The sequence below is a fragment of the Epinephelus lanceolatus genome, chromosome 2 (assembly GCF_041903045.1).
Source record: "Epinephelus lanceolatus isolate andai-2023 chromosome 2, ASM4190304v1, whole genome shotgun sequence".
Lineage (NCBI taxonomy): Eukaryota > Metazoa > Chordata > Actinopteri > Perciformes > Serranidae > Epinephelus > Epinephelus lanceolatus.
In genome coordinates this window covers 45371299-45443387 of record NC_135735.1, presented here as the reverse complement: position 1 = coordinate 45443387, position 72089 = coordinate 45371299, and the positions used below count along the sequence as shown (strand labels likewise).

At 40.4% G+C, this 72089-nt stretch overlaps 1 protein-coding gene and 1 long non-coding RNA gene across 2 annotated transcripts; both read left to right on the top strand.

Moving 5' to 3' along the window:
- The first annotated feature begins 18193 nt into the window (after positions 1-18193).
- On the top strand, positions 18194-24047 carry LOC144459332 (uncharacterized). The gene is made up of 3 exons (XR_013488321.1): positions 18194-18657; positions 22655-22807; positions 22889-24047. It is a non-coding gene; the product is annotated as an uncharacterized LOC144459332 (long non-coding RNA).
- Positions 24048-54305: 30258 nt separating this feature from the next.
- Positions 54306-57299, top strand: LOC117251776 (forkhead box protein B1-like). The gene has a single exon (XM_033618316.2). The coding sequence runs from the start codon at positions 54765-54767 to the stop codon at positions 55707-55709; it is 945 nt and encodes a 314-aa protein (XP_033474207.1). The 5' UTR covers positions 54306-54764; the 3' UTR covers positions 55710-57299.
- Positions 57300-72089: the final 14790 nt, after the last annotated feature.

Here is a 72089-nt window from a genome sequence, read left to right as displayed (position 1 = left end):
GCAAAAGGGTTGCTGCTTAAAGGAGGGAGCCCTTCTGTGCGGAGTTTGCATGTTCTCCCTGTGTCAGTGTGGGTTTTCTCCGGGTACTCCGGCTTCCTCCCACAGTCCAAAGACATACAGGTTGGTGATAGGTTAATTGGTGACTCTAAATTGGCCATAGGTGTGAATGTGAGTGTGAATGGTTGTCTGTCTCTGTGTGTCAGCCCTGCGATAGTCTGGCGACCTGTCCAGGGTGTACCCTGCCTCTCGCCCAATGTCAGCTGGGATAGGCTCCAGCCCCCCCGTGACCTGCAAGAGGATAAGCGGTGACGAAAATGGATGGATGGATAAATACTAGTTCAATTGCAGATTCAGACTAATAATAAAAAATATATAATGAATAAAGAAATTATGATGGATAAACATAAGACTTGACTGCTATCTGCAAAAAAGCTTAACATCTACCAGCTTCAACATTAAAGTGATAAACACATAATTGCATCAGTACTTTATTTGATCTGAAATGGATTGTTCTGCACAATGAGTGCTTTTTTTTTTTTTTTTGTAATTTTACCTCAGTAAAAGATCTGAGTAACTCTTCTTCTACCACTACAAACGTGCGTCAAATTAGTCCTCCATTTGCTTGATGCTAAAACATCACAGGAATTACCATTGACTTGCTACCAAAAACTAGCATTGCAATCGAAATTATTATCCTTACAATCCATTTTTATTTCACATCCTTAAAATAAAACTAAGTATGTATTGATACTTTCAGGCATAAATTCCCCATGTTCTCTGAAAACAAACTAATAAGCGGCTGACTTCTTTCCTTGTTGTTTCCGTATGCTCTTGAATGTTAACACTAGCCTACTTGGTACGAACTGAAGTTCCGTCATCTCATGTTAGAGATTGTCGCCACCTGCTGATGTAGTGAGTAACTGCACCTCACACAGATATTTTTTTCTACAGGTCGGCTATGGTAGGAATTGTACAAAATTACGCAATTACACAGGAGGGAAGTCACAAATGTCACATGGCCCACAAACTGACAGTAAGTGATCCACAAATGTGCAAAACGTGTTTCACATGTAAAAATAAATATACAAATGCGTAAATATGACTTCACATGTAGTTACTGTAGTAAAACCCTGTCTACTGTAGCGTACCGCTCACACTGCCTGTAAGTGAATGAGATGTGATTTAATCGGACTCTTGTTCAGACAGCCTAGCAGCTATACACTCATTGAACGTGACCATGTGAACCGTTCTCTCAAGGTGGGACGTATTCTGTTTGAATACAAACAGAGCAGCCGCGCACGTCCAAAAAATGAAAAAGGTGCTGGACTAAATGAATAAAACTGAAAAGACAAAGAAAAGTCCGCACACTTCAGCTCCCTTTAGGTGCATTCTTTATGGAAAAAGAATGACTGGAGTCGGAGGAAGACACAAACAAACCAAAAGCGTAATTCATCACATTTTGTCATGTTTTTTCTGTGAGCTGCAGACACTGATAGAAGCTTTGGCTGTAGGGAGAGGACCTAGAAGCCACGGATGTAGAGGAGGATGGTGTTCCTGGGGAACCAGCTGCATTAATGGTTGACAAAGTTAAACTAGTTGTACTAGTTTGTGAGGTTACAGAAATGTCTTCTTCTCTTTCTTCAAAAATCTGCACAGTAGGGTGTTTGTAAATGAGCCTCCGCCAGCCAAGGCCAATGGTCGTTCTTTCACGTTTACTTAAAGAGGTTTAAGTTCTAATATGGAAACAAAATGGACGTTACAAAGACAACATGTTGTATTTTATTGCTGAGCATTTAAACAACACATTGATAATGAAGAGCAAAGGAAACAGACCAGGTGAGCCATGAAATATGATGGAGGACTCAATTTTTTAATTTTTATGAGGCTGTAGAGGTTACGGAGACGTCTGCAGTGCTACTTGCCCTTAAAGAAGCTTACATGGCCAACATGGGATGCTGAAATGCACTAAAAAGAATGTTAGCCTTACTAATGTAAACTTCTACATAACTGGAGTTGCACAGAAGAGAAGTTTTGTGGGGCGGGCAGCACTAGCTGTCAAAAGTGCATGTACTAACGGAGTGTAACAGAAATTGACACCATATGTTGCAAAATGTATCAGAACTCAAAAGGACAGTAAAAAATATGCATTATAAGAAAAAATTAAAACATTTTTACAATTAAAAACACATTTTGCCAACCAGCAGTGTTGTATGTGCAGCTGTTTGTTATATGATGACACGACTGCTCATGTTTCTGACCCATCAGACTTACTGGTAATAAAGCGGTGATCATTTAGAGTTCATTTCACATTTAACTAATCTTTAAATAAATTCTGCTCTGTAATGTCTCCCTCTAACACCTGAGAGGCAGAACTCAACCAGCCTATCTGAGTTAAATAACATTAACACTCCTCCAGTCTCTCTGACAGTCTAAATGTAAAGCTGTTTTTTTATGTAAATAGCTCTCAGGTAAATATAACAGACAGTCAGGTGTGATGATAGCAGCGGCCTCAGTCACGCCTGTCGTGTTGAGCGAGTGCTCTCATTGAATTGTGGGCTGCAGCAGACATGTCATCAGACTCACACTATCTGTCTTTATCTGAAGCAGCGCTCCAGAGAGAGGCTGAGAAACACCTGCTGAGACTCCAACACAGGAAAGGGGCAGGAAATGGCTGATTGATTAGAGAGTCAGCAGAGACAGCAGCTCTACCTGCAGACAAACTGATGGTCTGAAATAGCACATCAGGTTGGGTTACTTTGGATTTTCTACAGGTCTAAATTAAACATTTCAGAGTCCATTCTCCCTTTTCTGTTGTAGTTATCTCTGCTGTCTGAAAACCTTCTACAGTGTTCAGTCTGTTCTGCTGTCATTACAGACACTTGAACTAACTACTAACAACTTCTTAGTTGTGTGATTTTTGATTGTCACCATCTTGGATTTTTGGAGCCAGAAGTGATGAGAACTGACCATATTTGGTTAAGAGGATGGAGCTAACCCTACATTAGCAGCTTGGTTAGCACAGTGGATTTACCATGGATGTATTAGGAGAACTGGAGCATTAAACACAAGGCCCTGTTTCCTGTGAAAGTTGCTCAGTGCGTCAGTGCATGAAGCCAAAATGGTTTGACCGCCGCATATAAAATTGCCTGGATGATCCACGAATAATCAACACTACTTCCGCACTGTGTGGCACATAGAGCAGGTGCACTAGAGACTTGCGACGGCCAAGCGTCTTAGTTCTGCCGGCTGAACAGCTTTATTGGGCCAACTTCCAGCTTACCTCTGCACTCTTCTGTGTGTCAGCTCTGGTAGTTACCAGCTATGCTCCTTCAAGTGATTACTTTTTAATGTACCCCAGGTTTTAACAGATCTGGGGAAAACTGCATTTCCCTCTATACGCACCATGGGCATGAGACAATTTCCAAATGTTATCGGGCCAAATAGGTTAAATTCTGAAACTGAAATGAGTCATTTCATGGGGGTTGTGATGCTCAAAAGATTTATCCACTGATATACAGACATCTCTTTCACTATGTAATGTAAGTTTTTTTCGGAAAAGCATTGCAGATCACCATGATCACATTTAGCAACAGATATGGGAATGCCTATACTCTGTACTGAATCTGGGGTTATGCTATGCACTTAACTGTTGTCACCGGGGCAGAGACTTGTCAATGGATGGCATTCACCTATCACTCAAAGCAGCCATGCTTTTAAAAGTTAATGTGTAACTTTAAGCCTTAAAAGAATATAAACTGTTGAGTTATAAAAAATTCACCCCCGTACGGTTCTCATGAACGGGGAAATTAGCTATAGATCCTAAAACATTTTATGCAAATTTACCAGCTTGTAAACATGTTCATTTGCGCTGTAAAATTGGTCATTTCAACATGGGGGTCCTTCCACCTTCACATTGGCTTTATTTTTCATCCCTAGAAGTTGCCGCTTGAACAGAACCTGGATGTTCTGGAACCACTTCCCGCTCTTTGTGGTGGAGAGGTTCTGGGGGATTAGCTGCAGTGCCACAGTTGGCCCCTGACTATGATATATTTTTCGAGCTTTGTCACAGTAAACATCCTGGTTCATTACAGACATCATAAAGCTGTGAAACTAAAGAGGAGACTAACAAGATAAACCTGATGAGGGTCCAGTGTTTTTGTGTGTGTGTGTGTGTGTGTGTGTGTGTGAGAGAGAGAGAGAGAGAGAGAGAGAGAGTGAGTGAGAGTGTGTGTATTAACACATGGAGGGTCAGTGAGGTTAGTAGTTTTACTGCTGTGGTTCAGAGCAGTGAAGATGAGGCAGAACAGGTTGTTTAGAGATTCCTGAGAATCCACTGACCAGTGCTCCTCCAATGCCGCAGGGTTCAAACCCGGAGTTTGACTTCTGACCTCTAAAGTCTCACTAATTTGAATCACCAGGGCTGTGTTTGAAATTGCATACTAGTATGCTATTTAGCACACTAAAAAAGTATGTAAAATTTATTTAGTATGTCCAAAACCTCAATATGAAACCAATAGTACATAAATTGCATTCTACAACCCAAATTCCCAAAAAGTTGGGATGCTGTGCAAAACATGAATAACTGGAATTACCACCCCGCAGCTTTATGCCTCCACACACCAGTATAGTTGCAGTCAGTTACATCCATGTCTATGAAAACATGGATGATTCACATATCTTACTCCTGACAGCACAGAAGAGCTATACTATGAGCAGTGGACAGTTTTAAACGACGACTCAAAACATACCCTTTTAACATAGCCCATAACTAACAGCTATCTGTCTTAATATTCTTAATTACTGTTTCTTTGCTTTTCTCCTTAAATCAGTGTTGTATAATTGCATGATTTTATTTCTTTGCTGTTTGTCCCTGCTGTCTGAATTGTAAAGCACTTGTGCTCTGTTCCTGAGATACAGTATGTTGAATAATGATCAGAAAAGTGTTTATTCAGAACATTATGATGTCAAAGTGAAGCTGACCCTTGACTTTTTGGATATAAAATGTCATCACTTCAGTGTTTTGTCCAAGTGGATGTTTTTTGCTAAATTTGAAGAAATTTCATCAAGATGTTCGTAAAATATCACATTCACGAGAATGAGATGGACCAATGTCACATTGACCATGACCTTTGACCTCTGACCATCAAACTCTAATCAGTTCATTGTAGAGTCCAAATGAAGGTTGCTACAAATTTAAAAAAAAAAATCTCTCACGGTGTTCTTGAGATATCATGTTCACATGAATGAGACAGACAAGGTCACAGTGCCCTTGACCTTTGACCACCAAAATGTAATCAGTTCATCACTTAGTCCGAGGGGACATTTGTGCCAAATTTGAAGAAAATCCCTCAAGGCTTACTTGGGATAACGCAATCACGAGAATGGAACCGATGGTCATACGGACAGACAGATGAACAACCCGAAAACATAATGCCTCCGGCTATAGCTATCACCAGTGCAGAGGCATAAAAAAACAGAATCTGGTAATTTTCAATTCCTTATCGACTTATTTTCAACTGAATACAATTCAAAGACAAGGTATGTAATATTTAAACTGATGAACTTGAATGACCGGTTCATTGCCTTTTTCCATGTCGGAGGTTGTTTTTTTCAGAGTACAACTGTTGTATTAATGCATTAACACAGCCGTCATTACATCGACAAAAAAACAATGTAATTTTTCCATTGGATTTTGGATTATTGCAGAAAAATAAGCTCTGTGACAAACAAAAGCTTATGATTATTATGGTTTGTGAAGCAAGATAAATTTCACAAATAAACACCACTTTCAGATTTTTGAAGTGTAACTACACTACGGTCATGTGATTTAAACATCATTATCACTAAGCTTACAAACTGTAAACTGATTTCGCATACTTCTACAAAAGCCTTTGCATTTAGGTCTGAACTAGCTAGTGGCCATGACTTTATCTTTGAGTTTGACTAGTTTGCAAGACCGTAAGTATAAGCAAACTAGGCAAGGTGGGCTTGTGAGTGCATAAGTTTCTGTGGTCGGCGTGATGATGTTTAATGTCCCCGACAACCTCTGTAGTCTCATGTAACAACCTGACAGTGTGTAAAACAAGACTAGACAACTTTCCAGCCATGTCACTGCTCCCAAATCAATATCAAGATTTTTAACAAGCAAATGATACGTCATGTGTACCATTACTGACTGCTGCAGACTGAAATAGCAAGTTGAATAGTGAATGGGTTGTGAAATGATCACTTATTTAATACATAGTATCGAGGGGCAGCGTAGTGTTGCTTCTTGCAGGTTGTGTGTTATCAGTTAAAAAATGTTGCAGTCACTCATGATTGGAAGCTAGCTTGTTGATTTGTTGCAACAAACTGTAAACAGAGGCTTTGAATTTTAGATACAGGCTGATACTATGTAGCAAGCACATTAATTTAGAACAGACAGTTTCACTCAAATTACTTAGTACGTGTCCTATATCAGGAATTAATGGACACCCTGCAAGTACATTTAGTGGCAAAATTTTGTTTATTGTGAATAGTAAGTTAAGTAGAAGATGAACTGATCTCCAAAAGGCATAAAGTTAAAGATGAAACATGCTTTTCAACACTTTAGGCAAGATTTAGAGTAGTATCTGTTTTGTACAATTTTAGACTTGTCCCAACAATCAGCAGCCATGAGTTCCTCTAAACAGCTGCCTAGCACTCTGCAAACTAAAATAATCTATTCCCACAAAGCAGGAGAAGGCTATAAGGAGATAGCAAAGTGTTTTCAGGTAGCTGATTCCTCACTTTATAACGTAATTAACAAATGGCAGTTAACAGGAACTGTGGAGGTCAAGTTGAGGTCTGGAAGACCAAGAAAACTTTTCGAGAGAGCTGCTCATATCAAATCAAACCCCCCATTTGACTGCAAAAGACCTGAAGGAAGATTTAGCAGACTGGAGTGGTAGCACACTGTTCTACTGTGCAGATACACCTGTACAAATATGACCTTCATGGAAGAGTCATCAGAAGAAAACCTGTGTCCTCACCACAACATTCAGCATCAGAAGTTTGCAATGAAACATCAAAACAAGCCTGAAGCTTTTTGGACTCTTCACCTTATAACCCCATCTTGTTTCAGTACTAACACTTTTCTGTTTGTCATCTATCTGAGTTAGGTATTTAAAGTCAAACTGCTGTTCTCAGAGCTCAGGCATGAACTTTGACCACCAACACGTGATTTAATTGTGTGTAATAAAAACATGTTTTTTATTATTGTCCCTTTAATCATGTTGGGACCCCATAAAGCACATACTGTATGGGATGGTATGTGTGTCTGTGCAGGTGTGTGTGTGTGTGTGTGTGTGTGTTTATGTCTGTGTGTGTGTGTGATGGATGGACGGCTCTAAACGATGTGTTCTCTAACAGGAAGCGACACAATAATCTGCTCGTTTGTCGGCTTAACTGGAACGCCAATACTGTATCGACTGAAATGTCAGCCACACTGAGGCCTTCATTAACCTGCCATCTGTCTCTCTCTCTCTCTCTCTCTCTCTCTCACATACACACACACACACACACACACGCACACACACACACACCCCTCAGGCTGCGTATCAGTGTGACATGTCAAACGTGACCACAACTGAGGCCAATGAACATGAAGCTCAGCTGTTTCCAATCACTGTCTCATTCCTGCAGACAGTGTTGCCTAGGTTAATATTTAAAACAGACAACAAGCTGTTCTTAAACTCACCTCAGAGGTTTCAGCTAAACTAAGTTGTTGGTGTGCACTTGTGGCGTTTCATGTTGTGTCGACAGAAATAATCTGTTTAAGAAAATCAGTCTTCTAGAAAATAGGCCAACTGTTGATCAATCAATCAATCAATCATTTATTTGTCACATGGAATTATGCAAGGTACAACTCCAGTGAAATGTGAACCCACCAGCCTCTTTGACTTGTGTACTGTATTTAACAATTGTACATGGTGTTATAACAGCAAGCAAGTGTCCCCCTATTGTGCCAAATCGTGTTAGGCCTACATCGGAAACTCTCTGTCCACACTGGATCTATTAAATGTAGAACTTTGTCATGTCATGCCAAAGTTGGTCTCACTGAAAAGATTGGCGAGTATGTACATCCTTATTATTCATATTCACAAAAATACTATAGCGGGTAACTTAATAGATATCATTGGTACAGCTTCCATACTATATCGTACCACCATCTCCACTTTGTAAAACAAGCTAGCTTGCTAACAAGCTCTGCTGAGCATCTCATACAATACTTACCTGAGGCTTTCAGCTCCCTAGTGATCTCCCGCCAACCAGATGTCAACTTGTGTAGGTTTTTGTAGTCAAATGAGGAGGTATCATACAGAACTCCTCATTTCAACCTTGTGAATCGGCCATTCCTCATCCATTGCGGTGCTTTCAACGTGAGCGACAGGAATAAAACTAATAGAGCCGCTGACACTTGCTCACTTTGCATCCAGTTAGGACTCAGTGCTAGTCCTTTTTTTGTCTTCTTACACTGTTGGCTGCTGCTTTATATTTGTCAGTGTATCTGGATGGTCATGGTAATAAATGGGTTCTGGTTGTGGAATGATTCAACTGTCCAACAAGCGCAGCGCCGTACTGCAGCCACCTTTAAACAGTGTATGGCAGTGATCCTCAAGAAGAACAGGAAATCGGCAAGCATCAAAAGAAACTTGCCGCGATGGCTGCTGGGTAGACGCGTTTCAGCTCAGCTCCTACCACCACGCAAACAATTCATTTCTTTTTTACTAAAGATCGCAATATATAGACTACCACAACACTACCACATAGTGGCAATGTGAATGTGTCTAAGAAGCCAACAGCTCCGACAAGAGTAACAAGACAACAACTTAAAAAAGTGACTCCAGCGGAAAACAACGGGGCTGCGGTTAGCAGTGAGCCACCCACAATGGAGGCTGCGGGCAATTTGGACACGGCAAATCCGCGAGGTGACTACAAACATCAGCAAAGTAATGGATGAGAGATTGTCTCATCTTAATGCAACGCTGGAAAGCATAAGTAACAAGCTTGACACTCAAGCCAAGCGTATTGCTGATGCTGAAGAGAGAGTATCCACCGTGGAAGACAAAGTGACAAACTTAGAACAACAACTCAAAGAATCACAGACACAGATAAAAGTCCTGACTGAGCTTGTCGATGGCATGGAAAATAGGAACAGACGAGATAATATACGTATCACCAACCTCCAAGAAGGAATAGAAGGCAAACAACCGGTGCAATTCTTCGAAGCCTGGCTCCCGAGGATCCTTGGGCTGGAGACGGAGAAAGGCCGCATAAAGATCGACAGAGCCCATAGAAGCCTGGCACCAAGGGAGCAGTGAAATCGTCTGGTCATAATTAAACTCCACAACTCAAGAGACAAGCTTAAAATCATGGCCGCAGTCAAGGGTAAATGAAGTCTTCAGCACGAGAGACAAACATTCTTCATACAACAAGATCTCTCTGCAGCTGTGAGGAAGAATCGCCGTGAATTCAACAAAGTGTGCCAGCAACTCATCAACAACAGCATCCCATTCCAGATGAGGTACCCGGCTACTTTATCGGTATTCCACCGTGGATCTGATGGGACTACTACGGAGCGCAGATTCAACACAGCAGAAGAGGCAGAGTCGTTTCTTCAGTCCTCTGGATGAATATGGTGGGCTTGAAGATTATTAAGTTATCTCTTATATCATTAACATAACTCGGGACATTAGTATAACTCCGAGCATGCTGACGTTAGACGTAGCCATGTGATGAATGTTTTGGTTATTACTTATTCATGTTACAGGACAAAAAGACTATCATGGCGATATTTACGTTATACATGTTCCGGGCCGGCCTCTGTGAGACTCTCTGTCGTTTTGCTATAGACTAAACAATGTTGGAAAAACTAAGAGGACAGTGAAACAGACATATGACACAGATTGGAGGGGTGTGTGTGTGTGTGCATATGTGTGGATGGGCCAGTATGTGTGTGTACATGCATTCATGTATGTATGTGTATATGGTTGCATGTGTATGCATGGGTGTGTACGTATGTATGCGTGTCTATGTATACGTATGTGTGTATGTGTATGTATATGCATGTGTGTATGTGTGCATGTGTATATGTATATATGCGTGTGTGTGTGCGTATATGTATGTGGGCCTGTGCGTTTATGTGTATATACATATATATTATTTGGTTTTTCTTTGTATGCATGTGGCCACTTGTCTGTTAGTGAATTGTGTTGACCTATAACAGTTGTTAACAATCGGTATATTTTATTTTATTTGGATTAGCCCTGGAAGTAGGTTGTAGACTAAAGAAAAACAATACTGGAATAGCTATGTTACAAGAGACACATCTCACTGACACTGAACATTTAAAACTTAAGAGGGAATGGGTTGGACAGGTATTTTATTCTTCGTATAGCAGGGGAGTAGCAATATTAATTAATAAAAAGCTCAATTTTACCATTGATAAAATATTATCAGATACAAATGGAAGATATATTCTAGTAGCAGGTTTTCTTTTTGGGGACTATGTGTTAATAGGGTCTGTTTATGCGCCGAATGTGTATGTACTTTTGGCTGATGTTTCATCCATAACCACCAATTATACAATCTTGGGGGGAGATTTCAATTGTGGCCTTGATATGGCAATGGATTATAATCCTCCCAAACAATTAACACCAACAAAAATGTTAAAGGCAACAAGAGAACTGCGTTCTGAATTAGGATTACTGGATGCATGGAGAATAACAAGTCCCAAAGAAAGAGATTTTACATTCTATTCATGTCCACACAACTGCTACTCAAGAATCGATTACTTATTTGTATCAAGACCTATTTTAGATCGTACTAATTTATGCAGGATTAATCCATGTGTCTTTTCTGATCACTCCTCAGTTAGCATAGAATTAGACCCTCCATATCATGACCCCTTGTCTAGACATTGGCGTCTAAACCCCATTTTGCTCAGTGACTCTTCCTTTATTAAATATTTTAAAGAACAGTGGGACATTTTTCTATCTGCAAACAGTACTCCAGATGTATCTGCATCAATATTATGGGAAACTGCCAAGGCTTTTATGAGGGGGACTATTATTTCATATACTTCTGCTAAGAGGAAAAAAAAAATTAAGGCACAGCTTGAATCGGAAGATATAATAAACAAGCTAGAAACTGAATTTAAATCCTCACCTACTAAGAAAAATCGACAGAAACTTGAAACTGCTCGCTCCTCCCTTGACCAGCTTCTTACTGAAAAAGCAGAAAAGGCAATTTTCCAGGCAAAACACAAGTTCTCTGAGCATGGCAACAAAGCTATTGGCTCGCTTAGTCAAGGGCCGAAAGGAACAAAATATTATACCTTCACTTGTAGACAAAAATGGTGTGAGACACTCTGAAACAAAACATATTATCCAAATCATGAAGGATTTTTATGGAAAGTTATACACATCTGAATGCAAATATAGCTCTACCTTGAGTAACAGTTTTTTAGACAAAATAGCATTGCCAACTCTGCCTGAAGATGCAAGGACAACTTTATGCTCACCAATCTCTGAACAGGAAGTATGGGAGGCTATTGGAAACCTACAAGGGGGGAAAGCACCAGGACCAGATGGGTTCAGTTCAGAATTTTATAAACAGTTTACAGATTATATAGTGGGATCCTTAACCAATATGTTTTCTGAGTCATTCACTAATGGATGTCTTCCTCCCACCCTCAATATGGCTCACATATTTCTAATATTGAAAAAGAACAAACCTCCTGAGAGCTGTTCCTCCAATAGACCTATCAGTCTACTGGGAGTAGACTGTAAAATATTGGCCAAGATACTTGCCACCAGGCTGGAGAGATTCCTTCCAAACTTGATTAACCACGACCAAACAGGATTTATTACTAATAGGCACTCCCATACAAATATGCAGCGATTATTGAATGTTATCCAGTACTCACAAACCACTAGAACCAATATTCTTGCCATATCGTTAGATGCAGAAAAGGCATTCGACAGGGTTGAATGGGAGTATTTATTTGATGTAATGAAAAGGTTTAAGTTGGGGGATACTTTTATCAATTGGGTGAAAATTCTATATAAAACACCGATGGCCAAGGTACTTGTAAATGGACATAGCTCAGACCCATTCTATCTCCAGAGAGGGACGCGCCAAGGGTGCCCTTTGTCACCCCTCCTTTTTGCTCTAGCTCTTGAGCCATTAGCAGAAATGATTAGGAGGCATAAAGAAGTTAATGGAGTTGAATTGGCGGGAGTGGATCACAGAATTGCACTTTACGCAGACGACATTCTGCTTTTTGTTAGAAATCCTGAATCCTCAATCCCTATAATCCTCTCTATTATAAATGAATTTTCTAAAATCTCAGGCTACAAAATTAATTTTGAGAAATCCAAAGCTCTCCCCTTAGGGAATCTTAACCAGTCTTCTGATTTCCCTTTTAAGTGGTCACCATCTGGATTTAGCTACCTTGGAATTAGAATAACTGCAAATCTCGACCATCTTTACGAACAAAATTTTACAAATATTATTGCAGGAATAAAAACAGATCTAAATCGCTGGATGGATTTACCCTTATCTTGGTTGGGCAGAGCGAGCCTGATAAAGATGAATATATTACAGAGGCTTCTTTATCCAATGCAAATGCTCCCTCTCTATATTACAAAAACCGCAATTCAGGACATAGAAAAGTCAATTTCCAGATATTTATGGCATGGGAGGAAAGCCAGAGTGAAAATTAAAACACTACAACTTCCTATAAACAGAGGGGGGGTAGCCTTACCAAGTCTTCTTCATTATAACTGGGCATATAACTTGCCATGCCCAAACAATGTATAATTGGATACACAACTTTTTAGAAACCAAAAAATCCCATATTGACTCCTGGTGTTGCCATCCCCACTCCTTATTAAGTTATCTGTCAGGTAATGTACAACTCCCATCAAATATTTAAAAAAATCTAATTGTAAGCAATACATTAAAAACATGGTATGATATTTCTAAAATGGCTGGTCATCAAAACTTTTCATCATCTCTTCAACCAATAATTAACAATAATTTCTTTTTACCTGGACAAAGGAAAGGGGTTTTTGAAGAGTGGTTTACAAAGGGTATTAAAACAATCGGAGACCTATTTGAAGCAGAAACAATTATGTCTTTTAGCAACTTCAGATTAAATATGGAATATCCTTCACATTCTTTTTTGCATATTTACAGATCAGACAGTTTATATTCTTTGCCTGCAAGTTTCCTGATGATAAGTACTCTTGATGACCTTCTTCTCATTCCAAATATTACAAATAAGTCTATTTCCATTTTTTATCAGAAGCTACAGTCCTTGGGTAAATATAACATTGATAAAATTATTAGTACATGGGAGAAGGACCTAGGAATCCAATCTAGCCAGGAAGAGTGGTCTAAGATATTTTCATTGTCAAGTAAAATATTCTTATGTAATCGGTTAAATGAGAGCCAATACCGAATATTTCACAGGCTACAACGTACACCCCAGTTTCTCAATAAATGCAACTCCAATATATCTCCCATGTGTAAAAAATGTAAGAAAGAGTTGGGAACTTATTTTCACTTAATATGGAAATGCCCTTTTATTGCACGTTTTTGGAAAAATATTAAAAAAGAGCTTTGTACAATCTTGGGCATGGACATTAAAAGGGAACCTGCATTGTTTCTGTTGGGATTCTCTCTAGAAGGTCTCGATCTTAACCCCTCTCAGTACTCTTATAACAAAACTCCTGTTACTAGCTAGACGATGTGTTTTGTTCCAACGGATTAAAGACAAACCCCCAACAGTAACGCAGTGGTACAGAGAAATTTATAAGGTCTTACCAATGGAAAGCTTCTCTGCTACCTTAGGGGGGAACAATACTTTTTTTTTAAAAATCTGGCAACCAATTTTAGAGCATCTGCCATATGAAATCTCAGACTTACTACAGAGGGGTGGATTAACTCTCAGAATGAATTCCAATTGATTTTGTAATTTTAATTTAAGAATGTATCTTCTCATCAACCCCCTTTTCCTTGAAAACTTGTGACCTAACACAGGAATGGAGTAAATTTTTCTTTTGTGCTATGCTCCTCCTGTGATGTATATTGTTGATGCTGCCATTTTGCTATGATTTGTGATTCAGGTGCTGTCATGCTTGTTTCTTTCTTTGTTTGTTTGTATGTTTGTCTGTCTTTCTTTCTGTTGTCCTGTTTTGTTTTTCTGTTTCCTTTTGCATTCTGAAAATTAAAATCAATAAAATATATATATATACAGTATATAAAAAAAAGAAGAACAGGACAGCACCTCACATTCCCACTGTCGCTCTAGTCCTTATTCACTGTAAAGCAAATGCCTCCTTTTCTTCTCTTGCCAGAGTCCTCTGCTCTGTCAGATCAGCATATAGAAAAAGTGCCTCCTGGTTGAATGGTGCTGTACAGGATTTGCCAAGTTTCAGTGAATCAAAGGATATTATAGTTCCTGATATGATATGATATCCTGCTGGAAACTGATGCAATACAGAGATCATCCAGTTTATTTTCTAACACCTGTCCAATGGCTAGCAGGATGCTAGTTCAAATGGTGCTTTTCTTGTCTATCTTTTCTTGATGTTTATTGATGTTTATATTTGAAAACTTCGACCTGGCTAGCCAGCAGCTAGCTACCCAGAATTTAGCAGTAGGGGAGTTTACAGAATAGTAAGTTGATTTACTCATCTCAATGACTGACTCACAGCCACACGCCTCGGCTGATCAAGAGCAGTTTACAGCTTTAAATGTCATTTAATTTTTGGAAATGTATAGAACTGCAGCTAATTGATAAGTGTAATGACAGACAATTGGCAGTATTTTGATAATGAAAAAAATCATTTTAGTCATTCTTTAAAGACTTTTGCAATGTGAGTATTTGACAATTTTTTGTCACATGTAATACACATCTAAATATTTTGTGATTTTGGACTATTGGTCAGACAAAATGAGAACGTGAAGATGTCACATTGGATCCTGGGAAATTCTAACGGGTGTTTTTCACAATTTACTGACATTTTATCAACAAATCGATTAAATGAGAAAATAGAAAATACTGTGTTCAAAAATGAGCTTATTGTGGACGTAGTCTTGGATGACTGAACCTGAGTCAACTGTTCAGTAAGCGTCACTTGTCTCAGAGCTGCAGAGGTTCTTCCTGTGGTTTCAAATAAGTTTGGGACCCGCTGTCTCATCGACAGAGGCATCTCGTCTTCAGGGATCTGTCGCAGCAGAGTAATGGAGAACTTCCTCCCCATCTTATTTAACAACCACAGGGCCCATTTGGTTCCATCGCTGCAGTTTGGTCCCACGTTCCCTGAACACATCAGAGCAGTAATGTTGGCAGATTGTCTCGCTAACAGTTCAGCCCCATTTGAATGGTCAGACCCCCCCTCTTATCTCTCCTGGCTCTGCACACACCTTGTTAAATCCCACTTTGTTTGCAGCCCTCGTCCTCTGACAGTTAAAGAAGTGACGAATGGCCATTATTATGGAAAGAAGGTTACTTTTATACACGGCTCGCGGCACTGAGGGGGGGCGCCGGCGGCTGCTCCATCACTGTCAGGGAAACTAATGATAAGATATCATAAGACACAGGACGGCCATGTTAAGATAGAGTGGCCTCCCGCCAAGTTTCCATCAGCCGCCGTCTGTCTGCGCTCAGCATTCATCTTGATTCTGCATCCACTCGCACTTATTTTGCTTTACACCTGCAAAAATACATCAAACACTTGCAGCTTCTGTAGATTTATAAGTGGAAGAATCTGCTCGCACAATTCAAATGAATAATGATGATAAAAGTGTCGTTTTCACTCTTTATTTCTGCACAACTTCACTGTAGGCTACAGTAAACTGAGGAGCTGCTGTGTGTTTGCAGATCAAACTGTGACAGATTGACAAGCAGCATCCCAACACTGCAGTCTTATACAACAGAAACATAAAGTTAAACCAAACACATCTCACTTCAAAACAAACACAATAAATCAGAGATTAACTGCAGAAGATTTCACCAACAGCAGAAAGTGTTCTGTCTTTATTAACTGTATAAAAATCTTTTCAGCTTCTTTTCTGTGGTTTGTTCGACCAAATCCATCCTCAACGTGTTAATGGCATCAGTGACATATGAAATATGATCCAGGAAGTCCACTTTGAGTAAGAGATCCATGAACGTAAATATTTATCAGATACAGATAGGCTGCACAGAGGATTGTAAAAGTCTGACACAGGACTCGGGGCAGTAATTTGTTTTGCATGACAATCTTGAGGTAAACAGCAAAAATACAATGTTGACATTACAATAGATGTTCTTATGTCTGTAGAAAAAGGTCCAGACATGTCAAGAGTTTCTCTTTCACACACGTAGCAAACAAGAGAAGACTGTCTGTGTCCGAAGTGTTCTCACAGACTAGAAATACTCCATTTGGTTTAGGCAAAGGGTGCCACATGTGTAGAGCATGCAGGATGTAGGATATGACACGCATTACACCGTGGGTTAGGGTTAACCCTTGGGCTAGGGTAACCCTAACCCTAACCCTAACCCTAATCTCTCCAGTTAGATATTTTTGCCTTCTTCATGTAATTGACCCCTGCTTCTTCACTTTCAGGTGTTTGGCTTTTTCTACCTGTTTCGTGTGAGCTGCATGAAAGAAACACCATCAACATGTCCACGTGCTCTTTGTGTACTCTCCAGTCAATGACCTGCTCTATTCACACATCTCAATCAGATATGATATGGAGTTTGTACTGGGGAGCTGGCAGGGTAAAGGCCGTTTAAAGGGATAGTGCACCCAAAAATAAAAATTCAGCCATTATCTACTCACCCATATGTCGACGGAGGCCCTGGTGAAGTTTTAGAGTCCTCACATCCCTTGCAGAGATCGGCGGAGGGAGTGGCCAGCACACCTAATGGCTGATGGCACCCCAGACTAACGTCCAAGAACACAAAATTGAATCCACAAAGTATCTCCATGCTGTTCATCCATAGTGATCCAAGTGTGCTGCAGCTGCAACATAAAAAGTTGTTTCGAAAAATGTCATATGAACTCTGTTTTTAGCTTCACTGTAGCCTGTAGCTCTGACTGCTTCTCTGTGCTCCGCGTTCATGTGTGCGCGCTCAGGGTGATCGGTGATGCATGGTCTCTGAAGAGCAGCAGTCTCGTCAGTACTGATGTCCAGATTCTCAAGTGCAGGCATCGCCAATTCCCAGTCTGAGCAGCAAAGACTTTCCTCATCCGTTGGCATTGCTTTGCATTTGAAACAACTACACCACCAGGTTTCCAGTGCTCGACTCAGGTATTCTGCGGCTGGCTGAGGCTCATGAGCTGCGGCGTCTGCTTCATCCAGTAGCCTGAGTTCCGTCCGTATACTCGGGCTCAAACAAATACGGCTCAACAAAGAAATGCTGTTCTTCCTTAATTTCAAAGTTTTCAGACATGTTGGGCTGTCCTTTGCTAAAAGACCGTAGTGCAAATTATCTTTTAGCGACTGTGGCTACCGTTGTCTCCCCCTGCGGTGCACGTGTCACGTGATGTAAACACGGGTAAGCAAAGCTCATGCTTTCGCTGGTCTCGCGCAGATGTGCACACGTGAGCGCGGAGCACAGAGAAGCAGTCAGAGCTACAGGCTACAGTGAGGCTAAAAACAGAGTTCATATGACGTTTTTTGAAACAACTTTTTATGTCGGGGCTGCAGCACACTTGGATCACTATGGATGAGCAGTATGGAGATACTTTGTGGATTCAATTTTGTGTTCTTGGACGTTAGTCTGGGGCGCAGTCTGCCATTAGGTGTGCTGGCCACTCCCCCCGCCGATCTCCGCAAGGGATGTGAGGACTCCCTCACCAGGGCCTCCCTCGGCATATGGGTGAGTAGATAATGGCTGAATTTTCATTTTTGGGTGCACTATCCCTTTAATGTCCAATCCAACTTATATAGACATTTGCATTCTCACATACAGCTCTTCCGGGCAATGTCTAGATAATTTCAGGTGTGTAGTGCATGTGTGAAAGTGGCTAAAGTAGTCCATTAGGAGGGGGAGCTTGCATGCGTTACAAGCAATTAAGTGCTAGTTCTGCTGGTTTTTTTTAATCTTTGCTGTGTGCTTTTATATGTTGCTATGTTTTATCTTGCATGTTTTATTGTGCTTGGTTTTACTGTTTTTACTTGCATGCTTTTATTTTAAAATCATATGGATGCTGTGATTTTGAATAAGTTTTACTTCCTCTTGCTGTCCCACTCAATTAGTCCCAAATACCTGCACCTGGTAAAAAAAAAAAAAGTCTCTTACAGAGTGACAAGGTGGCCACCCACAGACAAGGCTGTCTGGGACTACAACCAATGAGGTGGCGGAGAGGAGGGGGCCTTAAGCAACGAAAATATTGAAATAAATAGGTCAAGGTGTGTTGGACCAGGAGAGAACAGTCTGAGAGGACAGCTCAAGAGGCAGCACCAAAAACAGAGCAGGGGAAGCTTGTGGGAAACAGTATGAGAGGACAGCAGTGAGGCATTGGAAACAGCACAGCAGTCGGCAGTCCATTCAGAGGTGGTCCGCTGAGAGAAACTGGTGCAGAAGAGTGACCAGCAGCCACAGCACTACTGCGCAAACAACCAGCATAGTTGAGAGTGAGTATACCCCAAATCAACTTGGGTGTTAGCAGGTAAAGGTGCTGTGGACGAGTGACTGCCGGCTGTCTCCAATAACAGTTTGCCTGTGAACGCATGAACGTCTGACACAGAAAAGTGGAGCTAGTGTTGCGATGCCTTATTGGCCGGAACCTGCTGCCAGATACCCCTCAAGACTGAGATAGAGACAGTGGATTGTTTTCAAACCTTGAGCTGCTTCCCTGGACATTTCAGGAACTTTTTTATGTGTGCCTTTTATATTTTTTTATGACAATACTGCATTGTTTTTTAGTAAATCGTATTTTTACCTATTGTCTCTTTAGGGTCTTAACAACACCACAAGTGGGTTTTTAGTAGCTGTAACTATTTTAATTTTTGTAATTATTATTTTCTTTTCTTAAGCTGGATAAGCTTAAGCTCTTAAACTTAACCCTGATTTTAAAGTCAACTTGGTATATGCTACCCCTGCTTACACATGCATTTGATCATCCAACACAGCATCTTGTTGGATGAGTCATTTTTGCAGCAAAAGTTGAGTCAGCCAGAGGGTCATGAGTTGTCCTGAGTTTTCCTTTGGGACGGTCCTATTTTCTTCATGCCTCCAATCTTTGCCTTTCCTTCCTTGACTGAGCTCTTTGTCTGTGAATAGGGATGTAAATTGGCTCTCAACTTGAACTGGTTCCAAATTGTCTAATCAATTGGCATTGTATGCCTCAAAGCTTTTCAATTCCTTTTATCAATTGCGGCATGTTTTTCTGACAGTTGCACATTGTAAAACCATGATGTAAAACCCATGCGTCTACACTGCTGCAACATAATTTTATGTAAGGGTGGAAACACCAGCAATATGCTGAAACATCTTTCTATGCAACATAAGCTTAAATTCTAGGAATGCCATGTATCTGACACTCAACACATGAGTGCCACTGCTTCCTGAGGAATATCTTATAATAAGATTAGCACCACGCAGAGAGGCTTAGTACATTTTTTCTTTGACTAAGAAAACCTGAATGAAAATCAATACTGTAAAACCATTCTCTTAATTCACCCATTTTAGATGATGACAGACAGACTGTTGTCATTGAGGCTGAAAACCTGCATAGGCCTACTTTTTTACCCAGAGAATTAATCAGGAATCAATAAGGGAAGTGATTAAATAGCTTAAGCAGGATGGATAATGGCACTGATATCAGTAAAATCTTATTAATTCCCATCCCTATCTGTGAACTCTTGTTCAAATAAATGTGGTCAGCCATCCTCCTCATGATAATCCACAGGATAATCAGCTGTTGCATTTAGTTTTTTTGAGTTTCCTGTCCAGTAATAACTGATGTGACAGTCAGCCTCACACATGTAAACAAACTGGTGTGTGGATGAATATGGAGGGTGGTGCTTCAGTCATCAGTCAAGTTCACCCGCATGTAGATCTTGTTTTTTCGAGCATGGGCATTCCAGGCAGCTACTGTCTCTTTACTTTGAGTCAGATTTGGAGAGAAGCAATTGAAATGCTTCATAAAAAAATCTCTACAGTGAAATTGGAGAGTACAAAGTTAGCACGACCCATAGAGTCATAACATAGCCCAATTTATCACCTAAAGCTGGCTCTAGATAGGGTCTATTCATGTTTTCATTTCTGCAACTGTGCCTCCGTGAGGAGTGCGTCAGAAAAAACATTGATTTTTTTGTTTGTTTTTTAACACGAAACAGCTTTATTCTGTATTTTTACTGGTTAAAATCACCTGAGGTGTCATTTATAAAACCAAAGCCAAAAATAGCGTGGTTCCAGTAATAACCTTTGGATCAGAAAAAAGGTGAGGTGACAACAGCATAGGAGAAACACTACTTTGTAACATGGAACTGCTATAATCAGTGTTTTTACTGGTTGAAATCGTCTGGGGTCTCATTTATGAAACCAAAGCCAAAAACGGCGTGTGCCCAAAAATATTCAACAATTTCTACAATCAGGCTTCCACCTCACCATCTGTGTCACCAACTTCCCGTCTCCCAAATGTTCGTAAATGGGCCAAAGTTTCTTCCATCGGCAATGTATTTATGGATTGCAACTTTTGTGTGGGAGTGGCTTATATCTCTTTCAGGCCTCATTTTATGCTTACGCAATGTTTAAAAATGAGACCTCTGGTCTGTTTTTGGAGAGGAGATGTATGCGGATAAATTGATTCCAGTAAAAACCTGAACACTGAAGGAATTCTAACCAGGAGAAGTTTCAGCAGCTCAGCGCTAGATACCAATAAATCCCCCTAAATCCTACACATTTGACATTCAAGGTTCAGTGAGGATGCTGGTCTTGGTTAAATATTAAAAAGGTCAACACTGACTTGAAATCAAAATCTTTTTTTAACCTTAACTTAAAAGTGCTTTTGATACTAAAACCTAACGACACAGACAGGAATCAGGATGTGAACCTTGGCCTCTGCCTTGTAAAGCCATCATTCATCCAACCACCTCCGTGCAGAACAAAGCATAGCGATAAGATATGGAGCTCCACTGAGAAACTGAAGAACAAAAGCTGATGAGAAATTTGGGAAACTTTTAATCAGAGTGACGCTGACCATGATAAGCTGTTAGTCCAGGGAGCCGTGCTGCATTCAGGGTCTGTAAAAGAAACCGGGGTCTCAGGATTCTCCTCTGTGATGGACGGATTAGAGGCTCAGATTGTTTTCCTGCTGCAGTTTCATTGAAGTTTCCTCTAAATTAATTGAAAGTGTGTTCTGGTTAAGCCCTGGAAAAACACTTTCAAACACGGAGTGCCGTAGTTTTCTCCAGACGGTTCCTAAATTGGAGTCTGTGGTTTGTGATGTGTTTGAAGAGGATTTTGATTTAATTACGACGCGCATACATGAACGGGACAGAGCTGTGCTGCTTTTAAATCAAAGTTAATATCAAAACAAAATCACACACTAATCTTTTGATAATTGAATCCTTATTTATTAGCCAGCTTTTATTTGTTTAGTCACCAGCGAGGGAAATGAAGTTCTGCTGCAAATATATGCACAGACAAAGACAAAATAAAACCTTGTGTTCTTTGACTATGAAAAGAAAATGAACTAATAAGTGTTAACAGAAAGTATACAAGTAGACAGAGACCGAGCTGGATTTATGGTTCGTTGATTCACTTTCTGTGTTTCGCTTCTAAAATCCACCTCAGTATTTATTTTCTTTTTTCATTTCCCATTTTCCTTCTTTCTTCCATGATAATAAGACATGTGTAGGCCTATATGACAGAGTGCAGGCCAATGATTGGTGCAATGCAGGGAAGGTGAACCATGTGCCATTAAGGGCCAACAGTCTGCAGGACTTCTTCCAACAAATCCTTTAAACTAAAAGAGAAAATACATCGTTGCTTCATGTCATCGTTTGGTTGTCTGACAAGGAAAATGCCAATTGTTAGTCAGTGCCTTCAAACCCCTAAATGAGTATTTTCTAATTGCAGTTTTGTTATGTTTACTAAAGGGTCTGGGTCCACATGGCATTTTTCCTGAATGTCAGCGTCATTTTTCAATTGCTCCCAATATGAAGAGGGCCAAGCAGCCACCTTGATAAAAAGTGCACAGTGTTGTTTTAAAGAGTGCTCCAGCTTTTTGTGTGGCCTCTCAAAGCACTCCAAGGTGAAAATCTCTTAACTTTTCAGAAAGACGCTAGTGACTTCTATGCCACTCCTTTAGCTAACGTTCCTGTCTATGCGAGCTGTATGATGTCAGTCAGAAACTATCACAACAAAGACAGAAAAGCCCATCTGTGGAAGCACATGGGCCTGACACTGAATGGTGGTGGTGAGTGCTTTTATCACTGTACACGTTGTAAACTTGTTGTTAACTGTGTAGACAACCCTCTGTTAATGTAGTGTTACATTGGCTGTCTAGCTAACGTTATTGTCAAGTTAGATATTGTTGTCATAGAAACAAAACTATGTGTAGCCTAGGCCTAGTGCATCAAAGAAAATTTCATTATATAAAGCGTTGAATGTTGTGCTCCCCAGCATCCTGCCATTGCTTTTCTGCCAAAGAAAAACACTACGTGGACACACACCCTAAAGGATCTGAATACTTCCTCCACCCATACTGTTCTGCTTCTCAAACTCAATTTGCTATTGAGGACCATGTGGTACAGACAAAAGATCTAGATGAAGGAGGTAAGGTCATTTTTCCAAATGCATGGCTTAGCCCACCCTAAGTGTGCCATGTTGTAACAAACTGTGATCACGTCTTCACAGCATCCTCACACCAGGAGAGAGTCACACCGGGCCTCCTTGTGGGCTTGCTACGTGGCCAACCTGTGACGCTGTCCTCTCATCCTCTCCCGAAAAAACTCTGATTTGTTCAGCTCTCAAGTGCTTCTAACTGAATCTCTGTGGTTTGGAGTTCAGTTTCACTCCTGTGTTCCTGTTCAAACTTACAGCTGTCAGTTTTATTTTACTCCGGCAGCTGTGTCACATCTGCATTTTCTGTGTGAAGTTAATGCTGATGCTACTGACCAGCAGGAGACTTTTACTGTGGAAGCTGCAGCAAATGCAATGTGTTTGATGTCAGAGGTGCTTCTCTTTAGATAGCCTATGGCTCGAAACCACTTTTTCATGTCCAACTTTGAGTATTGGCCGATACTGATGCCAACCCGGTACTGTCTTTTCTCCTCTCTGAAACAAGCCAGCTGTTGATAATATGTTTGTATGGATGCTCTTTACTTAACCTAGACATCTAAAACACATCATAACACAAATATTCTACTCCCGTACAGGAAGAATACTTATCCCACAACATGACTCAGTAATGCATACTGCTGCTTCATTTTATTTAAACTTTTCACAGCATTTTTGATTGGTCAGCACCATTCAGACATTCAAAATGAAAGTTTAAGGACAACTTCATGCAAAAGGAATTTTAACTCTAGTGTAAAATACTGGATAAAACTCAATAATAAATGTAGCCTCTACCTAAATGACAAAAAAAAGTTACACTGTAGACCATAACTTTAATAACTATAACTTTACATAACAATAGTATCTCCAGTATAAAATGTACAGTGGAACACTGTACACTAACCGTGGCATCTTAATGCAGTCACACCTGTAACTGCAGGCTGTTATTACATCTGAAATCAGGTGAGCTGCATTGAAAAACAATATCTAAGGTAGACAGTGCAAGCTCTTGAGTAACTGCTGTTCATGTGACACGTACTGGTCATCTGTTACTTATTGTGTGGCATGTCTCTTCACGGCATGTCACGCAAAGCTTAGTTATGCATTTACATACTTCAGGCTAAAGGAACGTGTTGAAATATACTTTACTGTTTTTCGGATATCCAATCCAATAATTATAGTCAGTATTGGAGCAATACAGATACTGTGTATCCTTTCTTTTCTTCAATAAAAACATATCTACACAACATTGCAGAAACATTCAGTGTTATTTGTACAAGTTGTAAATAGCTCAGCCACAGTGAGCTGCAGGTTCACAGGCTTCAGTTCCATGGACGTCTATCCACACCTGTTAAAAAATTTCATTGACTTGGTTGAAGGTCAGGGCGCTCATCACGTCTATACGAAACCAGCAGTGGTTGTGGGCAGCAAAGTTAAGTCAGCTTTATTGTCAATTTCTCCACATGTACCAGACATACAGAGGAATCGAGAAGATGTTGACAAGATGACTCTGACACGAGTCATATTTCATATGACCCCTAACAGAAGTGGTTTTCCTTCTTTGAACAAAAGACAAATGCTGTTTTATTTGTGAGAAAAATCTCCTCACTGATGCAGCACGAGTAGAAAGAGAGGAACTCATCAAGTCTTCTGAGGTGATCAGTTCGAGGGAAAACAGTAAACTGTCTGATCAGATCACGCTTAGCTCTGCATCCAGGCTGTTCTCATGCATTGTTCTTATGTAGGCCTATGAAAAGGAATGCACCAGTATTTGTATAACCCACATAATAGACAGTATATACGTTATCAGAAAGGCTGCAATCATGTGACCAATATGCTGATGGGAGAAGTGAAATAGTGTCAAGAGCAAAGAATCTGTATGAGGAGGCAGATTGGGGTGGTGAATCAAACAAGCACAGGAGTTCTCCTATAACAGTGGTTCTCAAACTTTTTTCAGTGATGTACCCCCTTTGAAATATTTTTTCAGCCAAGTACCCCCTGACCAGCGCAAAACATTTTTTGTAGAAAAGGAAGAGGTACAGTGCGGTCCCATCAGTGTCTGATTTCTTAAAGTTAAACTTGTACCAATGTACCTGAGAAATACTTTTAAATTGCAAACATTGCATGTAGAAACAAAAAAGAAACAAACAGAAAACAGTGACCAATAGGAAGGCATAAAACCAGTCAAAACTCAAATATGCAAAACCCTGCTAATTTATATTGGTCTCTCTTGTAATGGTAGGAAATAAAAAATATATATAAATAACTGAAAATGTGTTCACAAAAAGACAAATAATTAACTTAATTATAATAAAGATTTGTTCACAAAAAATAAATCATTAACTTAATTATAAATAAATAATATTTTGTTTACAAGAGGAAATTGATAACTTAATAATAAATAAAGATTTGCTCACAAAAAAAAAAATCATCAACTTAAAGTGCCCTCTTTTGGGATCAAAAAATGAAAATTGCAAGTTTTCATCACTTAGAATTGCATTGTTGCATTGAACTGAGTCTTTCGCACTTACAGTACATTTTAGTGAGAAACATGGGCTTGTACCTCACTGAGGATCTTTGTCATTCTTGGTGGCAGGAAGGCAACTGCTGTGATCAAGCTCTTCTCCAGGCACAGTCTGTTTCTTTGCTTTGTTTTGATCAGCGTCATTGCAGAGAAGGAGGCCTCACATAAATATGTGGAGGCAAAGGGTAGCAGCTGCTCCAAAGCTTTCTGTCCCAGCTCAGGGTGCTCCTGCTTCACACACACCCAAAAATGCGTGAGAGTGGATGTGCCAAACTTCATCTGCAGGCCACGGTCAGATGCCACTTCCATCAGTTTTTCCTGATGAGTGACAGGGAGCTTGCTTCTGTTTGCTTCAGATAAGAGAAATGGGTTTCTCACCCAATCCAGCTGTGCAGATTTCTCCTCCATGTCAGGAAAGTAGGAATGAAAACCATTTATCAAGTTAGCCAAATGTCCCACTATGACTAACTTCACCGGAGCTGTCTCCACATCCTCATTGGAGAGAAAAGCATCCACCTGAGGAAAGCAGGTGAAATCCTCCCGAGCACATGCCCTTTTCCACAGCTCTGCTTTCTTCAGGAAACCACCCAGCTTGTCATACAGGTTCAGGATGCTGGTGTCCTTTCCCCGCAGAGACACATTCAGTTCGTTCAGTTTGCTGAATATATCTGCCAGATAGCATAGCTTTGCAAGCCAGTCCGTGTCCTCAAACAAGGTGGCATGGGGAGATCCGTGCTCTGTCAGAAAGGTGTGCACTTCAGATTGTAAATCCAACAGCCTGTTGAGTATATTCTCCCTCTCGAGAGCCAGCGCACTTCTGTATGCAGGAGCAGTTGTGTGTGTTCAGCTCCCATATTTTCACAGAGGCGGCGGAACAAACGTGCATTAAGTGGCCTTGACTTGATGAAGTTTATCACTTTAATGCTGTCGTTCAAAACGTCATGCAACACAGGGCTCATTTTCTTGGACACCAATGCTTCCCTGTGAATCACACAGTGAGTCCACTTAATGTCGGGGTTTTCTTTTTTTAATCCGCGCTACGAGCCCTTTCCCGCAGCCCGTCATTGATGCAGCCGCATCGGTGCAGACGCTGCTGCAGGATTTCCAGCTGACACCATTTTCAGAGAAGAACGCGTTAACAACATTAAAAATGTCCTCTCCTGTTGTTCTCCCCTCCAAACTTTTGCAGAAAAGTATGTGTTCACAAATGTCGTCAGTCTCAATGTATCTCACAAAAGCAACAAGTTGTGCATTTCCACTGACATCTGTGGATTCATCCAGCTGGAGTGAAAAAGAGTCGCCAAGTTTTCCCACAACTTGTTCGACAATGTCTGTACCCATTTTATCTATTCTGCGGCAAACGGTGTCATTAGACAAAGGGACAGTTTTTAATGTATCCGCTGATTTTTTGTCCAGCGTGGTTTTGGACAATACAACAGCGGCGGGGAGCAGCAGGTCTTCAGCTATGGTGAACGGTTTTTTGGCTTTAGCTACGAGCAAAGACACCGCATAAGAGGCCTCCAGGGCTTTGGCTGATGTAGTGGAGGCTTTTTGCATGTTGTCTTGGGATGACTTGAAGTCAGAAAGTTTCCTCTTAAAGAAGTCTGGTGGCTTACCAACATGACATCCATGTTTTGTGGTGAGATGCCGCTGGAGATGTGCTGGCTTCATGCTAGCGTTGGCTAATTTCTCCCCGCAAAAAAAACATAGTGCCTTGGGTGGGTTGCAACTCGTGGATGTAAATCCCATTAAAACGTAATCTTCCATGTACTGTCGGTATTTCGTCGGCTCTGGTTTCGCCTTCTTATTCACTTGTTTCTCCGTGTTTTCTGCAGCATTGCTGCTGTGCTTCAGCCACGACTCCATCATTACATTGCGTCTTCAGGTAGCGGCAGGTGATTGACAAGTGATGCATTTTGGGTCAATGGGTCAAACCAACTTGATTTGGGGAGAGTCCGTTTTTTTAATGATATTAAAATTGAATACTGAATATAAAATTCAGTGTATAAACATGCATTTGTATTTTATTGAACTTTTTATAATATAATTATTTCTCAAGACTTATTTATTATTATTAGGCCTACTGCTTTTTTTAAATTTTTTTTTTTTTTTTTTAAATCTCACGTACCCCCTGGAGTACCTCCACGTACCCCCAGGGGTACGCGTACCCCCATTTGAGAACCACTGTCCTATAAGACCGGTGTTCATGTCCTGTATGAAACCAGGTGAGCTTCGAGGTTTTTTAAGATACACTGTTACCAGAGACGGCTGGTATAAATGGGCTAGCAGGGCTAAGCCCTGCCTATCTTTTACAATAGAGATGAGAAAATTAACAAATTAAAGAAAATATTAAAATATTAGTTTTGAACCTTAGAACTGATTGTATTTTGTGGAACCTATAGCAGCAACAGCACTAAAACAGTCACAAAAACGCAGGATTTATCTAAATGGGCTGATTTTTTACAGCCCATACTCCTAGAATCAGCTTCCAATCATTGTTGTCACATCGTGAGTGACAGGTGTCGTGACAAGCCCCCTTGATTTACTGTCCAGTTGGGCTAAATTCATTCAGCCCAGGCCACTGACTTTTGGCCAATGACAGTGCTTGGAAGTACAGTGAGGGCCTGCCCGCTGTTACTGTAGTGGGAGAGTGAGCGTTGAGTCTTGCGAATTGCTGAACGAGGTGGATTATTTTAAATGCTGTCTATCGAGCGGGACCTCATCCAAAAATCATCGGACTTAAATGACTTGGTGATTAACCTGTTTGCATCCCAGAAAGGCCGTCGATGTGAGCTTCTCTTCAAATAAGGTAGGCCCAAGTAGGGCTGGGTGGTGTTCGCTGTGATGGTAACTTACCAGTAAACATGAGCTGCGGTGCTGCTTTTGTTGTTACCTTCATACCGCAGTACTCCCGCTACAGCGGCAGAACGGGGCCCGGCGGCCGGCCGGCTGCCTGTCTCAAGCACCTCTCTCGCTACGTGATGGAGCATGGTGGTGGCCTGGCCGACCGCACTAAACCCAGGTCTGTGGGAGAAGGGCGACCGTTTTATTTCTGACGATAAATAGTTTCCATCCTAGACTTGTATGGCTTTTTAAATTGTTTCATTTAAGGTGAAAAAAAAAAAAAGGAGACGATACCGCGATATCATAACGTCACCGCATCCCCCCAAAATAATACCGTGATGATTTTTAGGCCATACCGCCCAGCCCTAGGCCCAAGCCCTAACCTCTTATTAAAGGAGCATTACTCATTTCCTTTCTTGCCAGCCTGTGTGTGTTCAGTGGAAAATAGTCAGTGTGTGTGTGTGTGTGTGTGTGTGTGTGTGTGTGTGTGTGTGAGCGAGCCAGCGAGAGAGAGAGAGAGAGAGAGAGAGAGAGAGAGAGAGAGAGAGAGGGAGAGCTTTTGGCATCAGAACATTTTTGTAGTTAGCCTAGTTTTCTAGTTTTGTTGTAGTGCATTGTTGCTGTAACCTGGTACTGTATCTCCGTGTGATGTTACTGTTACTGCAGCTGAACTATTGATCAGTATAGGCCATAGGCCTAATGCGTTAGCCCTTCCACCCAATTACACCACGAGCTGCTACTGACTGTCACTAAGTTTCTTTTCCAACACCTAACCTATGTAACTTTATTTTCGAACACCTAACCTATGTAATGTTACATTCCTAACCCCAGCCTATGTAACTTTACTTTACTAAACCTAACCTCTGTAACTTTAGGGTGCTTTCATACCTGCCCTGTTTGGTTCAGTTTAATCAAACTCAAGTTCATTTTCCCCTTAAGTGTGGTTTGTTTGGGCAGGTGTGAACACAGCAATCACACTCGGGTGCGCACCAAAATAACTGGACTGAGACCTTCTCGAAGAGGTGGTCTCGGTCCGGTTACAAACGAACTCCGGTGTGGTTCATTTGTGTTAAGAATAGATAGATAGATAGATAGATAGATAGATAGATAGATAGATAGATAGATAGATAGATACTTAATTCATCCCGAAGGAAATCCAGTAGCTTATACAACAGTAGTCTCGCCACCAGACAGTCAGAGATCTCCGCCTTCTGATAGTCTGGGGACACTCCTTTCTAAAGTGCGTTTAACACACCGGCGAAAATGGCCGGCAACAAAGCCACGCCTCTTGCATTTTTGAAAAGGACACGTCTACTCGGAAATGTGCGCTCCCCCTTTTCTCGTCCGCAAGGAAACAAACACACAGAGAGCTTGAAAATGGATGCCGAGAGATTAAACTCCATTTTATCAAACGCGTGCTCATCCGTGAAGAAAATATTTTTTCCAGCGGATGTCTTAGTTACAACATGATTGAGCTACCTGGAGTAGTTTTCATGTCGTATCCCACAACGGGAGGCTTTTAACAGATGACGTCCTGATGTTAGCTTTGCAGCTAGTGTTAGCTGTCCCTGTCAGCTGATGCTTTCTAGACATCGTGATTTCCCAAAACTGAATAAATACCACACATAGCGACACAAAACTGCTTTGCTAGCTCAATCATGTTGTAACTAAGATATCCGCTGGAAAAGATATTTTTTTCACGGACCGTTTAATGAGTTATTACCTATTACAGACCCCGCTAACGGTTAACAGGGCTAACAGCTAACGGTTAGCCCAGCTAAACGTGCACACAGAAATAGTAATGTTTGTTCAATCATTGTGTTTATAGACTTTACAAACATCGCGGGACATCGAGGGAATCGCCTTGTTGTTTACAAGGCGATTCCCTCTATAGTCTGGCCGGATGGATGAGTCATGGCCTTGTAAAAGATTATGTTTGTTTCTTTTAGTTGGCGAGAATGTGTTGCCGCAAACGCAACAAACATCCACTAACTTTGACGGCATTTTCTGCGAGCACGGCTGAGCCATTTTGTACCGCTACACGTGTTTCTAGTGGGACTATGTTTACAAGCACAAGAGTTCAGCGAGCCACCGAAGGACCGCCCTGCAGATTTACTATTGGTTCTGCAACGTAGGGAGTTTTGTTAAACTCTGAAATTGTATCCGCCCATCTAAACACAAAATCAGGGAGAAAGTCATCAGTCTTTAGTTAAGCAAAGCGTCTAAATACACTAATACTGTGAGTCTAATACAACAGCAACACAATACATCCTCACACAGGTGCAATGTGTTCTGACCTTCCATCTGAACCGACTGCAGTCACATTATGCCTTGTCTGGGTTAAACAAGTATGAGCATGTTCGTCTCAGAGGATTACTACTGTGCGCCTCGTCCTGTACTGCCTTAATATGCGCACTCGGCACATTTAATTCATCAAAACATTGTTTTCTAGTTGGAGCTGCGCCTCATTTTCAAGCTGTATGGTATGCCTAAAATGAACAATGCAAGCAATATAGTTCACGATGACCAGCGCTAAAATCAACCCATGTAGTTGTCCCTCCGCTGTGACATTAGCAATTTTGTTTACTTTGTGTATATTTCCCCACATGGAAATTCTAACCAATCAAGAGCTGCTTTCTCACGCAAGTCATTTTATGTGGTCCGCTTGTAAAAGCTGCTGTGAGAACACGAACCAACTGCAATTATGCAACTTTGTAACATAATTAGTCCCTGATACGGACCAAAGCAAGTGAACTGTAGGTCTGAAAGCACCCTTACTTTCCTAAACCTAACCTAACTTTATTTTCCTGAACGTAAGCTATGTAACTTTACTTTTCTAAATCTGACCTATGAAACTTTACTGAACCCAATCTATGTAACTTTATTTTCCTAAACTTAACCTTTGTAACTTTATTTTCCTAAGCCAAACTATGTAACTTTACTTTTCTAAACCTAACCAACATAACTTTACTTTCCTAAACGTAACTTATATGACATTATTTTTCTAAACTTAACTCCTGTGACTTTATTTTCCTCAACCCAACTCATGTAACGTTACTTTCCTAAACCTAACCTACGTAACTTTATTTTACTAAAATCAACCTATGTAACTTTATGTTGTATGTAACTGTAATTTATAATGTAGTATTGTGACGACACCATTCCATGGGTGATAATTTGTTACATATAATACAGACCGTTGTATGAGGATACATTGCTGCATCAAACTCATAATTTGATTCAAGCCCTCAAACTGATCTGAGGTCAACTGGTTTCAGCACAAAAATGCAGAATTGTTATTGGTCCAGAATTCCTGCAAAAACAATCTTATACACTTTTTTCATATGATAAAATGTGACGTCACACCTGCCTCACCATCCCCCCAATAAACAGGTCTAGACACACTGCTGGCTGTAGGAGGTTTACACACACAATTTAAATTAAGCTTGAACATAAACTGAACTTTTCTCTCTGTTATATTTAAAAAAATACAATGCAAATTCCGCATCATTGAAGTTAAATACAAATGAGTTCAGAGCAGTCTGACACTGTGTGATGATGATGTGCTTTGTTATGGTTGAGCCATTCCGTTAAATGGAATATGTTACATATCCTCTGCATCCATTTGTAAACAAATTTCTTGAAATTAAAACACAACAAATGCATATTTGGCATCTTAGAAAAGTTTAAAAAGTCCACTATGATTTCAAATAAAGTTCTGTGAGTTTGAACAGTGTTTTGTGTGTGTACAGGCAGAGACACTTGGGGGTCCAGCAGAGTTTAGGAGGTTAACAAATACTGGAATATATGTAAAACAGATGAATATTTTTATGATCTTATCTTTGACCCTCCGGTGTTGTTTTGTTTTCTCATCTCACAGATTTTACTCCCCTCACAGCATCTGTTGGCCCCAGCAGCCAACAGCGTCTCTTTATAAGCCGCTCTGATGACTGTGCTGTGTAAAGACCATTATTTCCTTTTGTCCCGCACCGTCTTCTGTCTTTATTATTGCATAACAGAGGAGTAAATACAACAGATTCATCCTCTCTAATGACTTCCTTGTCGGCAAACCCTCCCTCGACACTGCGCTCCGATTTGATTAATGTGGCGCGGTGAGTCCGAGCTGAAACACTGAGGGAGGACGGAGCAATGTGACAAAACAACAACAGGCAAAAACAAAAAGGTTGTGAAGAGATCACAGGAGAATTGTACAAGGAGTGTCTTGTGTATGAGAAACATTAAGAATGTAATGTGCTATTACTCTGTGAGCTGCAAGCCTTCTTGCTCCAGGCTCGGCTGATAATAGAGCCAGGCTTAGGACTCGTGTGCAAGCGAACACACCGCAGCCGGCAAGGGCCCTCGACATGTCGCAGCCTTAATACCAACCGTGCCCGCTGCTCCTTGGACAAAAATTGACATCGTCTGGAGAGCAAAGCAATCAGCCGACCCAGTATTACTGAGCATTTATGTCTGAGCCAAGCCCCGGCACAGCAAATCTTGACCTTAAAGAAGCCTGTTATTCCATTTTTCTTTCAGACAACTCAGTAACTCCCTGTAAGAGCAGCGGCCGGCGGGGATTTCCTGCAGGTTATCTGTGGGTTTAATTCCCTGATTCACCAATCTGTTTCCTCCTAATGCCACCAAGGACGAGCAACAGAAACACAGAGAGAAAAATCTGAGCAAAGACTCTGACGTGTGTTGATATATGATCCGACACAAACACAAAGCTTCCGTTTTTCAGAGTAAATACTCCTGAGATCAACCACACAGCTGCACAGGTAAATGTAACGGTGAGCAAACTGTGACCTGAGGATCACAAACCAGAAACACTTATTAACTTACCAGCTTTAGTGCCTGCGGAGTCAGTCCTCCACAGTGTGATATGAAAACTCTGTATGATCATTTAAAACCTGCAGATGGATTTTTTATTTTGAAGGGGTTGAGTCCCTAAACAAGAATAGACAGAAACAGGAAGCTTCTGATGTTCTTTAAAGTTCAGTTTAGGTTCAGAAGATGAAACTATTTTAAAAGTACATGTGTATGATGAGCAGTAAGACAAACAAAACATGATCATTCAGGGCTCAGCCCAAATTTTCCAGGGGGAGAGTTGCTTCCCCTTTTATGGTTTGGAAAAAAGTATATGCACTTTTTCCAACACATTTGAGATAGCTAGTGGAACGCCTAAAAATCCATGTGATACTTGGGAAAAACATGATAGTTGCCATGGTAAAAATAATTGTGTAGAGCCAGCCTGTTCGCTTTCCCAACTCATCAAATACCGTTGCTTTGTCAGTGATGTCGGCGTCAGAGACAGACACGCAGACACTTCACACATGATGCAAACCGGGTGGCGGCAGTTTGCCATGCTGTCTGCAACTACCATAATATAAAGAGTGAAAAAATTCATATAGGGCGGGAGGGATGATGGATGGGTCAAACAAACTCCAAACTTTCACCAGGGAGCCCGCTGTTCTAACCACGTCCTTTTGTTGCCTAAACCTGAGGAAATCAACATAAAAACACATGTTGTAAGTGTATTTTGAAAAAGTCTGTGTGTATGTAATGAGCAGAAACTGTACATTTACTCTGAAAACAGAAGTGTATTTTGAAAAGACACAAACGTAGGAGGAAACAAACGTAAATTGACACAACATCCAAGAACATCCAAAACTGATGCAGGTGGACACCTAGCGTGTCATATTTTGACATATAGGTCCACTGACAAAGTGAGTTGGAATGAGAACATGTTAGTACAGCCTACATCCTAATTTATATCAAATTGTTCTTCAGCTGTCTTCATCATTCTGAAACCACAACACAACAAATGTTGTGGATCACTCATTTTCACTCCTGCCACCTAAAAAGGGCAAAAATTGTCTGATGTTACCATTTTTCAGTGACAAAAGTAGCACAAAAATTTGTCATTGGTCCGACAGCCCATTGGTCTGACATCCCATTAGTTCGACGGTCCGCGGTGCTGAACGGCTCCCGGCGGGCGTATTTCTACCTTGATGGTGCTCCGCGACCGGCTCTGGGTCAGCTTGGAAAAGCTTGAGGCGAAGCAGGCTCACAGCTTATGTGTTTGTCACTTTCTTTTTCATTTTAACCCACACCATGATCTTTTCCTGACCCTAACCAAGTGGTTTTTGTGCCTAAACCTAACCAGACCTTAACCACAATGGGCAGTTCCCATTATTTAGACCTATATTTGTCATACTATGCTGGAGTATGAATGAATTCTACAATTTAATGCATCCCATAATAATCTGGGCTGTTGTGATTGCAAATCAAGGATCCCGAACAATGCCAAGTAAAGAACGGAATATTAGGCCAACAGAAGAGCACTTACTCAAACTTTTTTTTAGGAAACAACAAAGGATAAACAACATGTCCATTTATTTTTATTTGAATGACACAAAGTTGAGGGTATTTTAAAAATCCTAAAAGATTCAGGGCTTTTGAGAAAACATTCAGGGCCGGAGCCCCAGAGGCCCCCCCGCTCCACCTCTGCCCGTGACTCAGCTAACACCGTGGTCTCTGAGGTCACCTTTACACCTTGGGTTTGGTCAATTTGGTCCGGACCAAAAATAAATAAATGATGCATTGTTGCCTTGCAGTGCTGTAGAATTAGAGCAAGGGTTTGTTGTACAACTTCACCTTTTTCCAAGGTTAATTGAGAAGGGGAAAGTTGTAGAGATGAGACTGCAGCAGCACTTGAAGTGCTGTTAGAGGTCTAACAGTAAAGTTGCTCTGTACATTACAAGTGCTGCTGGAGTCTCACATCTAACTTTAGCTGCTCAGGTTTATTTTCCCACTGGGTTATCAAACCCTCCCGGTTTTGGGAGTTAAAGTTAGTTCATTTTTCTCTAAAGGCAATTTTATGTGACTCTTTTTCGTCTTTGATCAGCACGAGACTCTTGTTTAAATCACTGGTACAAAAGATGAACAACAGATTTAGAAAATATCTGGGAATTTGATAAAAAGTCAAACAAACAAGTATGATTATAATAATATTCAATACGAAGATGACTTTCAGAGAGAAAAACTTTAGAGAACAGTTTTGTCTGCATAAAACCTTTCCTTTCTTCACTCACTCACTCTTCTTTCTTTTCTTTCCTCCATTGTTGTCTCGTTTCTTTTTCTGTCTTTCATTTTCTTCTTTTTGTGTCCTTTGTTCCTTCCTTTCTTGATTGCTTGCTTTGTCAGGTGATCTGACTGGGAATCAGATAGGAGGAGAAAGAAGGTTTTCACGCGACAGCTCACCTAAACTCCACATTTCCTCCTTCAAGTCTTTCCTTGACCTTGTGACCTTTCCCTCTGACGTCTGAGGAGAAGTGTAACTGAAAGAATTAAAGAGTGTCATTATGTGTTTTTTTTTTCTTGTGAGTCTTTGGCTGATGGCTCCTCTGGTGGTGTTTTGCTGCTGCATCCTGGGATCCTCCCGTCAGTAAATGCCTCCGGGGTCGACCCAGACGTTGAAGTAACGGCCTCTCCGGCGTCATTTCAGCCATTAGAGCTGTGGACTCAGCCTTCGCTCAGAGGAGACGGCCTCATTTCCTCCGCCATCCTCCTTCTGGGAACACGAGGAGCAGTTTAAGTGATTTCTCTCTGAGCGTCCCCATAAGTGCAGCAAATATCCCCCTTTAAACCCTGTGAATTGTAAAACATGATACTCTGATGTTTCCTCTTTTTTTTCTCCGACACGTCTTTTTAAAAAGCTCAGCGATCACCGCCCGCCATCCGAGGAGATGGGCTAATTAAATTGGTACTTTTTACAAGTCTTACTCAATAAATCTGAATAAATTAACAAGGCATTACTAAGGCTGCTACATTAAATTTGCATAGTGCATTTAATGAATATGCAACCGCGAGTGGAAAGGTCTGCCACTGTGAACCCCGGCGAATTAGCATAACTACTTCCAGCATGTTTCTTAAATAATGCTCTCATTTGCACATCACTGAGTTGGCTAATTCTGGCTTCGGCGAGGGCGGCCCCGTAATTAAAGAATCCCACTTTAATTTTTAATGAAGTTTATGTTACATCAATCCTGACAGTAATGAGGGGGACGTGGAAACAAAAAGGCTGCTAATAATTAAATTCACAAACCAGTTTGAGGGATAATAACTCCTGAGGAGAAATTACATGACTAATTATTAATTAAATATTCATAGTATCTTACAGCAGAGGCGGCGGGGATGGCGGTGGCTCGCTGTAAGCAGCCGCCTCCACGCCGGCAGAGCCCAGATGCCAAACGGCTTTTATCTGTGAAGGACTTGAGAGGCTCGTAACAGAGCTCCAGACTGTCATTAATTATAATGACCCCAAAAACAGGCTGTAATTGGTCGTTGTCTGTGGTGCTGTGATGTCAGCAGTGTGGTGGCTTCACACAGTACAAATCACAGAGAGGTAACACGAGATTGAAGCAGACTTTATGCTGCAGAAAAAGCTCCAACTTATCCCATCATTTAGTCTGTTATTAAGCCTTAATTGTAGCTGACTGAGCGAAGAACATTAGCCATTGGGGTGTTTTCTGAGGTAATTTTCCTTATTCTGTCTATTTATTTATTATACTGATAACTTGACTTGTGAAATATTCAATAATTGGACAGTTTTTTAAAAGACACCATGTAAAAAGGAAATATCTGCTTACATGGAAAAGCTAACAACTCATAGACATCTCAGACATAAAAAGGAGACACTACAACACATTTTTTAAGCAAACCCAAAAAGGTTTAGAAACTTTGTCTCCTTTCAGAGGACAAGCAGGTGATAAACCTGCATTTTATTTTGAAGGACCTGTGTGACATGTAAAAACCTGTTTGCTGAGACACAGCAGAGTAGCTAATAACCAACTAAAAGCCTGTCAGGTGGCTGCTTGTGGATAAAGTTATGTGTTGGAGTGACCTTTGACCTCTGTTTAACAGCAGTGGACTCAATATGAATCCATTTTAATGCAGCAGCAGTGAATTAATGGGAGGATCTCTGAGGAGGTGGAGACCCCGGCTGTGTTTGTCTCTCTGCCTCACACTGACTTTACTCTGAGAATACTAATATTGTAAAAGTCAAGTGCAGTTGATTCTAATATTAACATAATTTCTGAACGGATTTATCTCTTTAACTAGTTTGTGTACAGGATGCCAGTGCACTGGATGTAGACTGTAGCTATAAGCCTGCAGTTGGCTGACTGTGTTGGCTGGCATTCTCCCCACCTTCCGCTATCTACTTGTTACCGTTTCCCTTCGCTATGGGAAACAAATTTTGACAAAGACTTGGATCCTGCAATAACGCATGCCTGCTATGTTCCTTCTGTGAACTGTAAAGATCTACAACCAATAAAGAGCGCCTCAGGAAAGCCCAGACGTCCCCTGTTTCGCAGGGCTCACAAACCTGATGATGTTCTGTTTTTTGAAATGGCCAGCTGAAATTGATTTGCCACATCTTTAGAATACCATCCTTTTTGCGACAGGGGTCTGATGTCTGGCTGTCTCGACTCCACACCAGATCAGCAAACTTTCTGTTGCCACAATCAGCAGAGCCGCTCTCCTCCCAGAGAGTAAGCCCAGTTAGTACAAGCTAACACAGTCCCAACAAACTTACACTATTACTGAAACGGTATCAGTAACTCTTAAACTCCTTAATAACTGTTAGGTAACGTTAGCAATGTTATGCTAACAGTTAGCCCTTTCACTGCCTGTGTTACTCTTGACACTGTTTTACAAGGGCACTGTCACTGTATCTTGGGCAACGCACTGCTCAGGTCGATTGTGATTGGCTCAGAGAAACAAAAACAATCCAATCAATTCCTATCTAAAAAGGGCTTATATTTACTCAGGTATTGTACTGTGGTACAAATTTGAGGTACTTTTGAATAGGCTGACCAAACGTCCTCTTTTGCCCGGACATGTCCACTTTTCACGTCCCGTCCGGGGCGTCGGGGGGGGTTTTATAAACTGATGATAATGTCCGGTTTTCCGTGTGTTTGTGTGTGTGTGTGTGTGTGTGTGTTAGAGTGCGGCACGGGCAGCATATTTCTGTCCGAACCTGAACCGAGCCCGACATTATTTAATGACTAAAGCACTGAGTTTGTGTCACACAGTTGTTATGGTTACAGGCTATTTAACAGGCCGGGCGTGCGCCGTGGGTGCTCAGCTGCGGAGAGGGAGAAATAAAACAAAATAAGATAAAATAGGAAAAACCTCTCTCCCTCTTTTATTTTATTTTCAGCGTTTAATCAAGGCAGAGGCGGGTGGCGGGAGGTCCGAGACTTCCAGCGAGGGGAGAGGTAGAAACAAACAGCCAATGTGTGTCTGTGTGTGTTGTGTTCAGGTGTTGTCACGTAAATAACAGTGCCCAAGCAATAAACAGGACAGACAATAGGATTTTATTTATTTTTACACTACATTTTCACTGAAAGCTGACCGAATCTGACCCGAGCCCGAATACAATTTATACATTTTTGACCAAACCCGGCCTGTCCTGTCGGGTACCATCGGGCTCGGATCGCCACACTTATCCATACACATAAATTTTATATATATAAAAATTATAAGGCATCTTTGAGTAAACTGCGAGTATCATTTAAGTAGGCTATGTCGTGGCCGGGCCGAGTGTCCTCTTTTTTGGAAATCAAAATATGGTCATCCTACTTTTGATAGTCAGCTCATACACTATGTAACATTAAAAATGTTGATATGATACATAAAAAAATGAAATGTGATACTGTAACATACTTGTGGCTTGCCAAAATATTTCTCACTATCCTCACTATTCTTACAAACCGAACAACAATCCATATTGAAATTAATAATTTGTTCCAAATGAGCTCCACCTCAACCAGCGACAACAGTAAAATCCTGCTTTTACATTAATGCATCAGTAATAATAATGTAATGATATACATAAAAGTATATAAGTCACAGAGGACATATTTTTTTACAGTGTAGTATTACTTTTACTGAAGAAAAGGAACTGAATACTTGCTCCACCACAGGTGTTGATCTTTATTAAAACTTAAAATTATGGAGCACTTTTCCACACAAACTGAAGGATGGATTGATGAACAGCTGATACCTAGCCAGTCTGGTATTTTATATGCGCTATAGCTATAAGTATCACTGTTCACTTAGACTGAGTGTAAACATGTGAAGTCTGTGTGTTATCCGATTTTTGATGCAGAGAGGCGTCAGACGCCCGGTGGCCAATCAGAGCGGACACTTGCTGCCATTTCTAAAAGTTAATTTGAGAGGTAATGAGTGCTGAGCTCCCGCTAATTCACCAGCGCACTCTGAAATCCACAATCTGCAGGCGGAGGAGGTGGAGGAGGGCCATCCTGTCTTTTCTCATTACAGACTTGTGAAACATTCTCATTGCTCGTGTATTTAATTGAGCAGCAGAAATGCAACATCAGGAGGACTTGGGGATAAATAAGGAGCGTTCCCATTGGTCTCACTGAGGAGCTATTGATGTTCCATAAATCCCAGTCAGGAGAAATTTAATTGAGTTATACCACGCTGAATTACCTTGCATCTAAATGGCATCCAGGTCCAAGCAAATGGAATAATTAGGCCCTGGCCAAAATGTTATGGAGTGTTATCCCGAGTGACGCAGGGCCGCGGATATTCATGGATGTGATGCACTCGATTGGCTGCATTTATGAAGAAGCATATGAGATAACAAGGCCGAGCAGGGAGCACTTCATGAGTTCAGAGTCAAGATGCTGAAAATAACAGCTGCCTCTGTGGAGAGATGCCACACACACAACATTCACTCAGGATGTTCGTACAAAGCACTGTGTCTTATCTTCAATATTACAAATATAACCACCCTATAAACATGTTGTTAATTTCAACTTTTATAATTCATCATATTTAGGTGTATTTAAGTGTATTTCTTCCAGATGTTTGCAGCCTCCAAAACCCCAAACTATCACACTGTTGTGTCTAAAAGCTTCTTCTTCACCATGGGAACAGTAGTGGAAACAACCTGACCACGTTAGCTGTTCTGGCTTTAATTTGCATCACATGACTTTTATCAGTGGATAGATTTTGGCAATTAATTATGGAATGGTAGATGTTTGAATTTCTATATATAAACTTTGATGAGAGGTCTTTAAATACTGTGTTCAAATGGTGTTTACCATGTTTACAAGAAGAGTCCTTACGAACACCCCCCTCTTGTGGTATTCACGACCTCTTAAGGCCCAGACACACCAAGCTGACCACCAGCTATCAGTCAATTTTGAGCTGTCGGTGAGTGTCCATGGCTCTCATTGGTGCGGTGTCTCACACCGTTGGCCCTGATTGGCGTTAGTCGCCTTTTTTTCCACAGATTCAGCTATTTGAGTCGGAGTCAGCGACTGCAGAGCCCATCAATGGATAAAATCATTCTGGCAGCTCAGCTCAGCACACGAGAAGAGATACAGAAGTGAAGAGAGTAAACAAAGAGCTTCAGTCAAGAGGGAGTGACACCAAAACAAACTTGTTACACAAGGTAAGATCATTTTTCTTAAGCCATTGAGCTCTTTAGCAGAAATGTTTTCTGATGTTTGTGTTGTTGTTCACTGGCTTACAGTAAACATGTTCTGTTCTTTCAACACTGGATTGTGTTGAATGTTGAATGTGCTAACTTGCTAACCAGCGTCAAGATGGTCTTTCAGTCTCCCTTTTTGAATGACGATTACAGACTACTGCCGTCTGCTGGTATGGCGAGTTATTTCCACCCATGCAGCCACAACAGGTATGTGCTCAGCCATTGGTTGAAGTTTTTGCTGTTGTCACGTGCAACTTTTTGGCTGAGACACAGGCAATGTAAAGTGACGTAGCATTCGGCTTTCGTTGCTGCTAGTTCTCTGAAGTCAGTTTGGTGTGTCTGGGCATTTAAATGTACATTTTTGGAGACCTCCATGTTCACAACTTTGTGTATACAATGTTGTAAGTATGAGCTTACATGTTCCATTTGAATGCAGCAAAAGTGTTCAGAGAAAGGGAAGGTTGATCATCAGCAATACCTATGACAACCGGAGAAAGTTAATTTCTAAAGGCAACGTAATCACCAGAATAAGTACTTTTCTGTGGAAAAATAAATAAATAAATATATGTCTCATATGTAGCAGATATGTTGAAACTTTACATTTCTTTATCTTTCAATTTTAAATTTTATGTTGTTACAGTGCTGTGGTTAATGTAGGGTTAGGGTTAGGCACAAAAACCACCACCGCTAGGGTTAGGAAAACATCATGTTTTGGCTTAAAGTACACAGTACACAGTGACACACTGACAATTCCAGCCTTGTCACCAATGACAAGGCTGTAATTGTCACTGATCTCCAACAATGGTCTTCTACTTGCAAGTCTGCTTAGCAGCCACCTCGCTTTGGTGACATGCCACCCACAATCCCCTCTTCCTCATGTAATCTGAACTACATTACTTTTATATTGATATTATACCCATGAAACATAAAGATGTAATATATCCATGGCTTGCAAAAATGTACAATTTAAACATTTTATTCTGGTGACTGGGCTGCTTGGAGAACTAACTAGCAGAGACACTGAACACATTGTCATTTCATACATCGTTACTGTAGAAAAATTCATTACAGTTGCTTTATATTAGTGTACAGTTGTTTCCAGATATAAAGTTGCAGATTTCCTCTCGGCTGTGGTCGGCGTGTTGGCAGCCTCGTGGAGTAATAATCTCTTAACGAGTGCCGACGCCTCATTCGCTGCTCTTCACAGACGCTAATCGCCTCCCTAATTAGCAGCTCTCCTGAAGACTGGCGCTCGTTTACTAATCAGCCTCCAATTTGCTTAATCAGCGGTTTAATTGAAGTAATCGCCTCCTGAACGCAGAGAGACACTCAAGCGTGAGTAGACACACACCTGCTGAACCCACAGACCCTGCCGGGAATCAAACCAGCGATGCTGGCAGCCTTGGTGCCTTGCTTCACAGATCCAGCCAGAGCACAGCAAACATCAACACAACACAACACAACACAACACAACACAACACAACACCAATCCATCCATGACATAAAATTTAGATTTTATGGTTCACTTGACACAAAATTCATCCCTTGTGAGCTTGACGTAATTTTTTTACGTTAAGTTAACAATATTTCAGTTTTTGGTTAATTTGACAATAATTTATAAAGCCAATTCACCCTAATTAGTATAAAGCCAATTCACAACACTATTAATATGCACTTAACATATATTTACATACATATATTTTTCTTTTATTTTATAACAATATCATCAAGTTTTGATCAAATTAATGTTAAGTACAGCTACAATGATCAGTTCGTTGATTAGCTGATTAACAAAACATTATTGGCAGTGATTTTGACTGGTGATTAAATATTTTGAGTTGGGTTTTTTTTTTTTTTTCTTTAGAAAAAAGTAAAAGCCCATATTCTCTGGTTCCAACTTTTACTGTTTGAATATTTTCTTATATTTGATTGTAAAGCTCAATATGTAATCCTATGTCTCTGTGTCTGCTGGATGTGGAAGCAACTGTGTGATAACATGTGAACATCTCATACTTCATAAGATGATATGTTAGCTGTTTTGTCTACAGCTTGTTTCAGGAATGCAGCTTTAACTTTTCCCATCAATGCTGAACGTGTCTTTGGTGTTTGGTAACGAGTCATGTGACTCTGAAAGTAAAAAATGGACAAATAAAGTGCAGATGTTCAACTGAAGCTTCCTGATGAAGACAATGCAGGCTGCTGAAAGTGGAACTGTGTTGGATTAGTTCACGAACAGACTACAGAAGTGTGTATGATGCCCGCTGATCTCCTGACAGTAGGAGGGAAATAAGAGTGCTACCCAGGAGGTCAGGATTGTGTGTACTTAACCTTTGACCTTTCCTCTGAGTGTTTAAATGTCCATCTTCAAACATGGTGACTGGATGGAGGCTTGAGGAGTATATTGGTCAAATCCATTGCCTTGAATCATTTTTCAATCATTGCTCAATGTGAAGTTTTTATGTCTTAAATTCATATTTGTTGGTGGTTTGTTCCTTTATATTCAGACAGCCTGACCACCTCAGCTTGTGTCAGTCTGTTTCTGATCGTTTTGTCGAGGAAACTGTAATCTTCCTCACATTAATACATAAAACATGTTAAGTATTCATCATGTACATGGTTTAATGTCATCTGAGCTTTGACCAGAGCTCTGTCACCTCATCTTGTTTTGTCCTCTTCTTCTTCAGCAGGGGTTTAATGTTGTGTTCACACCAGGCATGGGTAAAACATGTACATGTGAAGTGTACATGTAAAGTTAATGTAAAGACATGATAAGACATTAATTCCCACCAGTTGGTGCGATGGACGTGATAATGGCACTGCCTGGAGAATTCTCTCCATCAGCTGTTTATCTCCATCAAACAATGAACTCATATTCACACAATGGAAGTGAGCAGAAACAAGCATTTAGCAGTTTAGATTTTATTTTGACTTTTTTCTGGAAACTTGGTTAAAATTTGTACTCAGTCAGGATAGAAATCCCCTTTTATTCCAGCAAAATTTGTTGGAGTCGAGACTTGGGTGTTATCTATTTTTTCATACCTTCATACTTTCCTTACATTTCACCGGGGTATATGGTATATGATGATATTCTGAGGTCAGATAAACCTGGACTTTACACTCGGGAGCCCACTGAATGTGAAACTGACCGTGTAAAGTTATTTTTAAAAAGATTGCAATCTGAAGAGCAGAAACTGTACATTTCCTGTGAAAACAGAAGTGTACTTTGAAAAGACATAATGCATGTAACACACGTAATTGACAGCGAAATTGAAATGAAGACATTTGACGAGTTCGAATGAGAACGCATTGGTTATCCCCACCGCTCACAGTCACCATCTTTCTCATCTCAGCTGCCTTTTCCACCCGAAGAGACTGACCTCTGGTGTTGTGTGTTGTGCACGAAGATACATCACCGCAATACAGGATCTCCGAATCACTTTAATAGAAAGAGGAGTGTGAATTATAACTTAAGAATTTCTAAATAAATGGACCTGCACTTGTATAGTACTTTCTAGTCTTCTGACCACTCAAAGCATTTTAACACTATATCACATTCACCCATTCACACACACATTCATACACTGGTAGCCAAGGCTTAAACGTAGTCACACGCCAATGGAACAGCCATCTTGCCTAAGGATACTTCCACACGTGGACTGGAGGGGCTGGAGATCAATCTGCCGATCCAATTTTTGGTCACCCCTCTGTTGGGGTACCTAGCACACAGATCTGGCACTGGTGGAGCTGTGAACGCTGCAGTCCTTTGATTGGTCAATAGCAGACGCTCACTCTGTTCAGGGCTGAGTTGTGGCTGGTTTTGAGGCTTATGTAACCACTGTTCATACCGTGACAAGTTTAACATAGATTAGTAAATCATAACTATAAAATGAAGGGATGTTTTACTGTCTCTTGCAGCAGCTGTAGCATAAGAAAAAAATATTCACTGAGCCAACTTAAGGTGGAATGTTTACTTTAATGTTAATCAATGCATGAGCTGATGATGTGAATCCATCAGCACACCTTAAATTTCAATATGACAACTTTGACCATTCCATTAGTTTTTGTTGTCTCTCTTGGATGACACACACTTTTTGTTATGAGTGGATCTTCAAGCCTTTAAAAATATATATATTATATATTATATATTATATATTTGGACTGGATTATTAAAATTGCATATATTCTAATCCTCACTTGAAAAAAACAAAAAAAAAAGTCACAGAGCGTTGTTCCTGTGGGCTACGGCAACACTAAACCCCTGTGCTTGCCTGAGAAGGGTTAGAACCCACAGTTTTTAAATATCCCATGGAGAGAGACTCTCACTGCAGCCTGTTCTATTTTATTCTGAAAATGTCGGCGTGCAACCCCGTTCTGTGGACGATAAATGAGGTGCAGACTTCCCTCTGTCCATCAGTGATGAGGAAATACAGTGAGTGCTGGATGGAGCAGTGAGTGACAACAACCCCGTCCACATTAAACAGTATTGTCTGCGGTGAAAACACAAAAGGGACTTAGGGTCTAGGTACAATGTCTAGAGTTACTTTTGGCTACAAAGGTACCATACCAAAAGTGTTTGGAGGAAATGGGGCTTTTGAGTCCACAGCATGTCCCCACCCTCAGCCTACAGCTCTCTTTTGGTTTAGTCCTGCTGATGTCTGAACATGTAGAGAAAGTTATCAGACGCTATAGGAACATTCCCATATAACTGGGACTTTGAACCACAATGTAATGCGTTGGTGGTGTTTGGGGGGGCGGGTCTCTTCTGCTCCTCTATCAGCCCCCCCTCCTGTATCCCCTATGCCCCTCCATATTCAAACAGTGTAATTGAGTGATTTACATTGTTTTGAATTCTCTCCCCCTCCTGATAAATCAGCAGCTTTAATGGAGGCCACCAGCTCTGACTGGGGGTGGTGGTGGAGGCGAAAGGGGGGTGGGGTTGTAGGCTGCGTGCTGGGTGGTAACGGCCATGACACATTCAGTGGCACCCATTCATTTATTTCATAATAAGGGCCCGGCCAACCTGCAGCGGCGGCAGCAGCAGCAGGGGGGTCGTCATTAATCCGTCACAAATTGGAGCCACGGCGGTGCTCGATGAGTCGACACCAGAGGAATATTTAAATCTGTAACAGAGGAAACACGCACAGGTTCAGGTTATTTAGTTTGATGTTGACTACCTGTACACTGAGCTCATCATGGTATGTGGTTACCAGTGTTTACCGACATGATGACATGGTGAAAAAACAACAAACCAAAGACAGTAAACATGGATCTTAAATTTTATTTCCTCTCTGTCATTTTAGAATTATTGTTACAAGAAAACACAGAAGAAATCTTTGCAGCAGTGAAATTGAGAAACCACTCTAAAACATTAGAATTTTGTTTAAGTGAAAAAACAAACAGGACAAACTGGATTTATTTCCTCTAAGTTAGTGAACACAACACTAACACTGTAATGCCTGTACATTGCACATGTGTACAGGCATTACTTTTCTGTTGCATGTTCACATGGTAAAATGTCCAGATTGCGACTGAACAGTTGCAGGAACTATAAATTTGGCCGAACACATCTTTAACTTTAAACTTTTATCAGACTTCAAAACACCACACAGCACATTATAATACGATATGATGAGACTTTAGATGTTGTTGTTGACTTAATTGTCCTAGGAGAGAATCTGCACATGTTCATATCTCACAGGGAAAAACAGAAACTGTGGACATATAGTCATATAAACACATCCATGCTCCTAAAAACTTCACGTACATTATAAACACATAGGCTCAGTGTGGCAGTTTGTTCAGGGCTAATTTGGCAGAAGGGACAAAGTTGATGCAGCCACACAGCAGTGATGTGAAGAGTGTGTGAGCTCTGTTATTGAGGTGTGAGAGGACAGGTGGAGGAAAGCAGTTTGTTTGTGTTGGTGACAGTCAGTGAGCTGAAGAAGCAGTTTTGTAAAGCAACAACAGGAGGTGAAGTTAGGAGTGACAAGGAGTCTTTGCTGTCTTCATGTAAGAACATCAGTGGTGTGTTGGTGGATAAAACTGAGTTTGGGAGTCAATAATGAGTCCAAAATACTTGAACATGATTTTCTTTTTGTAAATTTTGGTCCCATTCAGAGTGAAATAGAAGATAAAGCAGGGTATGCTTTGGGGCGTGGCTACCTTTTGATTGACAAGTCGCTACCATGACAGTGTTCTCAGGTTCTCAGCCAGATCCACTCCTCGCTCCTCCACAGCACCGCCCTTTTAAGACAGTCACTCCTGGCTCCAAAAGTCCAAGATGGCGACTGCCCACAAACCAATGGGTGATGTCACAGTAGCTACATCTACTTCTTTATACAGTCTATAGAGCAAAGAAGGAAACCATGTGATATTGTTTAGAGTTCCATGAGGTTAAGTGACCTTTTGTGGTTTCAGCTTGGCTTCATCAAACTCCTGCCTGAGTGAAAACACCTGTTTGGGTGTGCAGGGCCTTCAAGGATTCTAACATCTGCCTGCCTGTTCAACACTTTGGTTCAGAGCAACATCTGTCCACTGCCACTGGTTATTTTTACATGAAAATCTGCTGTTGACTCTCATGTTCCCCTGAGGATGTACTACAACTTATCGGCTCTCCATCTGCCTCCAACAACGTAAAGTGCTCAGTGTGTGTGTGTGTGTGTGTGTGTGTGTGTGTGTGTGTGTGTTCGTGCTCTGCCTCCTTTCTGCTGCTCTGGGTGCAGCTGAAGTGTTGGGGGATGATGAGGAGCGTGCTGAAGCACCCCAGTCACTGCTACTACTCTGCATTTTAAAACCCCCAAAACACACACACACACTCACAGTTCTCACCGCTGCCGCTCAGGCGGTTGCTTCACCAAGCTGCAAGAGTGTTTCCTGATCTTTAAAGAACGTCATATTTCAGGAAAACAAAATTATCAGCACCAGATGTTTGTTTGTTACTGACAAAACTACGCATCAGACATTATCTGCTCATTTTTCTCTTGACATTAATCCAATCTTGTGAACCGACAGATCCTCCTCACAAACCAGAGAACACAGACATAAGTTGGTCTTTGTGACCATTGTGAGGCCAGTGAGCAGCTGTTACATGGAACTACTGAGACTTGTTTTTTAATAAAAACATATATTTACGACGATTTACGTCTCCTGTAGGGACCAGTGGGCTCGGTATTGGGAGATAGGAGTCAGAAAGTATTGAGAGACCGGCTAACACATTGTTGGTTTGAATCCAAACATGAGATTTGTAGACAATAAGAAAATAAAATACTGAATGAGTCCAGACCTATAGACTGTAATAGTTTTAGTTTGGATTCTTTACGGGAGGTTTTTGTTATTTTTTTTGTGCCACATAAAATGATGTGAATGTTTTTTTTAACTCTGACAACAACACTTAAATAGTGTCCATTATATCCATCTCACATTTCCCAACTGTGTATATCTGCTCGATTTAAGACTTGAACATCTTAATTGTTTCTGCACTGTCCTCATGAGGCAACTCTGTCTGCTAGAAGTGATGTTTTTAAACTTTGGATATATTTAATGACATTTTGAGAAAAAGAAAATTTCTTTATCATCCTATCCTATGATATCCTTTATCATCTGTAGCCTATGTTTCAGCTCTGCTAGATACATAATTCCTGCCTTGGTGATGTTGATCATAATGGTGTGTGGCGACCAGAGCTGAAACGATCAGTGGATTAGCTGGAAAAAACAAGAAATCTTGTGACGTCAATTTGGGCTCTAAAAAATGATAAAGGGCATAATTCACTATTCGCGTAGTAAAATGATAAATCTAGAATCTAATCAAAAATCTCTATATTCACAAATTGCAACCCCTTATGGCAACTCTGGCAACCCAGGTTTTCTTTCTACCAGCAGACTGTTCTCAGTACTTCTTGTCAAATACCGCTGCTTTGGCGGTGGTTTTGGCGTCAGACATCAATGTAAAAAAGCCCCTTTCATAGCGATATGATACACCACCGGGTGGTGTCATAAACTGACGCTGCCTGGTGGTGTATCATACTGCTGTGAAAGGTATAAGGAGCTGAAAAGTCCCTAAAGGACAGGAGGGGCAGTTGATGGGCTTTCAGCCACAGACCCACTGTTTGCTTCCCATGTTTGTTGCCTAAGCTTTAGTTTAGGCAACAAACAAGGAAATATGAGGCATTTTACACACACTGTAAGTCTATTTTGAAAAAGACAGTACACATCTAACAAGCAGAAACTGTACATGTCTTGTGAAAACAGACGTGTATTTTGAAAAGACATAATGCATGAATTGACATCATATGTAGACATGAAACTCCACAGATCAAGCGGTGATATTTGACACGTTGGGATGAGAACATGTTTTCTGCAAAACACAAATACGTTACATTTGCACATTTCATATGTATTATATCAGCGTTTCTCATGTGAGTTAGTGTGTGAGCTGACTTTGTCATCAGGAGGTGGAGGCAATGGTGGATGTGTCACCTCGGCAAGTTTCCTTACCAAGCTGCAAACCGTTGTTTATCGAGCTATTTATCGAGTCATTGTTGTGTTTCCAGTGGATTTTTAGCCACCAAATGTGGGTGTTTTATAGTGAGCTGTCACTGTGTTTCCACCGGGGATAGTGCCATAAAAAGCAGGTGTGTTCAGCAAAACATGATGTTTTTAGAGCAATAACCAAGTGGTTTTTGTGCCTTAACCTAACCACACACTAAGGACAGCGTTGTTGAAACATAAAGAGATGTAGAACAACATACACTACATGATAATGTACAAATGTAACAATACCAACATTTATTCTGATTGGGTTGCTGCTGTGGTTAAAGTTTGGGAAAGTTTGGGTAAGACAATGCAGATGGAGCTCTTGGTGAAGTTCTGTAAAGACCTGTGGTGTCTCCGGTGTGATGATCCAACCCTGTCCAAATACTACCAGTTTATTCTGTCACGTTTTGTTATATTGATCAGCAAAATTCAGGCAGCAAAATATATTTCTTGTTGTATATTAGTACGATATAAATGTAACTTATACCAACTAATTATGGTATTTAAAAGTTTTAATTGTAATATGTTGTAATTTTCCAGCTATAATCATAATCAAGTAAATACAAGGACGAGGAAGTTACTAATATACATTTGAGACTTTCTTTATTTAGATTTGTTGTTGATTTTATTATTAATTGGCACAAAGAAACGCTTTGAGGAAGACTGACATAAAACAACAGATGTTGTTTAATATTAAGAAGCCAAAGTCAGCTTTGGGTCTGGAAAAGGATCTGAGTTTCTAGACTTAAATTCACTCAGTTGCACCATAAACAAGGTCACATGACTTCCTGGTTTAATACTGAATATTTTGTCATCCTGACTTTGGTCTATTCTGACATTTATTTCCTGTCTGTCTGTCCTGGAATAGGGATCCTTCTCTGCTGCTCCTCCAGAGCTTTCTCCCTTTTCCTTTTAATGTCTAACTTTTTGGAGGAGAGTTTGTCCTTTTCTGAATCGAGGGTCTAAGGACAGAGGATGTCCTATGCTGTACAGATTGTAAAGCCCCCCTGACGGATTTGTGATTTGTGACATTGGATTGTATAAAATAAACTGACTAGACTTGGCATTTGACTTTTGTGCTGCAATTTTTCAAAAAAATGAATGCTTTCCTGTGGAGACTGGAGGTGTGAGGTTAGGTGGAGTCATATCTGTGTCTCATAACAAACCGTAACACTCAGCGAGGAAGGTTTGAGCCAAAAGGAAATCTCTGTCATTGACACTAAGCTCTCCGGGAGACCTCACTGCATGTAGGACAGCACTCAGGTGTTTGTGTATGTGACAAGTAAACTCTGCTTTACTGGATGCAGGACAATATTAGCAGTGTGTTCGTCCGGGTGTCCATGGAATCTATAGTTGTGTTTCGTCTGACTGCAACCTCTGCAAAACAAAAAACAAATGGGTTCATACAGTCTGTAGACAACAACGTATCTTCATTAATGTTTTCTCCTCAGTGTGTTTGCTCTCGCCTGACATCACACGCACACACACACACACACACACACACACACACACACACACACAGAATCCTCCTGCTAATTAATTGACAGCTTGTTGAATTGTCATGACTGTTAAAGTTTAATGTTACAATCTGCTGCTTATTATTATTATTATCATTAGTATAATTACAATAATATTCATTCATTTTGTCATCATTACTACTCTTAGTTTTTGTGAAGTTCAGGCACAGTAGTAATAAATGTTGTGTTTAATTCAATTTGGTGCAACATTATTTATTCCTGTGAGGACAAGTGTGTGCAGCAGCTCACTAGCATCCGATGGACAAAGAAAACACTGTTAACCACAAAACTAAAGATAATCAAAAGCTATATGCTCAAAAAAATATTAATACAATACTAATCTATAAAATGAATCAAAAGATCTGATGCTGTTTGACTCCATTCATCTTTGGACAAAACTCTGCAGGCTGTTTCTGTCCTACAGCATTCAATTATCTAGCTTAGGTTTTCAAGAAAATATACATTCATAATATTAGTATTAATATTTCTTTTTTACTATAAGGATTACATAAGGATGATTATACTGATATTGTCTTGCTCTCTGATTGGCTGCAGTGTAACCAATCATAAACCTCTGGAAGGATGACAGAGAGGCTTTAAAATTTAAACTCTGATCTTCATTTCCATAGCTGGTGTGCAAACATTTACATTAACTGTAAAAATCAGTCACTTGCCCCCCACCTCCTTCAACTGTTTCCCCTTTGTTTGCTTGTTTGTTTGTGTGTTTGTTTGTTTATCTTAATATTGGGTGTATTGGGGGGCGTCATCATTTATATCACATTAAAGTGACACTATGTAAATGTATAATGCTAATAGGCCTAATTGTTATTGTTATTATTATTATTGTTGTTGTTGTTGTTGTTATTTTTATATTTTTAATTTTTTTTAAAAGGGCATCATATAGACAAAAGCAAAACATATCACAGAAGCAGTAAAGAATTTATAATGTTTCATATTAACAATAAAGAAAACGTATTCAAGGCAACACAAAGCTAAAACAAACAGCAGGTTATGTTAATACAAATAAACGGATAAATGTTACACTTTAAGCAAGTAAAGAAAACTAATAATAAATAATAATAACTAATTAATAAATTATTTCATTTTCTATGAATTTCAAAATAAAAGCATTTCAGTGTAAAGGTACAGGAAGAAGATTTAAACACAAGCTGAGAGAAAACTGTCACAAAGAATTAACAGTTTTCTTTTAATTTAACTATTTTTAATCTTCAGAAACACAAAATTCGTTTTTTCCTAAATGATAATAAAATTATTGCAACATTTTAAAATAATGAAAACACACCATATGATAGCTTAATGTAGTGGAAATATGACAGAAATGAACTCTAAATCTACAGTAAAAAAACTAAACCGAAATGCATCCGATAAAAATATTTGAATGATAAATAATCTATAACAAAACCAATAATTATAATAATGATAATGGCGGTGCTGTATAATTGAAACTCTCTCTGATCTGATGAACTCTTAATTGAATGTTTCTCCCCATCGTCGCTCGGCTGCGGAGTTCAGAGTGTGTGTGAGTGTGTGTGTGTGTGTTGTCGGAGCGTGTCCCTGCATCCTGAACGCTCTCCGTCAGATTATCAGCTCACAGGTCAAAGGTCAGACGTGTGAAAGTGGCTGTTTGGTGTCACCCCCTCCTCCCCCCGCCCCTCCTCTGTGTCCTCTGGGAATATTAAAACCTCCGGCTCCTCCAGTTTAAATCCTCCCTCAGAAACACTGACACACAAACTGTCTGCTGCCGTTTGTCACCACTCATTTATCTCATGTCATATGAAATACAATAAAACATATGCTGCCCTTTGGAGACACAAACAAAACGGAAAAAAATTAAGCACAAATATTACCAGCTGTTTTTTAAATCACGTCACAATGATGTTATAATACTGTCATAATAACTAACTAAAAAAACAACCTCGGATTTAATGTTTGTAGTTTTGACCATTTTGTTTTTCTGAATATGTTGAAAGAATAATTCTGTCTTTAACTCTTCACTGTTCATTAATTGTCTCGTGAATCAATTAAATCAATCAGTCCATCAATTAACTAATGACTCTCGCACATAATTAAATTTCTTATTAAACATTATAAGTGTAATAAATTAAGTCTGTCACATGACACGTACTTGGTTATTTATTATTGCGTGATAGCGATTATAATTGTAATCATGCTAATAATGAAGCCAGCGAATTTCCATGCTTACTTTGATTTATAATAACAACAATAATAATGATGACAATAATAATTGTCCCGCGTGCGTGTGCGCGACGTAAATTGTCCTTAATAAATTTAATTTTTTCACAACAGAAAAACTTAAAAACTGAAGAAGATAAACTCGTGTCGCTCTGGATAATAAAATGCTGACTTTAAAGATGTGTAATATTTTAAACTAATAACTTGTTTTGATTTAATTTTAAAATACTGATAATACTATTACAAAAACTGCTACTAATAATAATAATTAAAAGCAAAACTGAAAAAAAAAACAATGAAGGAAAAAGTATAAAGTGTCTGAAAATAGGCTACATAAAAGAACTGAAATGAAGCTTCATCAGTTCGCTGTTATCCCTATAATGATGGAGTGCTTTAAGAGTTCATCAAAGGCAAAATTAGACATTTATATTTAGCGATTTAAAAACCGTATAACGAGTTAATTTAGTCCCTCAAATAAAGCCTTAATTACTCCATCTGTGTCTCAGTCCGTTACATTTAGTGGTAAAAGTCTTTTTAAATACATAAAATTGAGGAGTCAAATTCAGCGGCTGGAGGAAATGTAACATGTTCGCAAAAATTGGGAGATGGTGAAGCAAATTTCAAGTTTCTTTTAGAGGATGTTTGCTTCATTCAGTGTGATAAAGTCCTGTAGTAAACATCACTGAAGACCGATTTGGGAACGCGCAACAAAGAGATGGAGTTCACTTAGCCTAAATTCAGCCATTTAAAAGGCCGTTAATTGATCACGGTGTGTGTGCATAAATTAAGAGATCATTAAGGTGTTTTAAACATGTTAAGAAATGATTGTCCCATATTGAGATTTTTTTAAATCCATCTTTATTTCATCCTGACGATCATTTGATTTGGTTGCAGCAGGCTGAGTGCAGCAGCTTCAGATCTGCTGTGAAAGAAAAAAACCCGACATAAAACAGAAACAAAGCAAATTGCTATTAAAGCCGCTCAAACAGCAGCTCTCAGCGGCTCTATTTGTCAATGCAAATTGGTGAGGGGCAACCAACACCCCCCTCCGTCCACACACACGAACACACACACATACACACTGTGCCTAAAATGTCGCCAAACACATCAACATACCTCCACAGAGCGCAGCGCAGCTCCGTCACAAACATCCCCGGAAATCAGGCTTCTTTGCTCGGCATTTCTCGGCTCTTTTTGCCGCCGCTTCTTCAAATGAAAATGACTTGTGTTGGCTCAGTGCGTCCATGTAAATACGTGTAAATGAAACCACACTGTGCCCCAGTTTCCCCCCGAGTCCCCTCCCTCCCCCTCCTCCTCCTGTCTATGATCATGTGATGGTGAAGAAGTGGCCCATTAATGAAGCTCCTCTCCGGGGGTCTTTTCTGCTCCTGTCACCGCCGTCCAGCCCACAGACGGGACAGACCGAGAGAGGGACATGGAGGAGGCAGCAGCAGCCGCTTAGCGCAACTCAGCAGCGGGGCAGGAGGAGGACGTACACCGCGCTGCACCTGCCGGGGACCCGCAGCTGACAGACAGGGTAGAGACGAGGAAGCAGCGGTTTCTAGAACTTTTCCTCAACTTGAAGGCGGAGTTGTGGCTCCAGCAGTGTGCGTACAAGACGGGACCATGTGTGCCAAATACCAGGCAAGTTTCTTTTCGTGCGTAACGGTGTTTTGAAGAGTTGGAACTGTCTGGACAAAGTTTGTAAAAAGTGAGGCGAGTCTGTTCTGCTCTCTGCAGACTGAGAGTAAATTTATCCCGGCCCGGCCCGGTCCGGCCCGGTTCAGCAGAATAATGCCTCGCCCGGGGAGGAACACGTACAGCGACCAGAAGCCTCCATATTCTTACATCTCCCTCACGGCCATGGCCATCCAGAGCTGCCCGGAGAAGATGCTCCCCCTCAGTGAGATTTACAAGTTCATCATGGACCGGTTCCCGTACTACCGGGAGAACACGCAGCGGTGGCAGAACTCTCTGCGGCACAACCTCTCTTTTAACGACTGTTTTATTAAGATCCCCCGCAGACCGGACCAGCCCGGTAAGGGCAGTTTTTGGGCTCTGCACCCGAGCTGCGGCGACATGTTTGAGAACGGGAGTTTTCTGCGGCGCAGGAAGCGTTTTAAAGTGGGCGGCATGCAGGTCACGGACCCGCTGGCACCCAGCAAGCCGCAGGATGCCGCCCACTACCTGCAGCAGCAGGCCAAGCTGCGTCTCAGCGCGCTGCACGCGGCAGCGCACCTCCCGCAGATGCCGGGCGGATACAACCTGAGCTCCGTGTCTCAGCCGTCCAGCTTCAAACACCCGTTTGCCATCGAGAACATCATCGCCAGAGAGTACAAGATGCCGGGCGGGCTCGCGGCCTTTTCCACCACCGGGTACCCGCTCCACAACCAGCTGACCCCGGCCTGGCCGCACATGTACGGCTCCGGGATGATGGACACCGCGGCTCCCATCTCCATGGCCAGCGACTACTCCGCCTACGGCATGCCGCTCAAGTCCATCTGTCACGGCGGACAGACTCTGCCCGCCATCCCGGTGCCCATCAAACCCACGCCCGCTTCAATGCCGGGCCTGCCGGGGCTGCCCACACACATCCCGGCTTTCCTGGCGAACTCTCCCCAGTCTCTGAGCCCCACCTCCCCGCAGACAGCCACCGGTCAAACCAGCCCGGCCGCGCCCGGAGAGGCGCTGTCCTCCCCGGCCTCTGCGGCGTTGCAGTCCACGGTGGCGGTGCACTGACTGGAATCTGACTTTTTTCTCTTTTTTTATAAAGGAAAAAAAAACTCTGCGAAAGGGAAAATGACGAACTTCTTCAACTCCAAAGCAGTGTTTCATCTCCAGGACACAAAATGCGCGAATGCGAGGATGTGCGTTAATTATTAGGATATTTCTGTCAGTTTTGTTTCTCTGAAAAAGAAATTCATCCATCAAACGTGAACATGTTTTCCCCATCTTATGAAGAAACAGCAGGTTGACCTCTGGCCTCCGGCAAACAACACAAATATCATTTAGGAAAAGCATTAATTTGTATTTCTTGTGAAACAACGTTATTTCAGAATTATGACAGAAACAAAACTCATTTAGACAGTTTAATCTGTTTCTCTCCACATTCCTTCACAGCAGACTGACTCGGTGTTACCGGTCGGATCGTGTCGTGACAAATTATCCGGATCTTTTGTGTTTGAAGCCTTTTCTTCTCAAACTGAAAGAAAGCGCTCAGATTAATGACTCTTAAAGATTTGTTTCCACTTCACTTCAGCCTCTGTGCTGTTTCTTTTCTGCTCCTGAAACAAAAGTGAAACTCAAAGGCAAGTTAGTTTTTCAACTTGCAGGATTTTCCTTCCAAAAGTTTTAACGCAACAGAGCTCGAGAGGAAAAGCTTCATAAAAATGCAAACAGCATTTAGTGAACCAAATAATTACCCAGCCGTTTTTTCCTTTTTTTTATTATTATTATTTTTTGTAATTGATATGAACAATCGCAGAGATAAAAAAAAGATTAAATAAGACTTGAAATCATATATTTATGTCAGAGGTTCAGCATAGTTTAAAAAGAAAACCACTGGAGATATCTGACCATGAATGCAAGGATCTACTGTCTCTGATGCACTTTTTAAAACATGAAATCTAAATGTTTTTTTTTCAGTAGCTGACAGCCGTGTTGGTTTAATTTAAAGTTTTTTTTTGTTTGTTTGTTTTTTTAAACGCTGTGGTGTTCAAATGACCCGCTGTCTGTGTATTTGTACTGCTGCATGCTCCTGCTGTCTGAAAAAGTAAAAATAATTCCGTGTTTGTGAGTTTCTTGGGCTGAAAGCATAAAGCATGAACATGAACAACGGGCTTTTTATTCCCTGCGCTCTGTCTGCTCATCCAGTTCCATTAAAAAAACCTTCCTGGGAATAAAAACACCAAAAAAGTAATGAAGAGGCCTGTTATTCACCTGCACACACACACACACACACAAATTGAGTCAATTTTATTCAATTTACAAATCGTTATTTTTTTCTGGAATATTTTAGGCCTACATTTCAGAGATTTCTTTTAGGGAAAATGTAACTTTTCACTCCATTAATCTGACAGCTGAAGTCACTGGTGACAAAGCAAGTTAAGATTTCGCATTTATCATGGGATTACGTAATATGGCTTTTGCCTGGTAAAAATATTGTATCTTCAAAATGTCCAGTTTTCAGGAGCTCTGTTTCTGCTTGAAAACCGCTTGTGACTTTTAGATATTCTGGCTCACTGTTACTTCAGGTATCATGAAACCTTGACCACATGTCGAGATGTGCTTCATGTTTTTCTAAGAAAATTCAATTTGACCAAAATCTGAACTACGGATGTACATTGTCAATTTGTTCTAATGATCTCTAAAAAATAAACTAACTAAAAAACTTTTTATATAATAAACATTTATTTTTACAGTTGGAAAGCTGCAATTTATCAGCAATAGTGATTGATTACATTGTGATAATTATATGTCTATATTCGTTTTGTCCATATTTCCCACCTGTTGGAGAATTTCTCAACATGTAGAGACAAGTTCTGTTTGTAAATCCTTCAGCTGATCTGAGAGCTGGAAAATCCCCAAACTGAAGGTACAGGATATGTACCAGAGACACTGACACTGTCAAATATTTGACATTAAAATTAACAGGCCCCAAATTATGGGCCGTAAGAGTTACTGTAAACTGTGACTGAAGCTGCGTGCTGTTTTAAAATGACTATAATGACATATTCTGTATGTTCACATATTAACTGTAACAGTGATGCAGCACAGGAGAAAGACATTTTCACTTGAACAGATATTGTTCAATTTAATTTGTAAGTGTCGCACACCTACAGAACACAAAACGTTTTAAATAATTATTCAGTAGTTTAAAAACAGTGTCTTCAAATATTGACAAAACTAATTTTAAATGCACGTTCACATTTGGTGAAAACAAAATTAAAAAACTCCAATCTCTTAACGAATTAGTGTCCTCACTATGTTACAGAACCACACAGCAGAGACTGTGAAGTCATGAGTTTTCCAGCAGCAGCGGACACTGCTGAAACTAAGATGCAGTGGTGGAATGTAAATGCCTATACTTATGTACAAATTTGAGGTACTTGTACTTTACTTGAGTATTTCCATTTTAAGATTTAATTCATTATATTTATGACAGCTTGTTAGTTACTTTTAACTTTTTGATGAAACAATGTATCAGGTTTTATAAGTTCTTCATGTGTTTTGCACATCTCCACCTTGATTAACCATAATCAAAAAATAGGTACTAATTACACATGAATGCTTCAGTAATCTAATAAACACACTCCCAGAGGTCATTTGTTACCACTATGAGTACTTTCACTTTTGATACTTTAAGTATATTTTATGATCCTACTTTCATACTTGTACTAGGTAACATTTCCAGTGCAGGACCTTTAGTTGCATTGGAGTATTTTCACAGTATGATATTAACATGTACTTGAGTAAAGGATCTGAGTATTTCTTCCACCACTGTAAAAAACGCATCATTTCAATAGATTTAAAGATGACTTACAACACTCAACTTAAAAAAAATAAAAACTCAGTTTGTCACCAGTCAGTGCGAGTCTTTATGTCCAACATGTCCTGGAGCTTCAACTCAAAATGTAACTGACAAAACAAATTAAAGTGTATGTTAATATTTACAAATGAGTTTGCATCCTGTCTCAGAGCAACTTCAGATTTAAAACACTATGTGATTGTTGAATTTTTACCTTTAAAGTTACACAATCTTTACTTTAAAGTTGACCTTTTCCCTTCACAGTGAGCCGACTGTATATTGAGTTTATTGGTAAGCTGCAGACTCTCCGAGGTTAATGTGTGTGTCTGATAGCATCAGGTTTTTCTCTTGGCGTGTCTGCTCAGTTTAATCGACTCTCCGTCGCAGTTTCTCTAAACGCTGAAAGACGACAGACAGCTCTTCTGGAGAGAGAAAGGCTCGTCTGAAGAGCTTTTTATTCTTCCAGAGTGACGGAGGTCTGGTGTGTAAACACTGGCCGGTTTGTGGAGAGCGGTGAATTAGCAGCAGGCAGTGTCTGGGCGGCCGTAAGGGATTAGCCAGTTAACACTTCCCTGGTGCCAAACACAATTGTGCGCCGTCAATGTGTATAGGTCTTTGAGTGTGTTGCCGAGAGACGGCGACTGTTACCGTAAAAATGTCAGTTTGTGAACGCTCCCCCCCTCCTGAGCTTTGTGACCACACACAAGTAAAACAAATGACATTTAAACAGGAAAACTCTGCCTGCTGTTGTTGACATTCCTGCTCCGAGAAGAAGAGTGAAGAGGAAGAGAACTGAAAGACTTAGAAAAAAGTTCAACAGAAGAAACAGTCTGACAATCAAATATTTACTGAGGTAAAAATAATCAAGTGTTAGCACTGAAGTACACTAAGGTATTAAAGGTACAAGGTGGAGGAGGAGGAAGGTGATGAGAAGTTCAACCAAGACGAAAGCTGTGATGGAGTGGATTGAGGATGATGAGGTAAAGGAGGTAGTAGAGGTGGAAGAAATGATGATGAGCTGATGATGGGTGGATTCAAATGTCACTCTGTGGAGGTCTGAAGGGATAAAGTCTTTAAAGTTTATTGATTGATTTACATTAATTCCCCAGAAACTCAAACTTTAAAGTCATGATTGATTTGATTCTGTTTATCGTCGCTATATTTCTGCAGCAGCCTACGGAGAGTAATGCAATTCATGACCCACATGACCACTGTGCTGACAGGAGTAAAGACAGAATCAGTATTAAGAACGCAAGTCCGCTTCAGCGGATAGGCTGTGGGGGATGGATGGATCAAACACACACACGACTTTCCCCCAGAGAATCAGTGTTTATGTCCTGTGTGAATCTAAGTGAATGTTGAATTATTTAAAGGTATGTTGTTACCATGTTTTTTTTTTTTTACCTAAACTTAACCTACATAACTTGTCTGAACCTCACCTACAAAACTACAAAATCTAGTTCAAAAGTATGTAACCACATATTCAGTCCATAACTTGATGAGGCCCAACTATGTTTCTTTTCCTAAATCTTACGTAAATAACTCTACTTGCCTAACCCTAACCTATGTAACTTTACATTAAGTATGTAACTTTGCATTAAATACATAATGTGACAACAACCAACCGTTTCTTTTCCTAAAGCTAACCCTACGTAATTTTACCTTCCTAAAGTTAACTTTACGTTAAGTTGGTAACGTGATGACGCCCAACCATATTTCTTTTCTTAAACTAGCACACATTAATTTACTTTCCAACACCTGACCTACATAATGTGTCTCACCTAAACCTAAACTATGTAACTTAATGTCAAGTACGTTACGTCACAACACCGAACCATGTTTCTTTTCCTAAACCTAAGTATTACTTTCTAAAACCTGGCCTATGTAATGTGACTTGCCTAAACCTAACCTACGTAATTTTACATTACGTATATAACTTTATGTTAAGTACATATTGTGATGACGCCCAACCATGTTTCTCTTCCTTAACCTAGCATATGTAAGTCAACTTTATTAAAGATAACCTACATAACTTTATGTTAAGTACGTACCTCCATGATGCTGCTAGTGGGATGCTCCTTCATTTTCAAATATAGCTCAAACCCTTGTACGTGTATTTCCGTAAGATATCATACAATATGAGGATACACTGACTTAAGGCATTCAAATTCAGTAGTTACCTGTAGTAACTGTAGTACTTTTTATTGTTGTTGCTGGGAGAACATGCAAACTCCACACAAACCTTCTTGCTGCGAGGTCACAGTGTGAACCACTGCACTACCATGCAGCCCCAAGACACACAACACTTTATTTCATACATTGTTATTATAAAAATATTTATTATACGTGCTTTAAATCCTATATGGTATTTCTTTAACCCTGAGGTGTCTGCATGGAAACATTTTAAAAAGCAGCCCTGAAGCTTCTTAACACTGCTGCTGTTAGACAACAGCACACCATGATGTCATCTTGTAGTTTCAGTGGAGTGGAACCAGACAGGATACTATTCAGGTCTGAAATATCACAAACGCAATTAAAGTTAAATATCAGCTGGATGTCCGACGACGGCAGCGGCCCTTTTGCTCGCCGTAAGCTGAGCTGTAATTAATCACGAGCCCCTCGCTGCTGTTTGTGTCCGTTAATTAGAGACTTCAGGGAGAGGTGTGACAGCGAGGTGTCCTCTCAACAAAACACTAATTAACAAATAGTTTCCTCACCGTACGGCGGCCCTGTGCAGAGAGATCACACTGAGGAGGAGAACAACAAGAAGCAGAGAAGACATGATGATGGTGGTGATGATGACACGCTGGTGCACAGAACACCCCGCCCCCGCCAGCCAGACGGCACATGGGTTATTTACACTGATGAATGAATTCACCAGATGATGAAACGCTGTGAAACAAGATGAAGATTTTTACTGTCTTCAATAAGACATGAGAGTCACACTGTGGGAGGTGAGATAGACAGAAGGATGACTCAAGTTCAAAACGACTGACATTCTCATCAAGAAATGTCTTTATAGTTCTAGAGCTGAAAGAAGAAAAAAATTATACATCTGTGAAAGGGAAATTCTGGGCCACCTCAGAGTCCACAGTTGAAGTCCACCAGAAACAATGTTTTCACATCCGGTTGAACCAGCAGTGGGACTGTCGTCAATGAGGAGTGGAAGGAAAACGTTAGCATGTCCATAGCATCATTCGTATATTTGAGTGAGCTCCTTTATCCTTAAATTGACAGGGACTCAACAGTGATGAGATCTCCAGTAGGTGTTTTGAAAAAGTTAACATAAGCCTGTTCACTTCACTACCTTTGCAACGAGGGGAGGCAGCAGAAGACAGCTAAGTGTTTGGACTTATTTCTTGTTCTAGTGTGGATGGAGATATTTTGTAAAACGATTGTGTGGACAGATTTTTTTTTTTAAATGGAGGGAGAAAATATCTGTTTTAAAAAAATATCCACACACGTGTAGACAGGGCATCTATCTAACTCCCACAGTAACTGTTTACATTCTTTCACTCACATTGTGATACAGAGTGACGATGTAAAGTTCCATCTCATCCCCTCACTGAATATGAAGCTATTCAGCCCAGTTTCTGTATTTACATTGCAGTGGTCACAGTGAGCAGCAAGTGTGCAATGAAAATATCTGTGTTGTGCTTCATGTTGTCGTCACTCTTAATAATCTCCACAAACATGATAAAGAGGAAACACAAGAAGCACAAACTGACCAATCATAGTTTTCACTGTCTTCACGTGATATCTCAGTAGTCGCTGTAGCTCTGATGTCACTTTTTTTTTTTTTTGTGGTAGCACACGACAGCTGTGGTGTAGCTATGAAGCATGCACACGTCACAGCTGTAGGTCCAGTTTAGGACTGGTATCAGAACTCAATACTAAATAACCCAGTACCAAATAATATCAAACAGGGTTCCCACACATTTCCATGGACAGAATTTCAGAACTTTTGCATGACTTTTCAAGGACTCGTGGTAAAAAAAAAAAAAAAATGTTGCCAAAATCACTTGGTGTTATTTAAACATATCAGATTCAAACTTTATTGAAACATAATTTCAGCTAGCTGGCATACATAAATGGAGAAAAATACCTGTTAAGTCAAACATAAAATATTGACACACATTAGAGCTACATCGACAGCTACAGAAAATAAATTGCCATCATGTTACATTACACAGAGAGTTATCCATGGAAGATTACTGTAATGATTTCATTGCATGCAACAAAATTCAATGACTTTTCCAAAACGTTCAATGATTTTTTTTCTGATTCCATGACTTTCGCGGGCAAGGAAAATGTGATTGTGAAATTCCATGACTTTTCCAGGTTTTCCATGACTGTGGGAACCCTGAAAACATTCTCACTCTGACCTCGTCACATATCGACGTTTGGTCGGACTTTCCGTGTATAGATTTGACGTGCAAGGTACCCTGGGTGTGATGGTTGTTAATGTTCTGGGACACCATGTCAACTTCAGCCTGTAACATGCATTGTCTGTTTTTAAAATACACTTACTTCTTCACAAGAAATGTACAGTTGGCATATACAGTCTCTTTCAAAATAAACACACTATGATGGTAGAACACTGCAAATTTAAATTTTCTTCCTTCAGCAACAAACGCATGTGGTTACGTTTTGCCAACACATGCACGTGGTTGGGTTTAGGAAAAATGAACAGGGTTTGGCTTTACAATCTTGTGGGAAGCAAACACCGGCTTCCCGGGTGAAGGTCGGTGGTTGTTGGACCCATCTACCACCCCTCCCGCCCACCTTACTCGGACTCCTTAACTGTATTTGTTGTCCTGCTGCGTTCCCCCTGATGTTGCCATGTGCCACTAAACATTAACGGCAACCAGCTGCATATTATGCTGACCTGAAAGGACAGCGTTTACGTCGGTGTCCAACGCTGGAAGTCACTGACCAAGTACTGATTTTCTGCAACTTTGGAATAAGGCCATGTTGCTCCATTCAAATGACAACTGATTCTTTTTGCCCTGGGGGTCTGATCCTGAAACATCCTGACTCCATGCCAGATCATCAGACTTTCTGTTGCAGCCATCTCCGGAGCAGCTCTCCTCTGCCCATTTAACTTGAACACATGCAGCAGCTAACATCCAACTCCAAGCCATTCAACAGTACCAGCAAACTCACACCCTAACAGCTCGACTCTGACATTAAACCTGTTGATAATTGTTAGCCATATGATGCTAACAGTTAGCCCTGTGACTGTTTGTGTGTGTTGCATGGAGCTCACACTCCTGCAGCAGCAGCTACAGTCCATACAGTCTGAGATGTGGTGATGTCGAGCACGGTATATTTGACAGAGTTAGCAGTTCAGTGTGCTGAGATGCCACCTGAATGAATCTTTACATTAATTAGATGGTGACAAACACTCCAATGGGATGATCCTGTCTGCTGGATGTGGAAGTAAGGAGCTATTTTATCACGTTAGCAAACAATTTAAAAACATGTTAGATGTGTTTTCAGCTTGTTCCACTTCTCTCCAAGTTTAAGTCATGCAGCTTGGAAAATCCAGTAAAACCCCCAAATTTTACATCTGAGAAAAGCAAATGCTCATGGCTTTCTTGGATTACTCACCTTGTAAAGAGACAAAAAAAGAAAAAAAACATTTGTTTTGGATCAAAGATAAGCAGAGTCTCCAGGGAATTAATGTAAATCAATGCAGTGTCCTTTTAGTGACACAATATGCGTATGTGATTTTATGCCTTCAGTTCATACAGTACGACAGTAGAATCCCAGCAGAGCATCAGGAGGCTTTAGACACTGTCCTCCACATCGTGATTAAAACTGAGTGAAAGGGGCGTCGGTGGCTTAGTGGAGAGAGCAGGCGCTCCATGTACAAGGCTGTTGCCGCAGCGGCTCAGGTTCAACCCCAGCCTGTGGCCCTTTGCTGCATTTCACTCCCTCTCTCTCTCCCCCTTTCACACTTGTCTGTCCTATCAAATAAAGGCTAAAAATGCCCCAAAAATATCTTTAAAAAAACTGAGTGAAAACATGTATAAAACAGGTGTGGCAGCAATCATGTTATTTGATTTATATTTAGAAAAGAAAACATATATTGTATCACTTTTCACAGAAGGAGATCTTGATATTGTTTTAGGAGCTGAAGGTACTATCTGTAAGAATAAGTTGATGTGTCACATCATGTTCTTATCAGATCTGAGTTATCTGTTGAACTAAAGCTCCTGGTCCTGGTCTGTCCTGAGGTGTTGATTGACCCCTCCGCGTCCTGATGTGGAAGCTGGTTTTCCTCTGAAAACTGCTCTAAACCCCTTCAGGGCTGATGTGGCCTTCTTTTCCCCAGCTGGAGGAACATTTAGCTGCAGTCCTTTTCTTTCAGTAAATGTTTCTTTCCTCCCAACAGTAATCTACGACACCTTGTCTATCTGCACATCTTTTCCCTTAAAGCACTGGGCTGCTTTTTGGCACCTCGGCCTCTCGTGGCAGCTTTGAAGTGGCGTTGTTAGGTGTTAGTTTATGGTCGACTGCTGCAGATAAGATTCCTGAATGGGCTATAAATTAAAGTTGTGGCACACGAAAAAACAAAAAACAAAGCTGGAGGCGAAAATACACAGAGGTCGTTAAAGCTGACAGAGTCTGTTATCACCTGACACATTCTCCAAATACAAGAGAAGCTCTTTAACAGCCAAACAACAACTGTAACCTGCTGCATAGAGACCTGCAGGCAGCTTTTGTAACACCAGCTAATGGGAAAAAACAATAGTATTAAGTCCTAAATACAAACCAATTTCTGGTGGTTTATTTTGTTTTTAAAGATTTACTCTCGCTGAGTGAAGGTGAAAAAGAAAATTCCCTCATCTTGTATGATTCAATTATAAAATTTAAAATATCAAATAAAATTTGAACCGAACACACTGTTTTGGGACACACTCAAAATGCACTGGCAAGCAAAATTTGATATACACTATGTGACCTAAAGTATGTGGACAGCTGTCTCCATACTTGAGTGTATTTCTGGACTGGGTCTGTTTTTTCAGACTTGCAGACTTCAGTTGTACGTAATGTAACATGTTTATTGTCTTCACGTAAAGTCTGTTAGGGCAGAGACTGTAAGCCACCGATAGACAGACCTCAAGTCTGTTTCACCTGTTGCCGTGGAAATGACAAGCGACAACTAGTCATGTACACGGTGATAGCTGCTGTCATATTTCTCACGCAAGTTGATAAATAGTGTCTGCTCATCTGCCCTGCAGATAACTAGATATAAATCACATGTATAGGCTTTTTTGTGACTGGAGAAAATTATATTCTGTCATTTCTATACTACATTGTAGATAAGGACCAGACCATGACTGAATAAACTGGGTACTACTTACATTGGAAGGCCTTCGTTTGTTGCCTCTTGGCCAATTTTCTCAGCCTTTATGTCTGACATTAAACTGTTCCGCTTTTAGCCAATAGAGTCGACTGCAATTATAAAATGCATTCTGATTACCTCTAAATATGACTTCTGTTATAATGTGATTTAATATTATTTCTGACCTACGTGGTTAAAATAACACTTTAATACAATAATTGTTTTACACATCTATAATAAGTTTGTTTTTTTTTAGTTAGCAGTTGGAAAAATTACAATGTCACATCTGTATTGCAATGAATTGAGGGTAATTCAATCAGTGCAATCTGGTGAAGTGTGCACCCCAAGTGGAGTCTCCAGAAGTCTGCAGAAAGTATGCTTGAGGCTCCTTGTAAACTGGAGGAATTGTGGATTTAGACAGCCCAAAGTACTCGCAGCTCTCCCAGGAATGCACCCACAAAGTCAGTGAGTCTACAAGTGCGGTGAAGTCTGGACATTTGGATTCAAGCTTTGTGTTTGTCTTATTTCCTGTTTTAACACGACAGTTCCCTCGTGTGAAAACCCAGCTCCATGAAGATATGGTGTTCCCAATTTGGTGTGGTAGAACACCTCTGGGAAGAGAGCTTGTCATCAGTGTTGACCAGTGTTTAGTAAAAATAACCTCAAAATGTTTTCAGCTTTGATCTTCCTCCAACCGCGTGCTTCCTCAGAGAGAGTTTTGGTTGGTTGGGAGCAGTTGACAAGGTGTGACTGTGATACACGTGAACTGGACTGAACACGCTTCATACCTGCGTGGCTGAAAAAAAAAAAATTCAATACCTTCCTTCATTCTCACAGTTTGTGTCTGTTGTATTGTATGGCATATGTCATAGGTTCAGAAATTGTTGATGTTAAATTAACTTTTTATATGTCACTATATTTTTAGACAGTGTTTTTGAATGAAGTTGGTAACAGTGAGAAGAACTTTATATGTCCTGTTAAATACATATTACCAAATTAATAAGAATAACGTTAAAACAGTGACTTATTTTAAAACACAGTATAGCTGGTATAAATCAGTGGAGTATATGCAGTACTCTCTGCTGGAGTACAATCTGCAATCACTCTGTGAGTTCAGTAGTTCACCGTGACAGTTTATGGCAGCGTTGAACCCACCTGACGGCTGCAGGGAGAGACAGCCAACCCCTCCCCTCCTCACCATGCACAGGTGCGTTATGGGAGGGCGGAGCTGCATGCCACAAACCATTTAGAGGGCACAGAGGAGGAGGGAGAGGGGAGGTAAGTTAGTGGGCGTGTGAAAAGAAAACGACACTAATTCATTGGCAATAAAAGCTCCCCCTCCTGTTCCCAGGCAGTGCTGTGCTCAGCAGCTTCTACCCCCCCCATACAACTAATTGTCAGACATGCGGGGGAGGAACTTGCCACTGTGCCAGCAGCCTGCGACCACCGCAGCTAATAAGCATCATAATAAACAAACTAATAAACAACGAGGGTCACGGAGGAGTCCCAGTGGAATAAAAACTCACGGAAAGTAACAGTAACACAGTACATGGCCAAGAAATATTTTCCTTGGTGTATTATTGAAGACAGAAGTTTTCGAGACCAACCTGACAGATATATTTCCCTGTTTTTCCCTATAAAATTGTTTTTATCAAGTTTTACTTTATTCAAGTTTATAACTGAAACTAAAACAAAAGATAGACAAAAGTACTTATGCCTTGTGTCCACTAACCTATGTGTAAGGAGAAGAGTTCACCAGAGGTCCATTTATTCCTATGTGAATCTTGGTGATATTCACTGTGCCTGAGAAACTCCTCCTCTCCCCCCGTAATATCTAGGTCCATACATTGCCTAGAGTATGTTCAAAACTTTTGCTGTGGATTTCGGAGAGACCATATGCTAGCTTAGCTAATAGGCTGCTTACTAGCTAACAGGCATTTCCTTCAATTCAGTTGCCTATGTTGATCGTCAAGTGAGATTGTGTGATTGAGAAGAACTTGTTTATCTACTTTGACCACATTACAAATCAGATTAATGTTATTCTGTTGAAACAGTTATACATTATATACAGTCAGATTGCCAAAGTCAGGTTGATATAAAATACAATCACGTTTATTATTTTAATATGAAATAGCCTAACGTTACATTCAGATTTATCCGTTTGATATGAAATACAGTCATCATCTTTATCAAAAATGCAGGCATATGACTTGTTCAGCAATTCATACATCTTTTTAATGAAATATTTCACAAAACATGCTATGTACCTGACATGCCAACAACTTCATTTATTTGTTGCCATGCAATATTGGTCCTGTTTTTGTCCCAGTAATATTCCAAGCACATATTCCAAACTACTGGATGGCAAAAAAATGACAAAATTAGCCTCTCCCCCACGGCTACAGGTAGTTTCAATCAGATTTCTATCCATCCTCAAGAAAATAACTTCCTTGCGTTGGACACTAGAGGCACCATACATATATTTACAGATCTATGGACACAAGTCACATGCAAAGTGGAAACGAGGCGTTAAAGGTGAAGTGTGTAAGATTTGATGGTGTCAAGTGGTGAGGATTGTAGATTGCAACCAGTTAAAAACTTATCCCAGTCAGAATTCCGTCAGAGTTCATTGTTCAGGAGGTTTTTATCTGGAGCTGAATTATCCACAGAGCGCCCATCCTCTCCAAAACAAACGGACCAGGCAATGTAAACCGTGTGCGTCACTCCTTTTTCTTTTATAAGATAATGTGTACTCACCTTTTGCTGATCTAGAAGTTTAGGAGGGTTTTACTGGGAGCTGAATTATCCACAGAGGTCTCTTCCTTTCTAAAACAAACAGACCCATTGATTAAAATTGGTATCGCAGTTTCATGTAACAAATTCATGTATTTCCGATGCAGTTTGGCATGTCCCTATGGGCCACTAGTCCAACACATGTTCAGATTCAGATTCAGATTCAGAATACTTTATTAATCCCCGGGGGGAAATTGTTTTTGTTCCAATGCTCCGTGCAAAGTAGAAATAGAAATACAGCATGAATGGAAACAAGAGATAAAGATGAAGATATAAATAAGATACTAAAATAGACAATGAAATAAATGCAATAAAATATTAAAGTAGACATTAAAATAAAATAAAATAAAATATTAAAGTAGACAATAAAATAAAATAAATAATAAAACAGTAAAGTAGACAATCTGAAATATATACAATATATAATGAAATGGTTGTAATGTGTGATGTTCATGTGTGCTCACCATTTTTGTCCAATAACATAAGATCCAGATGTTCAGGAGGTTTTGGGCAGAAGCTAAACAATCCACAAAGGTCCCTTCCTCAGAAAAAACTGACCTGGTGATTTAAACCACCCAAACACTGAATGAAGCAGTTTCACGCTACAAATCAGTATAACTCAGGTGTTGTTCATTGCAGATGGGCTTCTCACTCCAGTTGGTGACGTGAAAACACAATGCGAATGGCCCTATGTGGAGTCAGTGTTTGGAATGTCCATTCTGGGCTACTGTAGAAACATAGCAGTGCAACATGGCAATCACCATAAACAAAGACCCGCTCCCTATGTAGATATCAACAGCTCATTCTAAGGTAAGGAGAACACTACAATTCTTAATTTCAGGTGATTATACAGTGAAGAATATACTTATTATTTCATATTCTTCAGATTTATTATGGATTCAGGTAAGTCAGTGGTTTGGGTTAGTCTGAACCCAGTGGAAGAAATGATGGACACACCTATGAAAATAAGAACTATTAAACTGTTTGTGTTAATAATTAATTTCTGTTGAAGCCCAGAGAGTCATTTGTTGGTGGTGCAAATCAACTAATACTTAAATTAAACATTCCATTTATAGATGCATTAGTCCTCTAGTAATTCAGTGTTCTGTTGAAATATTAGTTTGGAAATCAACATAAAGATCCAACTGTGCTCTCCAATTTTCTGTGTAACTACTGCATCAATTCTTGGCTCTTTTATTACAGACTTAAATAAACTGAGGTTCTTGCCAATACCTTCTAGCCTTCAGCATTTCAAGGAAACTATAAAAAGTATCAGCTGAATATGTATTCCCTGAGAAAATTATTTGGAAACTATTAATTAAAGTGTTATTGCATTTTGTGCAATAGCCTACAACATTGTACCACAGACAAGTTAAACCAGGTCAAAATTCATGTGTTGACCCATTCAGACTGACAGCAATACAGGTTTGTCCACACACTCTCACACACACAGACACAGACACACATAGACACAGACACAGATACACACACACACACACACACACACACAAGGGAAAGCCTTGTTATTTGGGTCACACATGAAACCAAACAGATTCACCTCTAGCTGAGACAAATGATTAATTCAGATGCTGGCAGCCGGTCGGCATGGCGACAGATTGTGTTCTTGGTGATCTGCCTGACGGCGCCGAAGGGAAACCACGAGACGAGGCTCAGCAGAGACACAGAGACAGAGTTTAGCCTAGCTTAGCTCAAAGACGGGAAGCTTAGGAAATGCTAACCCCTTAAACAACAATGTCTTGTTCTGACATTGCTGCTTCTATGTGTTGTTATGAAACAAAATTCAACATGTAAATCAAACAGACATGGAGTTGATTTTTTTTCTTTCTTTCTTTTTTTTTGATGAGGCTAGGCTAGCAAATTCCCCTGCTTCCAGTCTTTGTGCTGAGCTAGGATAAACACACCCTGGATTCTAATGAAATAGGTATCTACAGGATCCTTTCATCTGAAAATGATTCCACTAGATAGCAGAACGTTTCTTTAAATGTGAAACCCATTTACAGTAACAAACACAAATTGATGCACAGTTCAGGTTAGCGAATAGCTAAATTTAGTTTTCAGTTTGGTTCAGGTAATAAGCAGTTTACTTTTGCAGCTCTGCCAGTTTGGTTACTTTTACCTCTGTCTTACTGACACCTTTACTGTCCATCACTAACTGCCTCCTTTAGATCTCTCAACTTCACTCACCAGCAGTGATTGATGTCAACTCTTTAGCCTCTTTAGCTGCTGGCAGTTAACTTTTCCAGTGTTGTGAAGTCCTTTCAATTTGGAGCAAGTCAATCACCTCATTCACCCACTCACCTCACCTCGAGCAAAAAACTGGAATTACAATTTTACGTCATGACACCATGGTCCAATCAGTTCATGGTGAGACTCATTCGTCAAGTGACGGTCATCAGTGACATCAGCAATCAGGAACATTTTTGTTGACTTTGAAGTATGATCGAAGCTGACGCCCGCTTTGATGTTTGTTTCTCAGGCAGCAGTGTTAACACCCCGAGAGCAGCATGGGTCAGCAAGTCAAAGTTCCTTCGAAGGTGAAAGATCAATCAGTTGTTTTCTGACAGATCTTCTCCTCTTCCCACCTAAATCTCTGTACAGCCACTGCTGTTGTCAAATGAAGAACGAGAAAAAGTTTTAATGCAGCATTTTGATGTGATCAGTTGGGTTTTAAAGCATTTCATGCACCAGAGATATTGGAAAAAAATTGTCAACCCACACGGAGCATGGGGTACTGGAAGTGATCTTGAAATCCTCAGAGTTTGATTGATTAAGAATAACTCCAACAGCAGGGGCCAGATGCATAAAATTATGTATTTAGATTCACAAATAAAACTGTGTGTACTCACAGTACAGAAGACAGAAATATGCATATACATTCTTTTATCAGAGTTATAAAGCTATACATACTAGGCTGGGGCAGTAACTATTTTTTCATACCTTTGTAGACAGAACAAAAAAGGAGCTTAGAGATTAGTGAGCGAAGACAAAGGACTACATGGTAATTTTTGGAAATATGTATTTGTAAATTGTCTAAGCTTTTTTGTTGAGTTGCTTCTTAGCAAATGCTCTGAATAATTTAACTTAGTTTTTGTATTGTGTGGTACTTTCCTGTAGACCAAGTTTGCCTTTAGCTGCCTTCCCATTAGTTAGCTAGCACAACCGTTAGCTAGGGTGACCAGGTCCCATTAAACCAAATGTGGGACAAGGAGTAGGTTTGTGAGGACAATGAGGGAAACCCGCCCCCAGCGCGTCCTTTTCTCTCTCTAATGGATTTAAGTACTCAAAATAAATAAATTAAATAAATAAAATGACCACCCAGACTCACAATCACTTATCACTTGGATAACAAAAGTCGCAACAAATCCAGGGATTCACTGGCACTGCAGTGATGTTTGTAAGCTCAACAGAGCAGGAACAGCATCAA

Excerpts from the sequence above, each read along its gene's own strand:
- LOC117251776 (XM_033618316.2), top strand. The coding sequence starts at position 54,765 with ATGCCTCGCCCGGGGAGGAACACGTACAGCGACCAGAAGCCTCCATAT.